Genomic DNA, 72,089 nt, shown 5'->3' with positions numbered 1-72,089 from the left:
GCTCCTGTGCCCAGTGGCGTCCAGCCACGCGGGAAGGGTCGGGCAGCACGGCGGCCTTCTCCCCAGAGGGGGGAAGTGTTGCAGGGGAGTGTAGCTCCTGTGCCCAGTGGCATCCTGCCACGCGGGAAGGGTCGGATAGCTCGGCGGCCTTCTCCCCAGAGGGGGGAAGTGTTGCAGGGGAGTGGAGTTGCTGGGCCCAGTGGCGTCCAGCCACGCGGGAAGGGTCGGCCAGCTCGGCGGCCTTCTCCCCAAAGGGAGAGTCCGGCCTCCAGTCCGGAGACGGTCCTCGCCCAGGAGGTGCGCCTCCTTGATCAAATGTCTGCGGACTCGGATCGTCGCCACACCGAGTTCATGGGGGTTGTGGCACGGTTGCCTGAGGCCATTGAGTCCCTGGCTCATAGTGTGGCCGATTTCGGGGCCTCACAGGCCAGGGGTCTCGAACAATTCGGGGCATCACAGGACGCGAGTCGGGCAGAATTCAGGGCATCACAGGACGCGAGTCGGCCCGAATTCAGGGCAGCACAGGCAGCGAGTGGAGAGTTGATGAGTGGTGCCGTGCAGTCACTGGCTGGTCTGATGCGGGCACAGACCAGGGCAGTACGGGCACTCACTGCTGCCACACTCGCTGTGTCACGCACGCATCGCCAGGGCACCCGCCGCGCTGCTGCAGCACAGCGGTCTGGCCTTCACCAGATTGCTGCGCTTGCTGCAGTGCCAGCCCGGCCGACTGCCAGTGTCTCTGGCGACCAGCGAGCGCCTGGCATCAGCCAGCTTGCCCCCATTGCTGCAGCCGCCACTGCCACTCCCCCAGCAAAGCTGCGACGAGCTGCTGGAGAGACTGATGCTGCCCAGCCACAGCTGCAGCAGTCAGCAGCCGGCCCCTCCAGGGCCAGAGCTCGTCTAGGCCGACCCCCAAGGGCATCTGCCGTCACGCATTGTGCCCCTCAGGAGCCTTCCCCCAGCCTTGCAACACCCACAGGGCCCAGGTTGAGGCGGAGCAGCAGGTCGGCCAGGGGCCGGAAAAGCCTGGACAAGGACTCGCCCTCTCGGCACACAAAGTAGAGTGTGTTGGCAAATGTTTTTTTATATGGGGGTGTTTGTGTTCTGTATGTGGGGGGTTTATTTTGGTAAGGCCGAAGATGAAGGCAACTGTTTTTTTATATGGGGGTGTTTGTGTTCTGTATGGGGGGGTTTGTCTTGGTAAGGCCGAGGATGAAGGCCATTTGGATGGACAAGTTTTGTTATTCCTCCCCAGGTTGTGAGAGTGAGATATGTTTTTGACTGTTTTTTGGAGGTCTTGTCTGTTTTTGGGTTTCATGTGGGAAGGGCCCTGAGTTTGTTCAATAAAGTTTTTTATTTATTCAGCTTGTCCATGTGTGATGTTTCAAGTGGTTGTTGCGTTAACCGGCTGAGGGCTTGCAGAGCGGCTGCATTCATGTGCCTTCATTGCCACAAGCCATCCCCTGACAGGGGGCCTAGAAGTGTCGTTCAATAAGCCGCCGACGGACGGCCCTTGGACCTTGTGGCTCCCTCCTGGGCTGGTACTCCTCCTCCTCCTCCTCCTCCTCCTCATGGTCCTCCTGCTCGTGCTCCTGAGGTGGTGGTCCAACGTGAGGTGGCAGTGCCTGAGTCCTGCGGATAGCCAGGTTGTGCAGCATGCAGCAAACGACGACGAACTGGGAGATTCTATCTGGCGAATACTGTAGAGATCCGCCGAACGATCCAGGCAGCGGAACCGTTGCTTGAGGATGCCAATCATTTGCTCTATGATGTTCCTTGTGGCTTGATGGCTTTCGTTGTATGCCTCCTCAGCAGGGGTCCTGGGCGCGCGGAGCGGGGGCTTGAGCCATGTACACAAAGGATAGCCTTTGTCCCCGATAAGCCATCCTCTTGGGGGAGGCTGTGCCTGGAACATGTCAGCCACAGTAGTCTGGCGCAGGATAAATGCATCGTGGCTGCTGCCTGGGAAGCGGGCATTGACAGCTAGGATGCGCTGCCTGTGGTCACACACCAGCTGTACATTGAGGGAATGGTAGCCCTTCCGGTTGCGGTAATCCTCGGCATTGTCGATAGGTACCTGCATAGCCACATGCGTGCAGTCAATGGCGCCCTGCACCATGGGGAAGTCGGCGATCCTCGCAAATCCGACTGCATGCTGCTCCTGCCTCTCTAGGGTCATGGGGAAGGAGATGAATTGGTGTCTCCTTGCGAAAAGGGCATCGGTGACCTGCCAGATGCAGCGATGCACAGCGAACTGGGAGATGTTCGCTATGTCGCCAGCAGCGGCTTGGAAGGAGCCGCTTGCATAAAAGTTCAGAGCCACCGTGACCTTCACTCCCACCGACAGAGATGTCCTGCACATCAGCTGTGGACACAGATCTCTGTGAAGCAGCTGGCAGATCTCTGCAACCACCTCCCTTCTGAAGCGCAGCCTCTTAACACAATGCGCGGCAGTCATGGTGAGATAGGACACCTGCTGGCGGTATTCCCTGAGTGGGTAAGGCCTACGTTGCCGACGCCTGATGGCCCCTCTGCGTCTAGGCATGGCTGCCCCTCTCACACAGCGTCTGCGAGCCCTTCGCACATAATGCTGGAACTGAGGGTTGGAACCCCATGCAGCCCCCATAATATACTTGCAAACAGTGAAATCACAATGAGTCAAATTTCCAAGCTCTGGCCAGAAGCCAAAAATACCTCTCCTATGTTGGCCCAAATCAGTAAGGTCTCTTCCTTGGTCTCTGTCCAGAAATCCGTAGCACTAAAGTCATTGCAGCAAAATGGCTGGCCTTTATAGTTCAGTCTAAGTGCCCTTTAATTAGCGCTCCCCGAGGCCCGCAGGGCCTCTGCTGCGTTCCACTTCACAGTTCTTAACAGCACCACGCCCACATTGGGCGGGCGCCACTGAAGTTCCAGTTTGGGGCGCACAAACGGCGTTGCACGACAAAATGACGTCATAAGCTGCACGCGCAGGTGAGCGCGCGCAAACACTTTGCGCCGGCGCTAAATGTCAACTGAAGTTGGGCGTAGGCGCAGATCGGTCTGCGCCCGGGCGCTAAGTGCCTAGCGCTCGAAATCTACTCCTCTTATGGCGCTAACGGCTGGCGAACGCAACTGAATTTCTAGGCCATTATACTTAACCAAACTTAAACTTAACTAAACTAGGTACAGCGCCGCCCGTCCCCGGGCGGCCTGCCTAATCCCTGTTCGGACTGCAGCTCACCGCTCCCTGTGGCGGGGCCACACTAACCTGTAGCTTGAGTCCTCCGCAGCCTTTTGCTGCCAATTGGGGACTGCGTCTTTCTAGGGATTTCCCAAGTAGGGGGAATCGGGCCAGAGCTTTATTGGCTGAGGCGTCCGAGACGACCTGCGAGGGGGTACTTCGGGCGAGGCTCCCTTTGCGAGTGGACCGTTGGTTGGGACTTTAGCCCTCACAGCCCGTGGCTTCTCCATGACTGTCGGCTTCGGCTCCCTTCCCTCAGACTCCGCCCCTTTGGGATTTGGGTCTGTGGCAGACGACTCCTCCCTACCTGTCCCTACAGGTGGAGAATCTCCGCCCCCAAGTTTTACCTCCCCTAAGCTTGAGCCGTGGGTGGGACCTCCGTCCTCCGACTCCACCTCCTCCAGAATCGTGTCAGGGGCGAGTGTTAAGTATGTGTATTGTATTGAACAATTAACACAAAGACTTAAACGTATAACTCAAACAGGTCTTTACTGGTTGGAGGTAGGGACTATACATAGGTCTTTACTTCATGCCCACAGGCGGGAACTGAGGGGAGATCAGTACCCACAGTACTATTTATACCCCTATGGCCAGGAGTGGTACTGCGTATCACTACGCCCAACAAGTAGTGCAGTCCTGTCCATAGGTTCAAAGTAGCACACATATTACATACACAACATTCCTCCCTTCCTAGCTTTACAGTCATCTCCCCATTTAACATAACGTAATAACATATATACATATATAACTTCAGGTTTACATAACAGAATAACATAGATACATAGATAATAGGGCAGCACGGTGGCATAGTGGTTAGCACTGTTGCCTCACAGCGCCAGGGACCCGGGTTCGAATCCGGCCTCGGGCGACTGTCTGTGTGGAGTTTGCACATTCTCCCCGTGTTTGCGTGGGTTTACTCCGGGTGCTCCGGTTTCCTCTCACAGTCCAAAGATGTGCGGGTTAGGATGATTGGCTATGATAAATTGACCCTTAGTGTTAGGGGGATTAAATACGTGGGGTTACAGGGATAGGGTGGGATATGTGTTGGTGTAGGGGTTACGGGGATTGGGTGGGATATGTGTCGGTGCAGGCTTGATGGGCCGAAATGGCCTCTATCTGCACTGTGGGGTTTATGTGATTATGTGATGTGAACTTCATGTCAAAACAGATCACAGATTCAGTCTCTGCGGAAAACAGTTCACAGATTCAATCTCTGTGGTGGAGTCGGTTCACGTTGCTGGAGTGACTCATTCAATAGTCCTTCCATGGATTTAACAGTTTGAACTTCTGAAGTGAATTGGCTCCGTTCGGAGGGACCACGTGTGTGATCTGGTAGAGGTAATAATGGTTCAGATGGGTCATCTTCTGTTTCGACTTTTCCTTTTCTGCTTCTTGGAGACTCTCTGGGCTCCACTGTCAGCTGCCAGCTGCATGCGCAGTTCCTCCTTCTCTCCCTCCTTTTTCCGTAGTAGAGCCACCTTCTCCCGATGTTCCGTAGACTTTCGGTGCTCCTCCATGATTTCTGTATGGTGGGAGTCGAAGTTACAAGTTGGGCAGGACAGGACATAGTAATATTCGGTGTCGTCCTGATCTAGGCCAGCGAGAGGGTCTTCTATTTCCTCCATACCCAGCTGGGCGTTAGCCAGCTTTTGTTCCAAGTCCAGACATCTTTCCTGAAGAGACTTCTTCATGCGTACCTCTTCATCCAGCTTTTTCTGGGCTTTCAGCAAGTCGTTTACTAATGACCTCATTTGAGATTTTACTACTTCAACTTCTTTTGGAGATTGATTGATCGGACTATTCAATCCCTCTACCGGAGCAGCTGTTTCAGCGGTCTGTTGTTCTACGTTGACGTGAGTCAGCGTACTTTTGGCATCCAAGGGCTGCTCTGTTGCAGTCATCTCAGTCTGTGTTGCCACCTCAGCTCTTCCAATAACCTTTGAGAGCTCCGAACCCCTTTCGTTTGAATATTGAAGTTCGTGTTCAAGTTTTTCCCATTTCAGAGTCCTGTCCTTCAGCATATGCAGGAGTTGGCTGATCGTTAACTCCTCTGACATCAGACGTTTTGTGTGCTCCTGCTCCATTTTCTCCATCAGCTGCTTCTGTTGTCTTTCCAGATTCTCCAACTCTATATCAAAGAACTCTTTCGTTGCATTCAACTCTTGCTCACAACGGCGAAGCATTTGTTCTAATTGCTGTTGTAGTTTGAAATGGAGTTGAGTTCGAGCCCGGTGTCCCTCAGAAATGGGCACATCAGTAGACTTGCCAGACTCAGAATCCACAGTTAAACTATGTTGTTGTTGCTCAGTGGAATTCTGTGCTGAAACTTTGTCTTTTGCACCTGAGTTGGGCTTACCATCATCCGTTCCAGAGTCTGGGCCGACTATCTTCACCGAGTTCTCACTCGTTATTGTTTGTAGGAAATGCCAGTCCATATTCATTTTCCTAATCCACTCCCGTCCTAGTAGTGGAGAACCTCCTTCAGATATCACATATAAGTCCATTATTTGACTGTCTTCGCCCTTGTGGACCACTGCAACCTCTATTTTCCCGATGGGGTACACTCTTTGCCCCGTGTATGTTTTCAATATAATCCCCGTATCCTGTAGGGGAATATGTTGGAATAACTTTCCGTAATCTTTCTTATTTATGACCGTCAATGCCGATCCAGTGTCCAATTCCAGTTTTACTTGGACTCCTTCTATCTGAAGAGTGACCCAAATTGTCTGGAGGTCTGCACCCTTACCAGCGTTGAGTACTCTTAAGCTAGCCAGTTCATTACAGCTTAAGCTAGCCAGTTCATTACTGCTAGCGTCTGAATCGGACTCCTGTTCGGTCACCTTGTGTACCTTTGCGTATTTTCCTTGCGGTGACTTCTTGTTGCTGGTCTTCTTCCCTGACCTGCATACTCTAGCTATATGTCCAAGCCTACCACAAGTTCTACATTCTTGGTTTTTAAACCAACACTGGTTCTGATCATGCGTTGTCTTTCCACAACGATAACATTTGCCAGAACTCACACCCAATTTGTGTGCACTGAGCTCCGGTGACCGTAGCTGCATTACTGCCGTGCCTCTCGCTGCGGCTTCGTGTGCTGCTGCCATAGTGACCGCCTTCTCAAGCGTCAGCTCATTCTCCTCGAGCAGTCGCTTTTGTGTATCCTGTTTAAATAAACCACACACAAATTTGTCTCGAAGTACCTCTGTCAGTCCCGTTCCAAACTGGCAATATTTCGCTAATTTACGCAATTCCAGCAAATAATCAGCATTGCTTTCATGCTGTAGCTGCCTTCTGTCGTAAAATTTAAATCGTTCCGCTAGCATCAGCGGCGTGGGGTTTAGATGATCTTTCAGGACAGTAACAATCTCATCGAACGTCTTATCCGCCGGTTCATCTGGTGATAACAGGTGTTTCAATTGCCCGTATGTCTTCGCACCCATTAAATTTAATAATGTTAAAGCTTTATCTTGGTCATGAATTTTATTGGCCTTACAATAATTTTTTACTCTTTCAACATATATGGCCCAATCTTCGAGGTCACTATCAAAGGTGCTAATATTCCCGTGTTTAGGCATTGTAGATTTGCAATTTCTCAGATTTTATTTTGTTTACTTGTTATCAAAGATGGCGGCTTCCCGCTCTTGCCGTCGTCCTCCGCCCACAAAATGGCGGTTTTCCCGCGCTTGGCGGTCTTCACCCGTCCCCCGACGCCGTCTCCCTTCAGCCCCCGAGTGCGGCCCTTATCTTTGGTTCCGATCGCTGGCCCGCGCTGCGCCTCGCACTTGAAGCGGCTCCCGGCCTCTGGCTCACCCGCTCGCGCGGCTCTTGCTTGCTCGCTCCCTCCCGGGCTCTGGCTTACCCGCTCGCGCGTTTCACCGCGGCTCTTATCAGGGATTGCGATCGCCCTTATCTTCTCCAACTTCCCCAGCCCTGTCTTTGCAGCCAACACTGCACGGCTTACCCCACCACCTAGGTTGAACAAGGAAACTGCAGAAAGACTTCTGTCAGTCGCTGGAAGCCGTCAGGATGTTTGCTGCACTCCAGTGCTCAGTCGCTGATGGAGGCTTCAGAGTCCTAAAGCCTGTCGCTTCTAGTGGGGTGGTGATGTTTGAAATCTCTCTTCAACTGCCGCAGGGTAAGAACCTGACTCGTCGCCAGTGTTAAGTATGTGTATTGTATTGAACAATTAACACAAAGACTTAAACGTATAACTCAAACAGGTCTTTACTGGTTGGAGGTAGGGACTATACATAGGTCTTTACTTCATGCCCACAGGCGGGAACTGAGGGGAGATCAGTACCCACAGTACTATTTATACCCCTATGGCCAGGAGTGGTACTGCGTATCACTACGCCCAACAAGTAGTGCAGTCCTGTCCATAGGTTCAAAGTAGCACACATATTACATACACAACAGCGGGGCCCAGCTGTTCGGGCTCCCCCCTAACTGTGCTCGGGTCAGGGGGAGGGCCTTGGTCTTCGGGCTCTTCCCCGTCCGAGTCCCAGGCCAATGGGGAAACCTCCCAGGTGGGCGGGATAGCTCCTCCCCTCAAGCAGGCTGCGGCGCCAGCCTGTGTGGTCTGTGACTTTTTGCATGCCTCAGGCTGAGGATTTTTACCCTCAGACCTGGCCTCGGTTGTTGGCTCTTTTGCACCCGGCTTAAATAGTTTGCACTGGTTTACGTGAAACCATTTAATGCGCCAGGGCAACTTCACTGCGTATGTGGTGGGGACTGGTGGGTCTTGCACCGATTCCCGTCTAGCCTTGTCTATGGCTATCTCTCCAGCGCGGATGGTCAGACCCAGGAAATTTACTTCCTGCTGGCCGATCCGTGCCTTATTTGGGTTCACTTTGGAACCCTTTCTGCCTCTCTTACCCGTACTCGCTCCCCAGAGACAGTGCTTTCTAAGATCCACGAGGATCCCGTGTTCCACTAAGAAATCGGACCCAAGGATCCCTTTTCCACCCTCCACCTCCCACTTCATCAGTACACACTTCCACGTGGTGCGGAGTGGTCCTAAATGAATGGAGAGGGGGATGGAGAATGCGCCAGCCTGTTCTTTGCCCGTGAAGCCCGACAGAATATATGGAACCCCGGTGGACAGAGGTGAGGTGGTAGGGTTAGCTGCGTGGATCACGGTGCATGATGCCCCTGTATCCAACAGATAGGTCCCTTTTACCTTCTCTACCTCCATCTCCACGAGGGGTCGCCTCCATAAATCATATCACAACGAGCACAGGTAAACAGGCTGCGCTGGCTCTAGTCATTGGGGTGGAGCGGTCGGGGCCGTGGGAACAACAGGACCGGTGGTGACTACTATCTTCCCCTGTGAGATCATAAGAGACCACATTGTCTCTAAAATTGATTCTATCGCAGCGGGATCTATAGCTCCACCGGCTCCTTTTTCTGGGACAGGGGCTGCGGCTTGGACCTGGACTCGTGCTGGGGCGGCGGTCTGGGCTTGGGCTTGGGCTGCGGGAGATTTTCCCTTATTATCCTTCCACGGATTTTTACAGTCCCTGCGCCAATGTCCATCCTTCCCACACCCATAGCAATTGAGCTTGGCCTGGGGAGAGCGATTCCCCTCCTGATGCCACTCCTTTTTACTTGGGGCTGCGGGTTTTGCCTCGTACACTTTTCCCTTAGAATTAGTTGCCTCCTGACTCCTGCAATTCTTATACGCAATGGTGAGCTGTCGGAGAACTGTCTCCTCTGTGGTACCGGGACCTTGGGGGTCAAACCAAGATTTGGCTTGGGCCTGTATCTGCGGTAAGCTGTTGGCAACCAGGCAGCGGAGCCAATGAACCTGCTGGACATCGTTCATTGCGACCCATTCAGGCATGCCCGGACAGCTGCGCCGATACACTGGCCACAGCCTTTCTGCGAAAACCCGTGGGGGCTCTCCAGTTAGCTGCATAGTCCCTTCCACACGGAGGAACGGGTTGCCGTCGTCCACTCCCATAACCTCCAGAATCTCGTCCCGGAGTTCCTCATACCCTTTCTGCCCTCTCTTACTCCTGTCTGAGAGGCACTGAAGGATTGTACTATCTAGGGAGAATAGCAACATCTTAGACTGCTCTGGACCATCGCAGTCATTGACGGCGGCTGTCTGCTCTATCTCCCTGAAATGGACTGAGGGATCTCCCTTCTTGGAGAGTTTTGGGAGGTGGCTCACCATTGCTCTGATTTGTTGGGCACTGTGGGGCAGTATGATATGGTTCTGGAGGGGTCCGTCATCGCCATTTGCGGTGGTGGGACCGTACCTCTGATGCCGAGTAGGACACATTGGTGCCGGCTCCGGCTTCACTACCGGGGGTTGTTCTTCCTCCGGTTCAACCTCGGTTTTCTCCTCTTCTACCACCCCTTCTTCGGGCCAAACCTCATTACAGCTCGGCAGTGCTGAGGGTTCAGTGGCTGGTGCCACAACTACTTCACGTGGAATCGGTTTTTTGGATTCCTTCAGGAAGTCTATGTGACTTGCCTTTAGGCTTACGAGGCATACCATGCCTTTTGCCTTAGCCAGGGCCATTCTTAGGTCTTCTACTGCCTTCTGGCAGGGGCCGTGGTCTGTGCTTTCAAACCCCTGCTCAATGGCCACCTTGTAAGCTGCCTTAACCGCCATTACTTTCTCCTCCTGCGCTCTTAGCTGTTGTGCAAGGCGGGCGCTTTTCTCCCGTACTCTCGCTTCATGAATCTTTGCCTCAGTGACCTGGCATTCCAGGTACTCTACTTTAGCCTGATGTTGGCTGGCTACAGTTTGGCGTTCCTGATTCAGCGCGTGAAGCGTTGCGATCAGCTTTTCCCCACCCATGGTCTTTTCCTCTATTTCTGATGCCTGGGTTTTGATCTTGGCTGCCTGCATTGCAACGACTCTGTCCAAAATCTGGACTTGTCTTTTGTAGCACATCAGCCACACTGCCTTCTCTACTGATTTTTTATGTTCTTTACTTTCTGTCCACCTGACGGCTGCGTCTACCGGACGCCCATCCAGTAAGAGATCGGAAATCCACTGCTTAGCGAGATTTACCTTACCAAAAACATAATCCGCTATCCTCTCATCCATAACATTTCGTCCATTTAAACCTGGGTCTAATACATTGCAATCCTGCTGCCAGTGTCCTGCCGCGGTCGCCATTTTCTGTAAGGGGTTTTCTTGCTAGGTCTCTCTCTGGTGAGACCTCTCTCTTTTGCACAGTAATTTACCGAGTGGTTCGACCCACTCACCCCTTAGGTTCTGTACACTGGATTTTGAGGCAGGAACTACAATGCAGAGAATACTCTGTAGACCAAGTTTAATGAAACGAAGTGAAATTTTATTGCATAAAGGAAAAATTGAATGTAAGCCAATAAGGTACATGGGAGGGAAAAACAAATCATAATACAGTACTAACTAATATATCCACAGGCATATTATACTTTTACAAGGTTCACCATGAAATAGGGAAACACACGGAACATCAAGGGACAACAACTCATTGTTAATTATCCCCTAAAATGCCCACCCCCTAAACCTAGCTAGATTAGATTATGAGGGGCCAGAAACATGCTCACCAGTCCCAGTTAGAAAAGTCTTCAAAACGTCTCCGATCCCAATCGTCTACCAAATCGTCTTCTTCTTCCGAGTCTGAACGGCCTCTCTACTGAACCCGAACTCCTAACCGAACTGCACCTTCTTCGGACCCCCGAATGATCTCTCGAAAATGATCTCTACAATGCTCTTCTTGCTCTTCTGCACTGCTCTCTCTCCGAACTCCTAATGGCTACCCCAGGTCTCCAGTTATACTTCTCATGGAGGCCCGTCTCTCCCGCCATATCAAGGTTAGTCTTTGTTTAACTTTTGGTGGGCTTGTAGCACAGAGGGGTAGTCATTGTGTTTAAAGTACTTTCGGGATGGCCGGTAACTGCCATCTCTGGTCTGGAATGACCTTGTATTGTCTTTAATGGGTCTTGATGTTCCCCTTTGAATTTGAAGCTGTTTCCCCTTTGTCTGGGTAAACATTTTGATGGCCTTTATCTACAGGCTGATCTGATTGGATCTGCATCCAATCCATATGTATGGGGTTCTGCCTGGTTTCGCATTCTCCGAAATTGCATTCCAGAACTTACTGTGGGCTGAATCCACAAAAGCTGTCTGTGGACTGCAGGAACCATTTTAAAATGTCCCAAAGAGCTGGTCACGGGGTCTGGCGGCCATTTTATGTGCCCCTTTTTCTGGGCTTCTTTTAAAACAGTCTTTAAAATTAAGGCCTTTTCTGCCAATAGACCCTTATAGGACAATGTTCAATTTTGCGAATCCTACAGCATTCAGGTGCAGCAAGCGGTTAAGAAGGCAAATGGTATGTTGGCCTTCATAGCGAGAGGATTCGAGTACAGGAGCAAGGATGTCTTGCTGCAGTTGTACAGGGCCTTGGTGAGATCACACCTTGAGTATTGTGTGCAGTTTTGGTCGCCTTATCTGAGGAAGGATGTTCTTGCCATGGAGGGAGTGCAGCGAATACTCACCAGACTGATAACTGGGATGGCATGAATGACGTAAGTAGAGAGATTGGGTCGATTAGGCTTATATACGCTAGAGTTTAGAAGAATGAGAGGGGATCTCATTGAAACTTATAAAATTCTAACAGGACTAGACAGACTAGATGCAGGAAGGATGTTCCCGATGGCGGGGGAGTCCAGAACCAGTGGCCACAGTCTAAGGATAAGGGGTAAGCCATTTAGGACTGAGATGAGGAGGAATTTCTTCACCCAGAGAGTGGTGAACCTGTGGAATTCTCTACCACACAAGGTAGTTGAGGCCAATTCATTAAATATATTCAATAAGTAGCTAGATATATTTTTTAAGGCTAAAGGGATCAAGGGATATGAGGAGAAAGCAGACAGTGTACTGAATTTGGATGATCAGCCATGATCTCATTAAATGGTGTAGCAGGCTCGAGGGGCCGAATGGCCTACTCCTGCTCCTATCCTCTATGTTTCTATGCATGGACAGCGTCTAATGCTGCATAAAGTCTTTCTGCAGACTCATAGTACTGTGTTATACCAAGGCATAAATTGCCCGACTAGCGTTAATCGTATAAGAATGTTACAGAATATTGTGGCAGAGCCACTGAGGGACTTTGAGCAACTGTACATAATTCCCTTTAATGAGGTTTTACTCCAACCTAAGCCTGTACCAGTCTGTTAGTGATTTCTGTGTTTGTACATACTGTTTGCATGCACGGGGCGCGGTCCCTTTAAGACTGCGGCAAAGCGCGGGTAAACGCGATGACGTCATGCCGCTAATCACGTGACCACCCAAGCGCGGGAGAAACGTGATGACGTCATGACGCCATCCACGGGACCACCCTGGCAGTCCTTGTGGAGCCTCCGACCAGCAAAGACCTGTTTTCATGGTTCTCCTGTATCGATCTCGACAAACTGTTTAAACTCATTAGTTCTGCATTAAAACTTGTTTGTTTGATCGCCTGAGTCGACGTCAGTTCTTAGATAGGAATTTGGCAATTCCTACATTGGTGACCCCGTCTTTTGCGAACGTTTTTCGCGAAAAGAACACTACATGGAGGACAACGCCGTTTCATTGAAGCTACCGCAGCTCTGGGAGCAGCAGGCGACCTCGTGGTTCATCCAGGTCGAAGCCCAGTTTGCTCTGAGAGGCATCATTGCAGATCAAACTAAATACCTCTACGTGGTCTCGGCACTCGAAAGCTCCACCGCCTCGCGGATCATCAGCCTCCTCGGGAACCCTCCAACGGAGGGCAAGTATGATACCATCAAGGCACGGTTGCTGCAAGTATTCGGGCTCACTAAATCAGAGTGCGCACGTCGATTGCTCGCCATGCCCGGGCTGGGGGACTCCAAGCCTTCGGAATTGATGAGCCAAATGCTCACACTCCTGGGCTCCAAACCGGAATGCTTCCTTTGCTGGGAACTCTTCCTCAGCCAGCTGCCTGAGCAGGTGCAAGCTGCTCTGCCCGATCCGAGGTAGAAGACTGAGCGGCACTCGCGGCAGAGGCGGACAAAATATTCGTGGTCACGCAGCAGTACTGCACCTACACGAGGCGCCCATCCCCCGCGGATGCCGCCACGAGGCGCCCCTCCCCCACAGATGCCGCCACAGCTCGTCAGTCAACAGGGCTGTGTTTCTACCACGTGCAGTTCGGCGCGAAGGCAAGACGGTGCCGTCCTCCCTGCAGCTTTCCCCAAAAAACAAAACAACAACTGCGAATAATGAGGAACGGGTCTAACGGGTGCCCCGCGGCCACCACAGCGATCGGCAACGCGGGCAAGCTGCTTTTCATTACCAAAACGCTCTCCGGCCGTCGTTTTCTGTGCGACACCGGAGCGCAGTGCAGCATGTTGCCGGCTTCCCTCCCTCGATGTTCAGGCAGGGAAGCACAGCCTCACCCTACAAGCGGCCAATGGCGGAGCAATTCGGACGTTCGGCAGATGGCGTGTGGAGGTTTGCTTCGGGGGGCAACGTTTTCACTGGGAGTTTGTTACGGCCAAGGTTTCTCAACCCATTCTCGGCGCAGATTTCCTGTGCGCCAACAGCCTCCTGGTCGACGTGAAAAACCGGCGGTTGATCAACACGGCAACCTTCAATTCCATCCCCTGTTACCACAGTTACACTACGTCACGCACGGTCGCCTGTGCTTTCCCGACTCCCAACGAGTTCGCCCATCTGCTCGCAGAATTTCCCGACCTGACGAGACCCACGTTCTCCTCCACGGCCACGGAACATGGTGTGGAACACCACATCACCACCAACGGTCCCCCGGTCTACGCGCGAGCTCGGCGCCTGGATCCTGGCAAGTTGGCGGTTGCAAAGGTGGAGTTCGCCATCATGGAACGTTTAAGGATTATTCGCCGGTCGAATAGTCCCTGGTCTTCACCCCTTCATATTGTTCCGAAGCCTGGTGGCGGATGGCGACCTTGCGGCGACTATCGACGCCTGAACGACCCCACCACTCCAGATCGGTACCCGATCCCCCACATCCAAGATTTCTCTGCCCATTTGGCAGGAAGCAACTTCTTCTCCAAAGTCGACCTCGTCCGGGGCTACCACCAGGTCCCAGTGCACCCACAGGACGTCTGGAAGACCGTGGTCATCACCCCATTCGGCCTCTTCGAATTTCTGTGCATGCCGTTTGGCTTAAAGAACGCTGCCCAGGCTTTCCAGCGCCTGATGGATTCCGTGCTGCGGGACCTCAACTTCATCTTCTTCTATCTGGATGACATTCTGATCGCCAGCTCCACCAAAGAGGAACATCTCTGTCACCTATGCTCCCTGTTTCGATGCCTCAGCCAACACGGCCTGATTATCAACCCGGCTATGTGCCAGTTTGGCCTGCAACAAATCTATTTCCTGGGGCATCGCATCACCGCAGAGGGGGCGGTTCCTTTGCAAGCGAAGGTAGAGGCGGTGACATCCTTTTCACGCCTGCAGAACATAAAGGCCCTGCAGGAATTCCTAGGCATGGTAAACTTTTATCACCGTTTTGTGCCTAAGGCAGCACTGCTCATGCAGCCCCTGTACGAGGCCCTCAAGGGCAGGACTGGCAAGGACCCGGTAGACTGGTCGGTTGACATGGACCGAGCGTTCGCCGACACCAAAAGTGCCCTAGCCAGCGTGACCATGCTGGCACACCCATTACCAGGAGCCACCATCGCCCTCACCACCGACGCGTCAGACTACGCAATCGGCGCCGTACAGGAGCAATGGGTGAACAGGACGTGGCAGCCATTGGCATTCTTCAGCTGACAACTTAGATGGAACGAAAGATCCTATAGCACTTTCGACCGGGAGTTGCTAGCCCTTTTTCTGGCCATCCACCATTTTTGGTTCTTGCTGGAAGGACGTCCTTTCACCGCTTTTGTGGACCACAAGCCACTCACCTTTGCCATGGCCAAGACCGCCGAACCGTGGTCATCCCGACAGCAGCGCCAGCTGACTTGCATATCCGAATTTACTATGGATATCCAGCACGTGGCCGGTAAGGACAACCTGGTGGCAGACTGCCTCTCCCGCGCGACTGTCAATGCAGTCCATCTGGGCATCGACTACACCCTCATGGCGGCGGACCAAGTCTCGGACCCAGAAGTTCAGGTTTACCGGGCCAACATTACTAGTCTCCAGTTAGCCGACGTTGAGTTCCATTCGGCAGGTACCATGCTGCTGTGCGACGTCTCCGTACGGGACCCTCGCCCTGTCGTGCCGGTCGCCTGGCGCCGCAAGGTTTTCGACGCCATACATGGGTTGTTGCACCCAGGGATGAAGGCCTCACAGAAGCTCACGTCGGCTAAATTTGTTTGGCACGGCATGCATAAGGATGTCCGTGACTGGGTCAACACCTGCGTCGTCTGCCAAAAGGCCAAGGTACAGCGCCATTGGCCACCTTCATGGTTCCGGAGCGGCGTTTTGACCACGTCAATGTGGACCTGGTAGGACCACTTCCACCTTCCCATGGTTTTTCTCACATTCTGACCATGGTAGACCGCACCACCAAATGGCCAGAAGCGGTGCCCCTGTCATCCACTACTTCGGCGGACATGGCCAGGGCGTTCATTTCTTCCTGGGTCGCCCGTTTTGGAGTGCCCGCTGACATTTCTTCGGATCGAGGACCGCAGTTTTCCTCCGAACTCTGGAATGCAGTGTCTCAGGGACTTAGCGTCAAATTGCACCGCACTACAGCCTACCACCCTCAGGCGAATGGCCTCTGTGAACGTTTTCACAGATCGCTGAAAGCCGCACTGAGGGCCAGCCTCCAGGACACTGGATGGGCGGACAAGCTACCGTGGGTTCTGTTGGGCCTTCGCACGGCTCCCAAAGAAGACCTTCACTCTTCCTCTGCAGAGTTGGTTTATGGTCAGCCGCTGCGAGTCCCAGGGGATTTCCTGCCAACGTCGATGGAGCCATGGTCCGCGTTGGGCCAGCTTAACAGTCACCAGGAGGCGGCCAGATGTTTCGCGCCGGTCCCCACATCGCGCCACGGGCTTCAGCGATCGCACATGCCCACAGAGCTTAAAAAGGCTGAATACATTTTCATCCGCCACGATGCGCATCGGGATCCGCTCAAGGCCCCGTATACTGGTCCTTTCCGGGTGTTAGAGGCAGGAGACAAAACCTTCAAGGTCGATGTCGGTGGTAAACCGGAACACATTTCAGTTGACCATTTAAAGCCGGCACACTTGGACCTCGACCGCCCCGTCGAGACAGCACAGCCGCCAAGACGAGGTCGGCCACCCATCGCCGTCACACCGGGTCAAGTGCAATCGCCTGCTCGACCGCCAGCCGTCCAGCAGCCTCCACTTCGGGAGTACAGGAGTCGTTCTGACAGGCTTGTCAGACCCCCTCACCATTTGACTTTTTCCGTTAAAGAGAATTCTGGGGGGGCGCATGTGGCAGAGCCACTGAGGGACTTCGAGCAACTGTACATAATTCCCTTTAACGAGGTTTTGCTCCAACCTAAGCCTGTACCAGTCTGTTAGTGATTTCTGTGTTTGTACATACTGCTTGCATGCACGGGGCGCGGTCCCTTTAAGACTGCGGCAAAGCGCGGGTAAACGCGATGACGTCATGCCGCTAATCACGTGACCGCCCAAGCGTGGGAGAAACGTGATGACGTCATGACGCCATCCACGGGACTGCCCTAGCAGTCCTCGTGGAGCCTCCGACCAGCAAAGACCTGTTTTCATGGTTCTCCTGTATCGATCTCGACAAACTGTTTAAACTTGTTAGTTCTGCATTAAAACTTGTTTGCTTGATCGCCTGAGTCGACCTCAGTCCTTAGATAGGAATTTGGCAATTCCTACAATATTCTATTATATTATGTGCATGTTATATATAGGCATATCTATATAATAATATTCCTGTGAAGGGCCAATTAGCCTTGGAGCCTAATCATCTGAGTAATTTTAAAGTATAATTTTAATTTAAGGAGTTGAACATTTAATGTAACCTCTCCAATTACATTAAAATTAAAAATTGATTTAAAAGAAGACTGAAGTAATTTAATAATTGGTATTTTAATAGTTTGGGGAGAATCCTTGGTAACACTGCTGTTCAACCTGTAGGTCTTATGTTGTGCATCTCTGGCTGGAGTGGATATGGGTGCCTGGCTGGGTCACAGGACAACTTAATAGATCACAGTGGAGTATTTTATTGGTACAGCTGGAAATTAGGAAGGAAATAAAGTAAGAAATTAAACCACCCTGCAAATCTATCTGATTCCATTTCTGTAGCAGCATGTGTTTTCACAGCTCACCTTATACTACAAACTGCACCCTATGGGAGAGCTCCGCGTGATTGAATACTCCCTTTTAGTTTTCCTTTTCATCCTTCAAAGATGCTAAATCATGGTCTTTTTAATTGGAAATGCCAACCCCCCTCCTTGCACTTTGCTTACATTAAGATTTTTGGGGGGATTTTTATGGTGCCTCTTTCAACTAGCTTTGTCTGTTCAATTTGTAAACGTACCATGTACGGCCTAGCATCAGGATTCTGTAATTATGTAACAATAAATATGTGAACTGATTTCTTCAAGAGCTCAGTATGCTTGTTCCGAAGAAAATATATAAAATAAAATATTAATTGATTTAATGTGCTGTTGCAAGTACTGATATGATTGATATTGTGAGATCTCAATTGATCACGCTAATATTACATTTTCAGCCTGTGCATTAAATAGTCCTGAGGAAACACAATATCAAGTCATTATTTCAGCTCTTCAACATCAATGCGAACTGTAGTGTGTCATCATATCAATATAGCAGTTCACAGCGAATGAGTTAAAATCATGTTAGTGCAGCACTGATGGAAGGAAATATTACCTGAAAGAATGGCTGCAGAGAGGGATGAGATAGATGAACATCTTTTCTCATCAAGATGAGTGATGTTCACATTGGGTAATGAAATACTTTCCCACTGCAGGCAAACAGTGTCAACATCAAACATTCAAGTCAGATATGGCACAGATATGGTTCAGACTAAAGCTCCCTGTAATAATGTACCTCAGCGCCCAACTTAGAAAGACATCCCATTACTGCAGCAGTGCGACATTTTTTATTTCCCACATTAGCCATTGTTGGGCATGTATATTGACAGGGAATGAGAATTTCCTCTTTCGATGACGTGCAGGTGCACTCTGGCCTCGGAGCGTGTTGGGGCTGCGCGTGCACACTCGACATTGGGCCATGCAGACGCATTCATTAGCCATTAGCCGAAGAAGCCAGAGCGTGTGGAGTCTGGGGCCTGAAGTTGCTTGCTGCTGTTGTGCTGATATCTGAAGCTGCTTGCTGCTTGGATCTCTGGAGCATATCTCTGTGGTACCTTTGGCTGAGCTTTGCTTTGTAGTTGTTGATTGCTGCTTTAATCACAGTAGTGATCTGTGGGTTCCCAGCCGTTTAATGTTAACCTCAATAGTACTTTGTAGTAGTATCACCAATGATTGCATTAATCATAGTAGTCAGACTAGTACAAAAGCAAAATACTGCGGATGCTAGAAATCTGAAATAAAAACAGAAAATGCTGGAAATACTCAGCAGGTCAGGCAGCATTTGTGGAGAGAGAAGTAGGGTATTTCCAGTATTTCCTGTTTGTAGTCAGACCAGTGTTTGGTCTATGTGGCCTCACATTTTCCTTCGCTGTACTAGCCCTCATGAGTATAGTATATTATGCCAATTCATCTTGAGGAATCCTTCAGGTCTTCACTCTGTGAAAGTTGGTGGGTACAGTTTTCTTCACTGTGTGAAGGTCTGTGAGTATAGTTCACCACATATTGTGTTCAGTGCATTTGGTATGCTCCATGCAAAGCTGCCTGTGCATTTTGTTTGGTGCATTTTGTTCCACATGTTCCTCCCCATGTCTTTTGTCTGGTGCACGTAAAGGTGCAGCACATTTGATAAGGCCCATGAGCTTCCCTTTGTCTTTCATAAAAATGGCATCCCTTCGCCATTTGTCTGCTGTTGCAGGACATTAGTTGTCCTACATGTGATTTTCCTGGTATATCCATTTAATTTCTAGTGCAACTGTGAAATCTGTGTTTTCTTACTGATGAGATAGAGTTCTCTGCAGCCGAGAGCGAGAGTCCCGAAGGCTGTGTAGCCTACCCGGTGCCAGGGTTAAGGACATCTCCTCTGGGCTGGAAAGAAACTTGCAGTGGGAGGGGGTGGATCCAGTTGTCGTGGTCCATGTTGGTACAAACGACGTAGATAGGACTAGGAAGCCGGTTCTGTTAAAGGAGTATGAGCAGCTAGGGGTCAAATTAAAAAACAGAACCTCAAGGGTAATAATCTCTGGATTATTACCTGAGCCACGAGCGAATTTGGCTAGGACAAATAAAATTAGAGAGTTAAATGCGTGGCTCAAAGACTGGTGTGGAAGAAATGGGTTTTGCTTCCTGGGACACTGGCACCAGTACTGGGGCAGGAGGGAGCTGTTCCATTGGGACGGGCTTCACTTGGCCAGTGCTGGGACTAGAGTCCTGGCGGACCATATAACTAGGGCTGTAGAGAGGGCTTTAAACTAACTAGTGGGGGGGAGGTTCCTAGAGAGCAAATAATAAAAATGACAACAGAGAAAGTCATAGACTTAGGTAGCAGTGGGGAAATTAAAAACCAGAGCGTGTCAGGAAGGGGCAGAAGGTATGGAGTAAAAGGTAAAGTAATAAAAAGGGCAAAAGCAGGAACTAAGTGTCACAAAACATATTTGAAAGTTCTCTATCTGAATGCACGTAGCATTCGTAACAAAATAGACGAGTTAATGGCACAAATAATTACATATGGGTATGATCTTGTGGCCATTACAGAAACATGGCTGCAGGGTGACAATGCCTGGGAATTAAACATACCAGGTTATTTAACGATCAGGAAGGACAGGCAGGAAGGAAGGGGAGGTGGGGTGGCAATGTTAATAAAGGAAGGAATCACTGTAATACAGAGAAATGATATTGGGTCAAAAGATCAGGATAATGAAACAGTTTGGGTGGAGGTAAGGAATAATAAGGGGAAAAAAACACTAGTGGGCGTAGTCTATAGGCCTCCGAACAGTTGCAACTCTGTTGGACGGAGTATCAATCAGGAAATAGTTGAGGCTTGTAATAAGGGAACATCTATAATTATGGGGGATTTTAACTATCATATTAATTGGACAAATCAAATTGGGCAGGGCTGTCTTGAGGATGAGTTCATTGAGTGTATTAGGGATGGGTTTCTTGAGCAGTATGTAACTGAACCGACCAGGGGGCAAGCAACCTTAGATCTGGTCCTGTGTAACGAGACAGGAGTAATTAAAAATGTCCTAGTAAAGGATCCCCTTGGAATGAGTGACCATAACATGGTTGAATTCCATATTCAATTAGAGGGTGAGAAGGTTGGATCTCAAACAAGCGTGCTAAGCTTGAATAAAGGAGACTATGAAGGTATGAGAGCGGAATTGAGTAGAGTGGATTGGGAAAATAGATTGAAGGGTAAGACGATACATGGTCAGTGGTGTACATTTAAGGAGTTATTTTACAACTTCCAAAAAATATATATTCCACTGAGAAGAAAAGGGTGTAAAAGAAAAGAAACTAAGGATAGTATTCGACTAAAACAAGGGCATATAAGGTAGCCAAATCTAGTGGGAATTGAGAGGAATGGGAAAACTTTAAAAGACAGCAAAAAATAACAAAAAGATTGATTAAGAAAGGGAAGATATATTATGAAAGTAAATTAGCAAAAATATAAAAACAGATAGTAAAAGTTTTTATAGTTATATAAAAAGAAAAAGGGTGGCTAAAGTAAATGTTGGTCCCTTAGAGGATGAGACCGGGAAATTAATGGTGGGAAATATGGAGATGGCAAAAACACTGAATGAATATTTTGTATCAGTCTTTACAGTAGAGTGCACTAAGAATATCCCAACACTGGACAAACAGGGGGCTATAGGGGGGGAGGAGCTAAACACGATCAAAATCACTAAGGAAGTGGTACTCGGTAAAATAATGGGACTCAAGGCGAATAAATCACCTGGACCTGATGGCGTACATCCGAGGGTCTTGAGGGAAGTGGCGGTAGGGATTGTGGATGCATTGGTAATAATTTTCCAAAACTCCCTGGACTCAGCAAAGGTCCCGGCAGACTGGAAAACTGCTAATGTAACACCCTTATTTAAAAAGGGCAGTAGACAGAAGGCTGGAAACTATAGACCAGTTAGCCTAACATCTGTGGTAGGTAAAGTTTTGGAGTCCATTATTAAGGAGACAGTAACAGGACATTTGGATAATCATAATTTAATAGGACAAAGTCAGCATGGTTTCATGAAGGGGAAGTCATGCTTGACAAATTTGCTGGAGTTCTTTGAGGGAGTAACATATAGGGTGGATAAAGGGGAACCAGTGGACGTAGTGTATTTAGACTTCCAAAAGGCATTTGACAAGGTGCCACACAAAAGATTATTGCTTAAGATAAAAAATCACAGGATTGGGGGTAATATTCTGGCATGGATAGAGGATTGGCTATCTAACAGAGGGCAGAGAGTTGGGATAAATGGTTCATTCTCAGACTGGCAATCAGTAACTAGTGGTGTTCTGCAGGGGTCAGTGCTGGGTCCCCAACTCTTTACAATCTATATTAACGATTTGGAGGAGGGGACCGAGTGTGACATATCAAAGTTTGCAGATGATACTAAGATGGGAGGGAAAGTAGTGAGTGAGGAGGACATAAAAAACCTGCAAGGGGACATAGACAGGCTAAGTAAGTGGGCAGAGATTTGGCAGATGGAATACAATACTGGAAAGTGTGAGGTTATGCACTTTGGCAGGAAAATTCGTAGAGCAAGTTATTATCTTAATGGCAAGAAACTGGAAAGTACTGAAGTACAAGGGGATCTGGGGGTCCTGGTGCACGAAACTCAAAAGGTTAGTATGCAGGTGCAGCAAGTGATTAAGAAGGCCAATGGAATGTTGGCTTTCATTGCTAGGGGGATCGAATATAAAAATAGGGAGGTATTGCTTCAGTTGTACAAGGTATTGGTGAGACCACACCTGGAATACTGCATACAGTTTTGGTGTCCATACTTAAGGAAAGACATACTTGCTCTCGAGTCAGTACAAAGAAGGTTCACTCGGTTAATCCCGGGGATGAGGGGATGGACATGTGAGGAGAGGTTAAGTAGATTGGGACTCTACTCATTGGAGTTCAGAAGAATGAGAGGCGATCTTATTGAAACATATAAGATTGTGAAGGGGTTGGATCGGGTGGATGCGGGGAGGATGTTCCCGATGATGGGTGAAACTAGAACTAGGGGGCATAGTTTTAGAATAAGGGGCTGCTCTTTCAAAACTGAGATGAGGAGGAACTACTTCACTCAGAGGGTGGTAGGTCCATGGAATATGCTGCCCCAAAAAGCTGTAGAAGCTACATCATTACATAAATTTAAAACAGAAATACACAGTTTCCTAGAAGTAAAGGGAATTAAGGGTTACGGGGAGCGGGCAGGAATTTGGACATGAGTCTAGGTTCGGATCGGACATGGCCCTGTGGGTAGCGGAGCGGGCCCAGGGGCCGTGTAGCCTGATCCTGCTCCTATTTCGTGTGTCTAATTCTGTTAGATTCAGGAGATGGTTCTGTGATAGTAGATTGGCGGTTAGGATCAGATCAGCCATGATCTTATTGAATGGCGGAGCAGGCTCGAGGGGCCGATTGGCCTACTCCTGCTCCTATTTCTTATGTTCTTATTGTGGTGTATGTAACCTGTTCCACCTTAAGAGAACTTAAGCCTGTTCCACCTTAAGAGATGTACTACTTTCTCTGGCTGCTGTATACGTAATACCGGTGGTGACCACCGGTATATAAATACAGTGTAGTGATATTGCTGTTAGTATAGCCCTGACTTCCAACTAGTAAAGACCTGTTGAATCGTTATTCTTGTAGTCTGTGTCAGTAATTAATCTTAAATACAACTAGAACACACAGACTTAACACTTATGTTCCAGGTGCAGGGATCTCAGGCAATTTTCATCCTTTGTGCATTTATTTGGTGCGCCCGGACCAAGATTTACCATTTGGCAAGCGATAGCTCTTGGAGTCTGCTGCCTAGGAGGTGCAAGTTTTCTGACCGTTTGTAATTCTTCTGTGATCTGTCCAAAAAAACAGTATCTGCACTTAGTATTTGTGTCTTTTCCTCATTTTCTTCTAGGAACAGAGGCTTGCCAATCTCAGTCTGAGCATTTATTTTGGCACGCTGCAAGAAACATCCTGCTCCTGAGAGAAAAGCATTGGAATTCTGCTGTCTGGGCACTGCAGGTATTCTGAACATTTAAGCGGTGTTCGGTGATCAGTATCTCCACTTAGGTTTCTTCGTGTTTTTTTCCCTCTTCACTCATTCTAGGTCGGGAGCACAGCCTTTGTAGTTGCTGAGAAAAGAGGCCAACGGGAAACAACCAAAGTGAGAATTTTGTGAACTTTCCCTTTTGTGCTCAGTAGGTTATGTTCCCTAGATGCTTTAAAATTGAGTTGCATTTTGTTCCATTGCTTCAACAGGCTCTGACATGAGCCATGGGAAGGGGGTCTAGGAAGAGTGACCCAGAGAAGCCTGCACCAATTCCAGCTCTCCAGCTTGATCATGGAATCCTGGGGGACTTAACACAGCAGGGCAGTGAAATCCGCTGAGCTCCAGTGGGGCCAAAATAATCAAAGCGTGGTAAAGTGGGACCGTTTCCATACTCAGAAGCCTCATGGCACCAATTCTCTCTATCTCAAAGGCCATCCAACCCCCTCTCAGTGACATTGCTTTCCTTTGCTCTTATCTCACCTCAGCTCATCTGCCACTGTAAAAACACATTGATGTCTTTGTTAGCGCCCAACTCGATGAGGGTTAAATTGGGCCGTGTAGTGCCCATTTATCAGGTGCTACGCAACTTACTGAGCCCCCAAAATACAGGGCAAGAAGCGTCTGCACACTTCAACCCAGAATCACCACCCCGGTCGCCACCGCTCCATGGCCCCACACCTTCAATCTCCCTCACTACCAATTGCAATCCCCTGGCTCCGACCCGACCAACAACCCCCCGCCCCCACCCCAGCCACGTCCCTCCCCACCGAGCAAAACACCCCCGTTCACAATGGCCAGGCACTCCGCTGACGGTGGAATATTGTAACAAAGCCTCTCAAGCCTTGCCTTGTGCTCTTGTCTTGTCTACGAGATGAAACATGTGGAGGAGTTGGCCTAATTCCAACCTAAAACAAGCAGATAAAAGAATACATCCAGCAGAAATTCAACAGTCGCAACCTTGCATGACATCAGGAACATCAAGGCATGGCTGAAAGCTGTGATTGATAGCATGGCTGCTCTTAATAGCTGCATTGGAGTGTGTCTTAGAGGTCGGGCAGGCGCATGTTGACGTGGACAGGTATAATATTGAGTTAATTGCCTTTGCAACAAATGCACTGCAGTCTTGGTTTGAGGCCTTTCCTGAGATTTTGTTCATTGACAGCACCTACAAGATAAACAAGCACGACTATCCCTTCTACCAAATCATAGTGTAGGACAATCTTGGCAGGGGTAGGACTGTCTTCTATGCCTTTGTAATGAATGAAACATCCACGATGCTGAACACTATTGTTGAAGCGTTTGTAAAAGTGATGGGATCCAACATCGATCGTGTGCAAACTGTCATTGTGGAAAAGGACATGAAGGAGATTAGTGCAGTCAGGAAGAATTTGCCAAGGGTTACTGTTCTGCTAGCTAGTTACATAAGCACATAAGAACATAAGAAATAAGAGCAGGAGTAGGCCATACGGCCCCTCGGGCCTGCTCCGCCATTCAATAGGATCATGGCTGATCTGAATCTAGACTCATGTCCACTTCCCTGCCCTCTCCCCGTAACCCCTAATTCCCTTATCTGCTAGGAAAATGTCTATCTCCATTTTTAATTTATTTAATGTTGCAGCTTCCACAGCTCTCTGGGGTAGCAAATTCCATAGATTTACTACCCTCTGAGTGAAGAAGTTTCTCCTCATCTCAGTTTTGAAAGGGCAGCCCCTTATTCTAAGATTATGCCCCCTAGTTCTAGTCTCACCCATCAGTGGAAACATCCTCACCGCATCCACCTGATCAAGCCCCCTCACAATCTTATATGTTTCGATAAGATCGCTTCTCATTCTTCTGAACTCCAATGAGTGGAGTCCCAACCTACTCAACCTTTCCTCATACGTCAACCCCCTCATCTCTGGAATCAACTGAGTGAACCTTCTCTGAACTGCCTCGAGAGCAAGTATATCTTTTCTTAAATATGGAAACCAAAACTGCACGCAGTATTCCAGGTGTGGCCTCACCAATACCCTGTATAACTGCAGCAAGACTTCCCTGTTTTTATACTCCATCCCCCTTGCAATAAAAGCCAAGATTCCATTGGCCTTCCTGATCATCTGCTGCACCTGCATACTTACTTTTTGTGTTTCATGCACCAGGACCCCCAGATCCCTTTGTACTGTAGCACTTTGCAGTTTCTCTCCATTTAGATAATAACTTGCTCTTTGATTTTTTCTGCCAAAGTGCATAACCTCACACTTTCCAACATTATATTGCATCTGCCAAATCTCTGCCCACTCACTTAGCCTGTCTATGTCCTTTTGCAGGTTTTTTATGTCCTCCTCACTCACTGCTTTCCCTCCCATCTTTGTATCGTCGGCAAACTTGGATATGTTGCACTCGGTCCCTTCCTCCAAATCGTTAATATAGATTGTAAAGAGTTGGGTCCCAGCACTGACCCCTGCAGAACACCACTAGTTACTGATTGCCAGCCCGAGAACGAACCATTTATCCCAACTCTTTGTTTTCTGTTAGATAACCAATCTTCCACCCATGCCAGTATATTACCCCCAATCCCGTGATTTTTTATCTTGATCAGTAATCTTTTGTGTGGAACCTTGTCAAATGCCTTTTGGAAGTCCAAATACACCACATCCACTGGTTCCCCTTTATCCACCCTGTATGTTACATCCGCAAAGAATTCGAGCAAATTTGTCAAACATGACTTCCCCTTCATAAAACCATGCTGACTCTGTCCTATTAAATTATGTTTATCCAAATGCTCTGTTACTGTTTCCTTAATAATGGACTCCAACATTTTGCCAACCACAGATGTTAGGCTAACTGGTCTATAGTTTCCAGCTTTTTGTCTACTTCCCTTCTTAAATAAGGGTGTTACATTAGCAGTTTTCCAATCTGCCGGGACCTTTCCTGAGTCCAGGGAGTTCTGGAAAATGATCACCAATGCATCCACAATCCCTACCGCCACTTCTCTCAAGACCCTAGGATGTAGGCCATCAGGTCCGGGGGATTTATCCGCCTTAAGTCCCATTATGTTACTGAGTACCATCTCCTTAGTGATTTTAATCGTGTTTAGCTCCTCCCCCTTCCCCCATTGCCCCCTGTTTGTCCAGTGTTGGGATATTTTTAGTGTCCTCTACTGCAAAGACTGATACAAAATATTTGTTCAGCGTCTTTGCCATCTCCATGTTCCCCACCACTAGTTTCCCGGTCCCACCCTTTTTCTTTTTATATAGCTGTAGAAACTCTTGCTATCTGTTTTTATATTTTTTGCCAGTTTACTTTCATAATCTATCTTCCCTTTCTTAATTAATCTTTTAGTTATTGTTTGCTGGCTTTTAAATGCTTCCCAATCTTCTATCCTCCCACTAGATTTGGCTACTTTATATGCCCTTGTTTTCAGTCGAATACTATCCTTTATTACTTTACTAAGCCACGGATGGCTGTCTTTTCTTTTACTCCCCTTTTTCCTCAGTGGAATATATTTATCTTGAAAGATGTGAAATATTTCCTTGTACCGTCTTACACTTTAATCTGTTTTCCCAGTCCACTTTAGTCAATTCTACTCTCATACCTTCATAGTCTCCTTTATTTAAGCTTAGTACGCTGGTTTGAGATCCAACTCTCTCACCCTCAAACTGAATTTGGAATTCAACCATATTATGGTCACTCATTCCAAGGGGATCCTTTACTAGGACATTTTTTATTAATCCTGTCTCATTACACAGGACCAGATCTAAGATTGCCTGCCCCCTGGTTGGTTCAGTTACATACTGCTCAAGGAACCCATCCCTAATACACTCTATGAACTCTTCCTCAATGCTGCCATGCCCAATTTGATTAGTCCAGTCAATATGAAAGTTAAAATCCCCCATGATTATAGCTGTTCCCTTATTACAAGCCCCAACTATTTCCTGATTTATACTCCGACCAACAGAGTTGCAACTGTTAGGAGGCCTATAGACTACGCCCACTAGTGACTTTTTCCCCTTATTATTCCTTATCTCCACCCAAACTGGACCCAATATCATTTCTGACTATTGCAGTGATTCCATCCTTGATTAACATAGCAACCCCACCTCCCTTTCCTTCCTGTCTGTCCTTCCTAATTGTCAAATACCCTTGTATGTTTAGTTCCCAGTCATGATTATCTTGCAGCCATGTTTCCGTAATGGCCACCAGATCATACCCATGTGTAGTTATTTGTACCGTCAACTCGTCAATTTTGTTACGAATGCTGCGTGCATTCAGATAAAGAACGTTCAAATATGTCTTCTGACAATTTATTCCTGCTTTTACCCCTTTTCCTACTTTACCTTTATCATTATACATTCTGTCTCTTCCTGACATGCTCTGGTTTTTAATTCCCCCACTGCTACCTTGCTCTATTGCCTTCTCCGCTGTCATTTTTATTTTTTGCTCTTTTAAAACCTCCCCCCCACTAATTAGTTTAAAGCCCTCTCTACAGCCCTAGTTATTCGATTCGCCAGGATTCTAGTCCCAGCACTGGCCAAGTGAAGTCCGTCCCAACGGAACAGCTCTCTCCTGTCCCAGTACTGATGCCAGTGTCCCAGGAAGCAAAACCCATTTCTCCCACACCAGTCTTTGAGCCACGCATTTAACTCTCTAATTTTATTTACCCTAGCCAAATTTGCACGTGGCTCAGGTAGTAATCCAGAGATTATTACCCTTGTGGTTCTGCTTTTTAATTTGGCCCCTAGCTGCTCAAACTCCCTCAGCAGAACCTCCTTCCTTGTCCTATCTATGTCGTTGGTACCAACATGGACCACGACAACTGGATCCTCCCCCTCCCACTCCAAGTTTCTCTCCAGCCCAGAGGAGATGTCCTTAACCCTGGCACCGGGCAGGCAACACAGCCTTCGGGACTCTTGCTCTCAGCTGCAAAGAACTCTATCTATCCCCCTAACGATACTATCCCCTACCACTACAACATTTCTTTTAATTCCCCCCACTTGAATGGCCCCCCGCTCCACGGTGCGGTGGCCAGGTTGCTCATCCTCCCTGCAGTCCCTGTTCCCATCCACACAGGGAGTAAGAGCCTCAAACCTGTTGGACAAGAGCAAGGGCTGCGGCTCCTCCAACACTACCTCCTGGATCCCCGTACCTGCCTCACTTCTAGTCACACCATCCTGACCCTGGCCACGGACTACATCTGAATTAATTAATACACAGGTACGCCTCCCTGATGTGTCTCAATGTTTGAAGCTCAGACTCCAGCTCTTCAACACGGAGCCGGAATTCCTCGAGCAGCCAACACTTACTGCAAATGTGATCACCGTGAGCATCAATGGTGTCCACCAGCTCCCACATATTGCAGCAGCAACACATCACCTGATCTCCCATTCTATATAATTAATTAAATTTATTAATATTATTTTTAAATACCCTCTGCTCCGATTCTAGATGATGAATATCGCACCTTAGAAACTATAAACCAGAGTTTAAGCTTAAAAAAGAGAGAAATACTTACCAACCAATCACTTACCCGCTTTCTGGTGACGTCACACTTGGATTACTTTTTACCTCTCTCCTTCCCTCCGAGTTCCAAGTTCGGAGACTGGTACGCCTTACCTGGTCTCTGGGGCCTTTTATAGCCCCGCTCTGCCGCTCGAGATTCCCGCCGACGCTGTGAGGCCTTACCTGGTCTCTGGGGCCTTTTATAGCCCTGCTCTGCCGCTCGAGATTCCCGCTGACGCTGTGAGGCCTTACCTGGTCTCTGGGGCCATGTTATGACGAACCTAAAGAAGAAGGTCAGCAGCTATTTGCTTCACAACTCTTTGAAGGAGGAGATGTTGCAAATCTGCAAGGAAATGGTTTGTACAATTTGCAAGGAGAGACTGCAGAGTTGTGTGGAGAGGATTGGGCAGCTCCACAGACCGCTGAAGGTCTGTGCTAATTACAAAGGTGGAGAGCTGCATATAAGGGTGAGTCTGCTGATTCCTGTACAGCAATGCTCTAACTTCTTTCTTTCTATTTCAGTAATATCTGTTAGCCAACAGGGCCCCACAGAAGGAGATGTGAACCATATAGCTATGCAGTGGTGTGCTGACATTTGAGAACAATACGAATAATCACATTGGCAGGAATCTTTATCTTGGAGTCGGGTTGCGTGCGTGCGGGCTGTGTAGCGGGTTGGGAACCCGATGTTGAGAACAACACGTTCTTCAGTGCAACTTTTACTTAACGGCCCCGGTTAAACCAGTCATGCGCGTTTCCTGGCCCAATTAAATGGAGCGGGTCTGATGATGTCATCGATGACTCATTTCCAGCGCCGATATTTAAAGCAGCCTTGTACACATCTCATTTGAAGGTTGATGAAGGAGTGTTCAAGTTGATTCCAAGAGGTCTGACTACTGTTATAAACCTGTTACAATTGTGAGTTGGGGATACATAAAGGCAGAGGGCTGCACCAAGATTTAGCGATGCCTCCCTTGATGTCCTGGTGCAGGCAGCAAGAGCACGCAGGGAGGGTCTTTTCCCTTGTGATAGGCGCAAAAGACCACCCAAAGAGACCAAAAGGGCATGGTTGGAGATTGCAGAGGAGGTCAGCAGCAGAGATGTTGTCAGGAGGACATGGATCCAGTGCAGGAAAAGATTCAATGATCTCATGAGGTCAGGAAAGGTGAGTGCAATGCCACACTCACCTACATCCTGATGTGCCTGTCACCACATCCCCATCACTCTGCTTTTCCAAGCCTACTCGTGCACATCATTGCTCACACCAACCTACCTTGCAGGTCCACCCATCCCTCTCTGTCTATGTCCATATTCACATCTCCATCTGACTAACCACCACTGACACTCATCCTCATTCTAATGCACTCATAGCAAGTAAGTCCACAGAAGGAGGCCATTTGGCAATGTCATGCAACTCCCTCATAGTCACCCTCTACACATGTAGCTCATCCATTCATTATACTCATTCCATCACACTCATTCAAAGTTCTCTCATTTCCCTCCTTGCATGAGAAGAGAGCCCAGAACAACAGGGAGAGGCAGCGAACCGGAGGTGGTCCTCTAATATTCACTCAATTGACTCCAGCAGAGGAGGAGGCCCTGGAGATCTCTGGAGTTGCACAGCTGCTGGCGGTGGGAGATGGAGAGAGGGGGACCTCCCAGCAACCGAGTGACAGAATTACATCTCATACAGCCATATAGCATACAGCAGTCACTCATATAGGGACTGATCTCAGCACCCAGTGAAATTTCATCATGTGTATAATGGTAACGTTACCCATTCTTGATATGACATTTCTAAATCATCTCTTTACTCTCCCACAGGTCCATCAAGTGCACCCCCCCTCCTCCGCCCCCCCACCCCACTGTCCAGCCAGAGGAGAAAGACGACTCCTCAGAGGAAGCTCCAGTCTCTGAGGGTACACCATCAGCAGACTCAAGCACAGCCAGCACCAGTGCCGAAAAGCACACCTCGGTGGGTACTGTGCGAGATAGACTAGTGTTGTCACCTAGTGTTTCTCACATCACAAGTGAGCAAGAGCAGATGGTGTTGATAGAGGCTGCAGTAGAGACTCCTTGCCAAAGGGAGCTGGACACTCCAAGCTCTGCTGAGCTGTATGGAGATGCTGAGCCCAGGGGTCATCGAGAAAAAGGGTGATGTTGGAGAGGCAGCAAAAATCGCATGAGGCTCTGGCAGCTTTTGCAGCCATGATGTCTGCAAATGTGCAGAAAATGGAGGAGTCCATCTCCAACATGAGCACCACCATGGGAAACAAGGATAAAAGCAAAAGATAGGAAGGAGAAAAACAAAAGTGGCAGTCAGAGAAATCAACGGTTTAAATCAAACATGGCCACAGTAAATAATAATTCTAATAGGTCTAAGAGCGTTAAAAAAACAAGCCTGAAGGCTTTGGCCTAGAAATTCGGTTGTATGCGCCAGCGGTTAGCGCCTAAAGAGACCGAGAATTGGGGCGTTACCTAATGTTGGGGCGGGCGCAATGAAGATAGCGACAACTCCCATATTGACTATACATTTAACGCCTGCGCTAAGTGTTTGCGCGCGCCCACGAGCGCAAGCAGATCATGACGTCATTTCATTGTGCAACACCTTTTAGGGGCGCCTGAGCGGATATTGGGTGGCGCCCGGAGCCTTTACGCCTAGCGCTATTAGTGACAGTTCGAAGGAGCGTTAGCAGGCCCTTCTCGGAGTCGGGGGGCGCTATTTAAAGGGGACAGCTCTAGTATAGAAGCTTCAGCCACTTGGCCTGTTCATTGCGATCGTTGGTGGAGAGAGTTGGTGAGCTACTGTGGAGCAGAGTTTTTTGAATTTAGCATTAGAGTACTTGGGACCCTCAAACCTGCCCGGAGCAGTTGGAGCACTAGACCTAACAGCCTTTTGACCAACTGGCATCGGAATGGGAGATGCTTTGGAGGGCGACGGCCTCATGGCCGAACACTATGAAGGGGCAGAGAGACGGCGGGAGAGAGGGCCGGGATTGGCCAGGAGGAGGAGGGGCAATGGAGGTCGGCCAATCCGAGGTTATGCTGCGAGGGTCTTTAGGCAGCAGGTGTCATACCTTGACATGTCGGAGGAGCAGTGTGTGCGAAGGCTCCGAATCGGGAGGGACGTTGTTACTGAGCTGTGCCACCTGCTTGCTGAGGATCTGCAGCCGCGTCTACGGTGCAGGACCTCTCTGTCGGTGGCCGTTAAACTGACTGTTGCCCTCAATGTTTATGGCAATGGATCCTTTCAGTCAGCCATTGGGGACATTGCGAATATCTCTCAGGTTGCAGTGCACTGTTGCATCCGGCAAGTTGCAGCTGCCCTTTATAGGCGAAGGCGTCAATTCATCACCTTCCCTCTGACCCTGGAGAAGCAGGCAGAGGAGGAGGAGGAGGAGGAGCTTGCGGACGAGGAGGAGGAGGAGGAGGAGGAAGATGGAAGGGCTCCTGAAAGTGGAAGGGCCATCCGTCAGAGGCTCATCAGGACTCGTATCGAGGCCCCTCTGGCGGAATGATGAGTGTCTTTACTCCTGCGCACTTTGGATGTTTGAAAGCCTCTGAAGGCCAGCATCACTGTAATTAGTTACGTGCACCATAGCACATTAAAACATCTCTTTATTGTCAAAAAAGTCTTTCATTACAGCAAAACAACGTCATGTCAACAGAAACCATAACTAACAAAATAACAGTTAACTCTTCGGCAAAGCCGCAAAACTAAACAAATCATTTCCAACAATTACAACAGGTGAGGGTGTCCTTGAATTTGGCAAAAGAAACCTCTCAGCACCTCCCTCTACTGCTGGCCCCTTGATGGAGAACGACTTCTCTTTCGCGGTCGGCCCCTTCCCTCCCTGCTGCTCCTACGTAAGTGAACCCCAGTGGCGGGGTGAAGGCTGGGGGATGCCTGCTGACTGTGTGGAAGCGCAGAAGCCCCTGAGGGACGGCCTGGCCAACCTCTGGGCTTGGAGGGTGCGGACGCAGGATGCTTGATCTGAGCATGGCTTGAAGCAGTGTTCCCTGCAGGTGGTGGCAGCTGCACTGCAGACGTACCAGCGCTGGCATGTGCAATGGTCACCTGCCGAGAGAGGACACCTGCACCATGGTCGGACGACACACTGGCTCTCTGAGGGGACCGGCTCGGCTCATCCGCCACAATCGCATGCTCCACTGATTCCTGGCCTTGTATGGGACTGGAAGGGCCCGGGGTGATCCTAGCTGATGCAGATAGGGTGGCTGCAGTGAGAGTTCGCGTTGCCTCAATCTGGGTGTGGACGAGGCCGGCAAGTGACTGCGTGGCAGCAGTGAGGACGTGTGAGCCAGGTGCCAGTGCTTCGGAGAAGCCCTGGACAGTTCTCTCCATTGCTTCGGACAAGGCCGGTGCCGACCGCTCCACTGCCTCGGACAAGCCCTGGACAGACCTTTCCAGGGATTGTCCGAAGCCCTGAACAGTCGTTTCCATAGCAGCCTCGAAGCCCTGCACAGTCCTCTCCATTGTTGGCCCGAAGCCCTGGACAGTCCTCTCCATTGTTGCCCCGAAGCCCTCGAGAGTCCTCTCATTTGATGGCCTGAAGCCCTGGATAATCCTCTCCATTGTTGCCCCGAAGCCCTCGAGAGTCCTGTCCATTGTTGCCCCGAAGCCCTGGAGAGTCCTGTCCATTGTTGCCCCAAAGCCCTGGAGAGTCCTCTCCATTGTTGCCCCGAAGTCCAACACACTCTTTGCCAGTGTATCTATTGACTGAGGCATCCTCCCCACTGCAGCCATCAGCTCAGTGTGCCTGAGCCGGGCCTGGGTGCTCATTTCAGCCAGGCGACGCACCTCCTCTGCACTCTGCAGCAGTCATCACTACCTGCCTTGCCCTCCGGGGAGACGGTGGCCAAACTTGCCTATCCCCCTTGCGTTGCTGCATGCCGCTTGCTCCGGCAACTGGCTGATCCTCAGAACCGCCCCCCCCTCCCCTCCAGGGAACTACTATCCCCAGTCTGTAGATGTGTATGCTCCCCTGAGATTGGAACGGATGGTCCGGCTTCCTCCTGATCCTCGCCTCCAGAGGCACTGGCACTGGCAGCTTCAGGGCGTTGAGCCCGAGTTGGTGATGCATCATCTGAAAGCAGGGAGGTGGAAGAGTGGCTTTAGCAAAAGGACAGGTTGGCAGAAAGGCATGACAGGTTGCGGCTAGGCTCTGACATGGCTGCACACTGAGGAAGCATGCTGGCGGGGGGACCAAGTGGAAGGAAACAGCTGAAAAAGGAGAGCGCCTTACCCTCACTGTCGGAAATGGGGTCGGCAGCTGCAGTGGTAACAGGTCCAGACAGACATCCTCCAAGAATCTGGTGCACTCTCTCCTCGAGATCCGTCAGAGTGACGACTTGTGGAGGTCTGCCACCGGTTCGAGTCTGGTCCTTTCACCTCGCCGCCAGCTTGGACTGCAGGGGAAAGAAGGGGAAGTTCTGTAACATGATGCCTTGAGAGATCATCTCATGCCCCCCATGGTGCAAGAGCCCTTACATGAGGCCTTGAGAGATCATCGCATGCCCCCCATGGTGCAAGAGCCCTTACATGAGGCCTTGAGAGATCATCGCATGCCCCCCATGGTGCAAGAGCCCTTACATGAGGCCTTGAGAGATCATCGCATGCCCCCCATGGTGCAAGAGCCCTTACATGAGGCCTTGAGAGATCATCGCATGCCCCCCATGCTGCAAGAACCCTTACATGAGGCCTTGAGAGATCATCGCATGCCCCCCATGGTGCAAGAGCCCTTACATGAGGCCTTGAGAGATCATTGCATGCCCCCCATGGTGCAAGAGCCCCTACATGAGGCCTTGAGAGATCATCGCATGCCCCCCATGTTGCAAGAGCCCTTACATGAGGCCTTGAGAGATCATCGCATGCCCCCCATGGTGCAAGAGCCCTTACATGAGGCCTTGAGAGATCATCGCATGCCCCCCATGGTGCAAGAGCCCTTACATGAGGCCTTGAGAGATCATCGCATGCCCCCCATGGTGCAAGAGCCCTTACATGAGGCCTTGAGAGATCATCGCATGCCCCCCATGGTGGAAGAGCCCTTACATGAGGCCTTGAGAGATCATCGCATGCCCCCCATAGTGCAAGAGCCCTTACATGAGGCCTTGAGAGATCATCGCATGCCCCCCATGGTGCAAGAGCCCTTACATGTGGCCTTGAGTGAAATGTCCATGTGTGTGCCCAGAAAGGGCCATGGGTGCTTGCTGACAGATGGTCATTGGGGCATCATGGCAACAGGGTGCTCGAAGTCAGGTGCAGATGGAGGGAATCAGAAGTTTGCATAACCAGCACTCACCCTAACGACCCGAGTGAGGTCGTTGAATTTCTTCCTGCACTGAACAGGGGTCCTGGTCGACATGCTGTTGGAGTTGACCCTTTGAGAAACCTCCCTCCAAGATCGCCGGTAAGCCTTTTGATTCGGCCTCTTGCCATTGTCAGGATACAGAACATCTCGACGGCGCTCAACTGCAGACACCAACTGGTCCAGAGCCTCAGTGCTGAAGCGCTCTGCTCTCTGTCTCACCTTCTCCATCCTGACCAAGTTTCTTGCGCCAGAGAAGGGCGAGCGCCGATTCTGAGGCCTACAGGGCGTTGAGTGTGGCAGCTCAGGCTGACTGACCCACCCCTTTAAGAGCCGGCCGGCGCCTGGAAGTCTCGTGGTTTCCGGTAATTGAGATCACCTGCGCTGTGCCCGTCCACGCCGATATTGGGTAGCGCCTGAACTTTTGCGCCTTGGGAGCCCCGTGCAACGTCTGAGTTCGCGCCTCAATCCCCTTTGGGGGCAATGCAACCCAATATCTCGCCAGGCAGCGATAAGTTTCGTCTGGCTATAAACTTTGCGCAGCGCCAGTTCTAACACCTCAAGCGGGGCTATACCCAATTTCTAGGCCTCTGTGTCTTAATGCGAGGAGCATTCGTAATAAGGTGGATGAATTAGCTGCGCAAATAGAGGTAAACAAATATGATTTGATTGGGGTTACGGAAACATGGCTCCAGGGTGGCCAAGGCTGGGAACTCAACATCCAGGGGTATTCAATATTCAGTAAAGATAGGCAAAAAGGAAAGGGAGGTGGGGTAGCATTGCTGGTTAAAGAAGGGATTAACACAATTGTAAGGAAGGATATTAGCTCTGATGAATCTGTATGGGTAGAACTGAGAAATACCAATGGGCAGAAAACGTTAGTGGGAGTGGTATATAGACCTCCAAACAGTAATGCAGAGGTTGGGGATGGCATTAAAAGGGAAATTAGAGAAGCGTGCAATAAGGGCACAGCAGTCATCATGGGTGACTTTAATCTACATATAGATTGGGCTAACCAAATTAGTAACAATACTGTGGAGGAGGAATCCCTGGAGTGTTTAAGGGATGGTTTCCTGGACCAATATGTCGAGGAACCAACCAGAGATCAGGCCATCTTAGACTGGGTATTATGTAACGAGAAAGGATTAATTAGCAATCTTGTTGTACGAGGCCCCTTGGGTCGGAGCGATCATGATATGATCGAATTCTTCATTAAGATGGAGAATGAAGTAGTCGACTCAGAGACTAGAGTCCTAAACTTAAATAAAGCATACTATGATGGGCTGAGGTACGAGTTGGGTAGGATTGATTGGGGAATGTCACTCAAAGGATTGACGGTGGATAGGCAATGGCAAACATTCAAAGACCGCATCGATGAACTACAGAATTTGTTCATCCCAGTTTGGCATAAAAATAAAACAAAAAAGGTGACTCAACCGTGGCTAACAAGGGAAATTAGGGATAGCATAACATCCAAGGAGAGGACATATAAATTGGCCAGAAAAAACAGTAAACCTGAGGATTGGGAGCAGTTTAGGATTCAACAAAGGGATTAATTAAGAAAGGGAAAATAGAATATGAGAGTAAGCTTTCAGGGAACATAAAAATTGACTGTAAAAGCTTTTATAGATATGTGAAGAGAAAAAGATTGGTGAAATCAAGCGTAGGTCCCTTGCAGTCAGAATCAGGGGAATTTATAATGGGGAACACAGAAATGGCAGACCAATTAAATACATATTTTGGTTCTGTCTTCTTAAAGGAGGACACAAATAACCTCCCAGAGATGTCGGGGAACATAGGCTCTGATGAAAGGGAGGAACTGAAAGAAATCAGTATTTGTAGGGAAATGGTGTTAGGGAAATTGATGGGATTGAAGGCCGATAAATCCCCAGGGCCTGATAATCTACATCCTAGGGTACTTAAGGAAGTGGCCCTAGAAATAGTTGTTGCTTTGCTGATCATCTTACTGCATTCGATGGAATCTGGAACAGTACCCATGGATTGGAGGGTAGCTCATGTTACCCCACTATTCAAAAAAGGTGGTAGAGAGAAAACGGGGAATTACAGACTGGTAAGCCTGACATCGGTAGTGGGGAAAATGCTAGAATCCATTATAAAAGATGTAATAGCAGAGCACTTGGAAAACAGTGACAGGATCAGACAAAGTCAACATGGATTTACAAAAGGTAAATCGTGCTTGACTAATCTACTGGAATTTTTTGAGGATGTAACTGGCAAAATAGATAAGGGAGAACCAGTAGATGTGGTGTATTTGGACTTTCAGAAGGCTTTCGATAAGGTCCCACATAAAAGATTAGCGTGTAAAGTTAAGGCACATGGGATTGAGGGCAAGGTAGTGACTTGGCTAGAGAACTGGTTGGCAGACAGAAAGCAAAGAGTTGGAATAAACGGGTCTTTTTCCGAGTGGCAGGCAGTGACTAGTGGGGTACCGCAGGGATCGGTCCTTGGATCCCAACTATTCACAATATATATTAATGATCTAGACAAGGGAACTAGATGTAATATCTCCAAATTTGCAGACAACACAAAGCTGGGTGGGCATGTGTGCTTTGAGGAGGATGCCGAGAAACTCCAGTATGATTTGGACAGGTTGGGTGATTGGGCAAAAGCATGGCAGATGCAATATAACGTGGATAAATGCAAGGTTATCCATTTTGGTGGCAAAAACAGGAAGGCAGATTATTTTCTGAATGGCAATAGATTGGGAGAAGGGGAAGTGCAAAGAGACCTGGGTGTCCTTGTGCACCAGTCGCTGAAGGTAAGCATGCAGGTGCAGCAGGCGGTTAAGAAGGCAAATGGCACGTTGGCCTTCATAGCGAGAGGGTTTGAGTACAGGAACAAGGATGTGTCGAAATCTCAACTCCGAGTAAGACTGAAACAAGTAAGTACCGTCAGATAAGCAGAGCTTTATTTTTACTTGTATACAAGGGGAGAGCATTCAGACAAGCGGCTGAAATAACTACCCCGACCAAATACAGTTTTCAGCTCATATTTATACAGTGAAGAAAACAAGTTCCATATGATCATGTATAAAAGTTAGTTAGTCAACTCTGTACAAAGTTAGTTCAGTATTCATGCAGATAAAAGGAAACAAGATTAACCTTTAACAGAATTTTTCATTCTTTGACCAGATGTCATTATCACCTCTCAGTTTGCAAGCGTACAAAACACGGTGCGGTTACCCAATAGTTCTGCAATGTATTGTTCTGGCAGTTTGTGATTAACTTATGCAATAGGTCAGAAGATTACGTTAATTGCTGCTGACTCGACTTTAGTCCAGCGGCCATGGTACAAAAATACATTAGATGTCAAGTATCCCATCATGCACCAGTAAGGGCAAAATCATATTTCCACAGATGTCTTGCTGCAGTTATACAGGGCCTTGGTGAGACCACATCTTGAGTATTGTGTGCAGTTTTGGTCACCTTATCTGAGGAAAGATGTTCTTGCCATGGAAGGAGTTCAGCGAAGATTCACCAGGCTGATACCTGGGATGGCAGGAATTACTTATGAGAGATTGGGACGATTGGGCTTGTACTCGCTGGAGTTTAGAAGAATGAGAGGGGATCTCATTGAAACTTATAAAATTCTGACAGGACTGGACAGACTAGATGCAGGAAGGATGTTCCTGATGGTCGGGGAGTCCAGAACCAGGGGTCACAGTCTAAGGATAAGGGGTAGGCCATTTAGGACAGAAATTAGGAGGAATTTCTACACCCAGAGAGTGGTGAACCTGTGGAATTCTCTAATACAGAAGGCAGTAGAGGCCAATACATAAAATATATTCAAGAAGGAGTTGGATATATTTCTTAAGGTTAAATGGATCAAGGGGTATGGGGAGAAAGCAGGGACCGGGTACTGAATTTGTATGATCAGCCATGATCGCATTGAATGGTGGAGCAGGCTCGAGGGGCCGAATGGCCTACTCCTGCTCCTATCTTCTATGTTTCTATGTTACCATGTCGCAGGCAATGGCGATGATGGGCTGAAACTTGGTACGCCTCTGACCCGAAAAAAAATATGAACCTATTTGCTGGCTCCAGGGCTTCGGCGTCTTCAGGTTCTAGGCCTGCATAAAGGCCCAAGGATCCCAGGAATGCAGGCAGTTCGGAAGTGTCCCTGTAATCATGTGGGCCTCATTTCCCTTATCTGGAAGGAGGAGAGCATGCCAAGGCATCTCAGAGACGTCGTAATTGTGACCATCTTCAAGAAAGTTGAAAATTCCGATTGCAGTAATTGCAGAGGAGTTTCCCTGCTGTCTGCCACAGGGAAAGTCATCGCAAGAATCCTCTTCAATCGTCTTCTTCCAGGGGCCGAAGAGCTCCTCCCAGAGTCGCAATGCGGATTCCGCCCACTAAGGGGCACAATGGACATGATCTTCACCGCCCGTCAATTACAAGAGAAATGCAGGGAACAGCACCAACCGCTGTACATGGCCTTCTTTGATCTCACAAAGGCCTTCGACACTGTCAACCATGAGGGATTATGGAGTGTCCTCCTCAAATTCGGCTGCCCTCAAAAGTTTGTCACCACCCTCCACCTGCTTCACGACGACATGCAAGCTGTGATCCTGACCAACGGTTCCACCACAGACCCAATTCACGTATGAACCGGGGTCAAGCAAGGCTGTGTCATCACACCAACGCTCTTTTCGATCTTCCTTGCTGCAATGCTGTATCTCACCGTCAGTAAGCTCCCCGCTGGAGTGGAGCTAATTTACAGAACAAACTTGGTCGAACTCCAAACCATCATCAACACCTTCACCGAAGCGTACGAGAGCATGGGCCTTACACTAAACATCCGCAAGACAAAGGTCCTCTTCCAACCTGCCCCCGTCACACAGTACTGCCCCCCGATTATCAAAATCCACGACAAGGCCTTGCACAACGTGGACCACTTTCCATACCTTGGGAGCCTACTGTCAACAAGGGCAGATGTCGACGACGAAGTCCAACACCACCTTCAGTGTGCCAGTGCAGCCTTCGGTCGCCTGAGGAAGAAAATGTTTGAAGACCAGGACCTCAAACCCGGCACTAAGCTCATGGTCTACAGAGCAGCAGTGATACCCGCCCTGCTGTATGCCTCAGAGACATGGACCATGTACAGCAGGCACCTCAAAGCACTGGAGAGGTACCACCAACGCTGCCTCCGCAAGATCCTGCAAATCCATTGGCAGGATAGGCGCACCAATGTCAGTGTTCTTGCTCAGGCCAACATCCCCAGCATCGAAGCTTTGACCACGTTCGATCAGCTCCGATGGACGGGTCACATTGTCCGCATACCCGATACGAGACTCCCAAAACAAGCGCTCTACTCAGAGCTCCGGCACGGCAAGAGAGCCCCAGGTGCGCAGAGGAAACGCTTCAAGGACACCCTCAAAGCCTCCTTGAAAAAGTGTAACATCCCCACCGACACCTGGGAATCCCTGGCCCAAGACCGCACAAAGTGGAGGAGAAGCATCCGAGAAGGCACCGAACACCTCGAGTCTCTTCACCGGGAGCAAGCAGAAGCCAAGCGCAGGCAGTGCAAGGAGCGCACATCAATCCAAGCACCCCACCCACCCGCCCCTTCAACCACCGTCTGCCCCACCTGTGACAGAGACTGTAGGTCCCGCATTGGACTCATCAGTCACCTGAGAACTCATTTTTAATGTGGAAGCAAGTCATCCTCGGTTCCGAGGGACTGCCTAAGAAGAGGGGGAACCCCAATAAATAAATAATTTACACAACTGAAATAAAAATAAATGTTCCCATTTTCAAAATTAATTAAAAGTCCCTTTAATGAAGCATTTAAAATAAAAATTTAATTTTTTGAAACATTTTAATTGGGCCAAAATTTACATAAACTAATTTCAAGTGTTTGTGTAATTAAAAAAAAAATATTTTAATTTAACATTTACATTAACCCTTACGCTGGTAAAAGCAGGCCCTATGCCCTCTTTTACCAGGTGTAAGGGTTTTGTGGGCATTTGCTAGGCCGTAGTTGGGCAAATAGCCCAACCCTGCACCAGTGAAAGTGTTTTTGGGTTGCAGGCGGAAATCCGGAACTTACGGGGCCTTTTACAAGGCTTCTGATGGCGTACACTATGCGTACTGCTTCACGGAGACCGCGATCTCAGAGCCAAAGTGCTGCTCCATGGAAAGGATGGCCAACTGCATGGAGCAGCAAATGCGCCAGTCACACAAGCACATGCTTGCTGTGGACAACAGATGGCAGACGCTCATAGACCTCGGCCTAGAAATTCAGTTGGGCGCGCCAGCCGTTAGCGCCTTAGGAGGAGTAGATCTCGAGTGCTAGGCGCTTAGCGCCCGGGCGCAGCGCGATCTGCGCCTCACCCCAACTTCAGTACACATTTAGCGCCGGCGCAAAGTCTTAGCACGTGCCCTGCTGCGCGCGCAGATCATGACGTCATTTCGTCGTGCAACGCCCTTTGTGCGCCCCGAACCGGAATTTCACTCGCGCCGGCCCATTGTGCGCCGGGCGGCCCTAACGACTGTGAAGTGGAACGGTACACAGCTGATGCGGGCCGTGGGGAGCGCAAATTAAAGGGCTCTCCTGTACTAGAAATGTACGGCTGGCTGGGATGATGATGATGATGATGATGATGATGATGATGAGGAGGAGGAGGAGGAGGAGGAGGAGGAGGAGGAGGAGGAGACTGGGACTGGTGTGCCGGGAACACATAACAAACTGATGGAGGGAAACCCTCCCCAAAAGCACAAATACACCAGTGTCGGCCTTTCAAAAAAACAAATCCACCCTCCCCCTTTAAGGGCTCACCGGAGCCAGAGTGTCTGCCGTCAATCAGCAGCTCGCCGCACCTGCCCTGCGCCCAACTTCCGGTTTAGCGCCCCGGCCTGCCGGCTTAGCACCTAAAGAGAGGCGTGCAGCGCCAGTTTTAGCGCTCGAGCAAACTCTTAGGGCGAAGCTAATGAATATCGGAGAACTGGCCTCGATTTGGCGGTGGGCGCAAACTTTAGCGGCCGCCCGACTTTACCGCCCCAAAAGTGGCTACAATGAATTTCTAGGCCCTCATCTCTAGGAGGGATACAAATGTAGACCTGGGCATTCATCGTCCCACTGCTGTGCACCAAGGTGCTCTCCAGCTCCTTGCTAGCAGGGGAGTGCGGGTGGCTCACGAGAGGGACGGTGGTGATAGGGGACATGGAAGTGGGGGCTCTTCTCAAAGCACTTCCCACTTCTCCCCCGTTGCCTCCCCCTCAGTCAGAGCCCCACATGCTTCCTTGGATCCTGAATTGAGCAGCCTGCCTCTACCTCTTCTGAAGCCACAATGGTTGCGCCTCGTAGAAGCACTTGGAAAAGAAAAAAGACACAATCCTAGATGCACAAGGGTATGCACATGTTAGCACTAACAAATGTTAGTGATAAGTTTCAGTTACTTTTATGAAACAGATAAATGTATTCCTTTGCACCACATTCCGGTCTTGTCCATTTGTGCCTGCTACCTTCGAAGTGGCTTTGTCACTTGCAGTGAATTGTGAGGCATTACTTAGCCTCGAGCAATGGTGGTTTGGGTGACAGGAATGGCATAGTCATTGTAGGGAAGCTTTATGGTGATGATTGGGGGGGCGGAGGAGGGAACTTAGCACAGCATGTGGCAGCCATATAAGTGCATTGGAGCAAGTTAAGTAAACCTGGCCATGATGAGGCCATCCCTGGCAGCAATGTGCACCGCTGCAGGTGCCATCTCCACCTCAGGTTCCTGCTCCTCCACCTGCTCATGTAGCACCTGTTCCTCCTCCTCCTCCTGTTCCACCTATTCCTCCGCCTCCTCCTCCGAAGAGGCTGTGCGCTCTGCTCCTTGCTCCTCCTGCAGCTCCAATCCTCACTGCTGCACTATGTTGATTCTGGAGACACTGGCTGGTGTGTACTGAAGGGCTCCTCCAGATCTGTCAAGGCATCTGAAGTGAATCTTCAGTATGCCGATTGCTTGCTCTATGATACATACGGTGGACATGTAGCTGTCATTATAACGCTCCTTGGCCTCATTACTTGTCCTCTTCAAGGGTGCCATCAGCCACGTCTTCAGTGGACAGCCCTTGTCTCCAAGCAGACAGCCGGTAAGTCTGTTTGGAGGTGCAAAGAGCTGAGGGAGGGTGGACTGGCACAGCATGAAAGAGTCGTGACAGCTGCCAGGGAATCTGGCGCACACATGTATCATAATCTTTTTATGGTTGCAGACGAGCTGCATATTGAGGGAGTGGAAGCCCTTGTGGTTCACAAACACTCCTGGGTGATCTGGGGGTGCCTTGATGGCCACATGTGTGCAGTCGATGATGGCCTACACCTGTGGGAAGCCAGCCAGAGCCGCAAAGCTGCGCACCCACTCAGTAACTCTGGCTTCATCAGTGGCAAAGTTGACATAATTGGCTGACTTTTCAAACATGGCATCGGTCACCTGGGTGATGCATCTGTGGGCGGCCAACTGCGAGAACCTGCAAATGTCTGCTGCAGATCCCTGGAAGAAGCCTGAGGCGAAGAAGTTGAGGGCGGTGGTGACTTTGACAGCCACTGGTAAGGCATGTCCACCAGGTCATCTGGGCAGCAGGTCTTGTTCCAGCAAGCTACAAATGTCTACAACGACCTGGCACGATAGCCTGAACCTCCTGAAGCACTGCTGCTCAGCCATGTCCAGGAAGCTCATCCTCTGCCTGTAAACCCTGTGTTGGGGGTATCACCTCCGGCGCGGTGCACCCCTGCGCTGACCCCCTCTCTCCTGTAGAGCGTCAGGTCAGTGAGAAGAAGGCTGCTGTTGTGGTTGCTGCTGCTGTTGGTGTGCTGGCTGCTGCTGCTCCTGAAGTTAAAACCAAAATGTGCTGTTAAAATCCCTCTTAAAGGTCTCTCAGTAAGCATTTAAGTACTTGAATGAGGTCACCTGCCTCTCCCGAGCAGGTCCCGTGGCATGCCTCCAAATGCACACGAGTTAAATATGGAAATCGGCGGGATGACGGTGGGTTCCAGATGCACTGTCAATTTCCGTTAATTTAACTGCCGACCTGCCCCCAAACCCGCCTGCTCGGCAACGGAAAAATTCCAGGCTCTGCGTCAGAGAACAGGAAGATCAAACACCTACTCCATTCTTCCTCATAAATGCCGGAGTGTGTCAATGGCCTGGTTTACACAATGACATCCTGGATAAGGAGTGTACCTATGCTACATCCCTGCAGCATGCCTCCTTCAAGTGGTTTACAGAATTCTTGGATCTACACTCTTTGTATGCAAATGTCCAGAATCACTGGCATGTGGATCATGTGAGTATCAAGCAGCAGGAGGCTGATAGTCACGGTGACTTTTGGTGACAAGGAGTATAATCTGCAGATATGTGATGATTGAGCTATCTGCCACTGCACTTTCTGGCTTCAGTATTCACACCTTTGCAAACATGCAGTTGTAGTCCAGAGGCATTTGTGGTTGCCTCTGGAGAGATTTGCCCCCGCGAGCCGTTGGCGAACATCACAAACTTTCGTGCAAGCAGTCACAAGTGCTGGTGTTGTCATAACTGAAACCCATCCACGCCCCCTCACCAGCGCCAAGAAGTACTGACTTGCATCCAACGCATGGCACCACCTGTAGTTCGTCCTGACCAGCACAGGAATGGAGCGCTTCACATGGACGATGGAATGGTTTTGGAGCCATATTTGCAGGTTGCAACGAGGAGAGGAACCTTGAATGGAAAGTTCTGAGGGCACTGCTGAGCCATGCAGCATGTCATTGAGCTTCACTGAAGTGCCTGTTGAGAAAGCCAACCCTGTTGTTCCAACTGCCATTGTTGACTCTATCCCCGCCATTGTACATCATGAGGACGACGTCACCACCACCCCACCATCCGTGGGTGACACAGCTCCTATCCTCTCACCTCCTGACTGCGCTGAGTTTGCAACTGGTACTGTGGACTCCAGCAATGTGTGCAAGCACACCACTCCGCTTCACACACCCGAACAGCCCTGGCAGCAGTCTGTTACATGGGGACTGACTGGTGCCTCATCTGGCCCATCACAAGAGATGGCTGCAGCTATTGTATGACCCCCCAGACTTCCCAATACATGTAACCTCTGGGGGCTTGGGTCAATTTCGCCTACAGGCACTTGAAGGTTGCCGATTGTTGCCTGTTAAGCAATGAGGCCATCCAAGGGGTTCAAAAGGCTTGGGACATTTCAATAAGGAAAAACCATGAGAATAAAATGCTGCACCAGCTCATTGCGCTTTTTGTCACACGAGAGAGCCTCCCAGCCACCTAAGCACTGAAGCCGAGGTTTTATGGGTGCAATGTGGGCACAGGTGCTCTCGGCTGTTTCACCGTTGTTGCTTTCCTCCCGGTGTGACTCCATACACATATATATGTGGGCAGTGCTCGTGTTAAGCATGCATGCAGTTGCATCTTTTCTATTACAAAAGCAAAATATTGTGGATGCTGGAAATCTGGAATACAAATGAGTGAAAGTTGTGTTACAGCTGTACAGAGCTCTGGGTAGATCCCATCTGGAGTATTGCATCCTGCTCTGGGCACTGCACCTCAGGAAGGATATATTGGCCTTGGAGTGGGTGCAACTCAGATTCACCAGAATGACACCGGGCTAAAAGGATTAAATTATGAGGGCAGGTTGCATAGACTAGGCTCGTACTCTCTTGACTATAGAAGATTAAGGGGTGATCTAATTGAGGTATTTAAGATGATTAAAGTATTTGGTAGGGTAGATAGAGAAAAACTATTCCTCTGGTGGGAGAGTCCAGAACAAGGGGGCATAACCTTAAAATTAGAGCTCGGCCGTTCAGGGGTGATGTCAGGAAGCACTTCCTCACACAAAGGGTAGTGGAAATCTGGAACTCTCTCCTCAAAAAAATTGTTGAGACTAGGTCAATTGAAAATTTCAAAACTGAGAGTGATAGATTTTTGTTACCTGTAGCTTTAGGCACTACAGGTAAAGGGAAAATTGAAAGATGTAAAGTGGTTAAACCAGGAGAGGGAAATAAGAAACATGTGAGTAAAACATTAGAGCTGAAGGACAGGCTAGGGTGTGTGGCCCAAATAAGCGTTCTTTATACAACCGCACGGAGTATAAGGAATAAATAGAATGAACTGCAGCCCCAAATTCAAATTGGAAGGTATGACATGGTAGACATTACTGAGACATGGCTACAAGACGGTCAGGACTGGGAACTAAATATGCCAAGTTATAAGGTCTACAGGAAAGATCGGGAAAATGGTAGAGGGGGAGGAGTAGTCTTAGTGTTTAAGGATGAAATCACTTCAATGATAAGAGAGAATATAACGAGAGGTAAGCAGGCAGTGAAGAATTTATGGGTAGAATTAAGAAATAGGAAAGGAAGTAAGACGATAGTGAGAGTTGTCTATAGGCCCCCTGGTAGCAGCTGTGAAGTGCTAGATTGTATAAATACAGAGATTAGACAAGTGTGTAGTATAGGCAGCGTTTTTTTAATGGGGGATTTTAACTTTCATATAGATTGGGATAAGCACACTAGCACCTGTCAGAAAGGTAGTGAAAATCTTGTGTGTGTCCGGGTTAGTTTTCTACAACAATATGTCCTAGAACCAATAAGGGGGCAAGCCATATTAGATTTAGTAATGAGTAATGAGCCAGATTTAGTTAACAGCCTAACAGTGCATGAACATTTATCCAATAGCGATCATAACATGATCGACTTCAACGTAACGTTTGAAACGGAGAAACTTGAAACAGCTACTAACATTCCAGAATTAGGTAAGGCCAACTTTAATGGTATGAGACAGAGACTGTCCACAGTAAACTGGACAAATCTGTTAATGGGTAAAATGACAGAAGATCAGTGGGAGATTTTCAAAAAATAATTGAATGTGATACAGAACCAGTTTATACACCTGAGGAGCAAGAGCTCCACTTGCCAAAAAGGAAACAGCCATGGACAACTAAAGAGGTAAGGGACAGCATAAAGCTAAAAGAAAAAACATACAAAAATGCAAAAAATAGCACAGATCCTGGCGAATAGGAAAGATACAAAGAACAGCAAAGGGCCACAAAACAGATAGTAAGAGCTACAAAAAGAAAGAGAGTATGAAAAGAAACTTGCAAGGGATAGCAAAATCAACCGTTCCTTTATATTGGAAAATTGCGCGTGTCACTCTGCTATTTAAGAATAGCGAGAGAGGGAAACCAGAGAATTATAGACCAGTTAGCCTAACATCTGTTGTCGGGAAATTATTAGAGTCTATAATTAAAGATAGGGTGACTGAACACCTCAAAAATTTCAGTTGATCAGAGAGAGCCAGCATGGATTTGTGAAAGGTAGGTCAAGCCTGACAAACCTGATTGAATTTTTTATGGATGTGACTAAAGTTGTGGACAGGGGAATGTCTATGGATGTTATTTATATGGGCTTCCTGAAGGCATTTGATAAAGTACCACATAAGAACCTGTTAACTAAGGTAAAAGCCCATGGAATTGAAGGCAAATTATTGGCCTGGTTAGGAAATTGGCTGAGTGGCAGGAGACAAAGAGTAGAGATAATGGGTAGGTACTCTAATTGGTAGGAAGTGACTAGGGGTGGCCCACAGGGATCTGTGTCGGGGCCTCAACTATTCACAGTATTTATTAATGACTTAGATGATGGGATAGAAAGCCATATATCCAAATTTGCTGGTGACACAAAGATAGGTGGCATTGTGGGCAATGTAGATGAAAGCATACAATTACAAGGGGATATCGATAGATTAAGTGAATGGGCAAAACTGTGACAAATGGATTTCAATGTAAGCAAATGTGAGGTCATCCACTTTGGACCTAAAAAAGAATAGAGCAAGGTACTTTCTAAATGGTGAAAAGCTAAAAACAGTAGAGGTCTAAAGAGACTTGGGTGTCCAGGTACATAGATCTACACACAAAGGGTGACAGAAGTTTGGAACTCTCTTCTGCAAATGACAATTGATGCTAGATCAATTGCTAATTTTAAATCTGAGATTGATAGATTTTTGTTAACCAAAGGCATTAGGAATATGGGCCAAAGGTGGGTATATGGAGTTAGGTCACAGATCAGCCATGACCTCATTGAATGATGGAACAGGCTCGAGAGGCTCAGTGGCCTATTCTTGTTCCTATGTTTCTATGCAAGGGTAATTGAAGGATATGGAACCAAAGCAGGTAAATGGAGCTAAGATGCAGATCAACCATGATTTAATTGAATGGTGAAACAGGCCTGAGGGGCTGAATGGCCTACTCCTGTTCCTATGCTCCTCTGGCCATCCAGGAGATCAATGTAGCCACCAGTGAAACATTAGGAGGAAGGTATAAGAGCTGTTGTCACTTCTGTAGTGGCAACAGTTACTGCCCCTGTGCCCCTGCCACAAATTGCATTCCTTCGATGCTGATACCATTCCCCTCCCTGGGCACTGTCTCAGACAGTTCGCAATTTTGGCATCCTATTTGACCCTGAGCTGAGCTTCTGGCTCCATACCTTTGTTACCTCCAGACTCGACTATTCCAATACTCTCCTGGCCATTCAGCCCCTCAGGCCTGTTTCACCATTCAATTAGATCATGGTTGATCTGTATCTTAGCTCCATTTACCTGCCTTGGTTCCATATCCTTTAATTACCCTTGCATAGAAACATAGGAACAGGAATAGGCCACTGAGAGTATTATTCCAATACTCTCCTGGCTGGCCTCCCATCTTCCAGCCTCAATAAACTTGAGCTTATCTAAATTTCTGCTGCATGTATCCTAATGTGCAGCAAATCTTGTTCACCCAACACCCTTGTGCTCACTGACCTACATTGGCTCCCAGTCCAGCAGTACCTTGATTTTCATCCCCATATTGAAATCCCTCCATGGCCTCACCCCTTCTTATCTGAACTCGATAGTGTTAGCGCTGTGTGTTCTCTGAACTCGGTAGTGTTAGCGCTGTGTGTTCTCTGAACTCGGTAGTGTTAGCGCTGTGTGTTCTCTGAACTCGGTAGTGTTAGCGCTGTGTGTTCTCTGAACTCGGTAGTGTTAGCGCTGTGTGTTCTCTGAACTCGGTAGTGTTAGCGCTGTGTGTTCTCTGAACTCGGTAGTGTTAGCGCTGTGTGTTCTCTGAACTCGGTAGTGTTAGCGCTGTGAGTTCTCTGATCTCAATAGTTTCAGCATTGTGTGTTCTCTGAACTCCGGAGATTTAGAGCTGTGCGTTTTCTGAATTCAGCAGTGTTGCACTGTGTTTTTTTTTATGTGGGCATCGCTGGCAAGGCCAGCATTTATTGCCCATCCCTAGTTGCCCTTGAAAGGTAGTGGTGAGCTACCTTCTTGAACCGCTGCAGTCCGTGTGGTGAAGGTACTCCCACAGTGCTGTTAGGGAGGGAGTTCCAGGATTTTGACCCAGCGACGATGAAGGATCGGCGATATACTTCCATGTCAGAATGGTGTGTGACTTGGAGGGGAACTTGGAGGTGGTGGTGTTCCCATGCACCTGCTGCCCTTGTCCCTCTGCATGGAAGAGGCTGCGGGTTTGGGAGTTGCTGCCAAAGAAGCCTTGGTGAGTTGCTGCAGTGCATCTTGTAGATGCTACACACTGCAGCCAAGGTATGTCGGTTCTGGAGGGAGTGAATGTTTAAGGTCTCAGGAGCAGATGGAATCCCCGCCGAGGCACTAAAACATGGCGGAGAAGCACTATTGGCGCGAATACATGAACTCATTTCTCTTATTTGGAAGGAGGAGAGCATGCCAGGGGATCTCAGAGACGCCGTAATCGTGACCATCTTCAAGAAAGGTGACAAGTCCGATTGCAGTAATTACAGAGGAGTCTCCCTGCTGTCTGCCACAGGGAAAATCATCGCAAGAATCCTCCTCAATCGCCTTCTCCCAGTGGCTGAAGAGCTCCTCCCAGAGTTGCAATGCGGATTCCGCCCACTAAGGGGCACAATGGACATCATCTTCACTGCACGTCAATTACAAGAGAAATGCAGGGAGCAGCACCAACCACTGTACACAGTCTTCTTTGAGCTCACAAAGGCCTTCGACACTGTCAACCGTGAGGGATTATGGAGTGTCCTCCTCAAATTCGGCTGCCCTCAAAAGTTTGTCACCATCCTCCGCCTGCTTCACGATGACATGCAAGCCGTGATCCTGACCAACAGATCCACCACAGTTCCAATTCACGAATGGACCGCGGTCAAGCAAGGCTGTGTCATCGCACCAACACTCTTTTCGATATTCCTTGCTGCAATGCTCCATTTCACCGTCAGTAAGCTCCCCGCTGGAGTGGAGCTAATCTACAGAACAAACGGGAAACAGTTCAACCTCCATCGCCTCGAGTCCAGGTCCAAGGTTGTCCCATCCTATGTCATCGAATTACAGTATGCAGACGACACTTGTGTCTGCGCACACTCTGAGGCCGAACTCCAAACCATTGTCAACACCTTCATCGAAGCGTATGAGAGCATGGGCCTTACATTAAACATCCATAAGACAAAGATCCTCTACCAACCTGCCCCCACCACACAGTACAGCTCCCCAATTATCAAAATTCATGACAAGGCCTTGGACAACGTGGACCACTTTCCATACCTCGGGAGCCTACTGTCAACAAGGGCAGACGTCGATGACGAAGTCCAACACTGCCTTCAGTGTGCCAGTGCAGCCTTTGGTCACCTGAGGAAGAGAATGTTTGAAGGCCAGGACCTCCAACCCAACACCAAGTTCATGGTCTACAGAGCAGTAGTGATACCTGCCCTCCTATATGCTTCAGAGACATGGATCATGTACAGCAGGCACCTCAAAGCACTGGAGAGGTACCACCAACGCTGCCTGCACAAGATCCTGCAAATCCATTGGCAGGATAGGCGCACCAACGTCAGTGTTCTTGCTCAGGCCAACATCCCCAGCATCGAAGCTTTGACCATGCTCAATCAGCTCCGATGGACAGGTCACATTGTCCGCATGCCCGATACGAGACTCCCAAAACAAACGCTCTACTCGGAGCTCCGACACGGCAAGAGAGCCCCAGGTGGGCAGCGGAAATGCTTCAAGGACACCCTCAAAGCCTCCTTGAAAAAGTGCAACATCCCCACTGACACCTGGGAATCCCTGGCCCAAGACCGCACAAAGTGGAGGAGAAGCATCCAGGAAGGCACCGAACACCTCGAGTCTCTTCACCGGGAGCAAGCAGAAGCCAAGTGCAAACAACGGAAGGAGCGCACTTCAATCCAAGCACCCCACCCACCCGTCCCTTCAACCACCGTCTGCCCCACCTGTGACAGAAACTGTCATCAGTCACCTGAGAACTCATTTTTAATGTGGAAGCAAGTCATCCTCGGTTCCGATTCTATCCTGGTCCAGCTAAGATTCTGGTCAATGGTGACCCCCAGGATGTTGATGTTGGGAGATTCGACAATGTTAATGTCAAGGGGAGGTGGTTAGACTCTCGCTTGTTGGAGATAGTCATTGCCTGGCATTTCTGTGGTGTGAATGATACCTGCCACTTATCAGCCCAAGCCTGAACGTCGTCAAGGTCTTGTTGCATGCGGGCATGGACTGCTTCATTATCTGAGGAGTTGTGAATGGCACTGAACACTGTGCAGTCATCAGCGAACATCCCCATTTCTGACCTTATGTTGGAGGGAAGGTCATTGAATGTAGCAGCTGAAGATGGTTGGGCTTAGGACACTGCCCTGAGGAACTCCAGCAGCGATGTCCTGGGACTGTGATGATTGACCTTCAACCACCACAACCATCTTCCTTTGTGCTAGGTAGGACTCCAGCCAGTGGAGCATTTTCCCCCCGATTCCCATTGACTTCAGTTTTACTAGGGCTCCTTGATGCCACACTCGGTCAAATGCTGACTTGATGTCAAGGGCAGTCACTCTCTCCTCACCTCTGGAATTCAGCTCCTTTGTCCATGTTTGGAGCAAGGCTGTAATGAGGTCGGGAGCCAAGTGGTTTTGGCAGAACCCAAACTGGGCATCAGTGAGCAGGTTATTGGTGAGTAAGTGCCGCTTGATAGCACTGTCAACGACACCTTCCATCACTTTGCTGATAATTGAGAGTAGACTGATGGGGCAGTAATTGGCCGGATTGGATTTGTCCTGCTTTTTGTGGACAGGACATACCTGGGCAGTTTCACACATTGTCGGATAGATGCTAATGTTGTAGTTGTACTGGAACAGCTTGGCTAGAGCTAGAGCTAGTTCTGGAGCACAAGTCTTCAGCACAATAGCCGTATCCAGTGCACTCAGCCATTTCTTAACATCACGTGGAGTGAATCGAATTGGCTGAAGATTGGCTTCTGTGATGGTGGGGACCCCAGGAGTAGGCCGATATGGATCATCCACTCGGCACTTCTGGCTGAAGATGGTTGCAAACGCTTCAGCCTTGTCTTTTGCATTCATGTGCTGGGCTCCACCACCATTGAGGATGGGGATATTCAAGGAGCCCCCTCCTCCCGTTAGTTGTTTAATGGTCCAAGACCATTCACGACTGGATGTGGCAGGACTGCAGAGCTGTGATCTGATCGTTGATTGTGGGATTGCTTAGCCTTGCCTATAGCATGCTGTGTGTTCTCTGATCTCAATAGTTTTAGCACTGTGTTCTCTCTGAACTCCAGAGTGTTATAGCTGTTCTTTCTCCGAACTTGGTAATGTCAGTGCTGTGCATTCTCTGAACTCGGCAGTGTTAACGTTGTGTGTTCTCTGAAATCCAGAGTGTTAGAGCTGTGCGTTCTCTGAACCCAATAATGTTAGCACTGTATATTCTCTGAACTCGGTAGTGTTAGCGCTGTCTGTTCTTTGAAATCAGTAGTGTTAGAGCTGTACATTCTCCGAACTCTGTAGCCTGCCTGACAATGACTGGATCAAATTACAATTTCCAGATAAAGTGTTGGATAAGCATTGTCCTCCCACTTCCTATGGTGGCAATAAGAAGGCTGCTCCTTCCACCACATGGTGGGAATGGATGCTGCCACCATTGTTGTGTCATTTCTGAGCGCAATTATTGTTAAATTAAGGTCAGTTTTGCATTATGGGTCCATACCTATTTGGAACTGGATTGAAACTACATAATTCACATAAAACTATCACAACCAGCAAACAGAGAGGACTATCATGTTATCAACTTGGGCTTTTGAACTTTGGTCCTAAAGGTGATAGGGCAGTGTGCTAACTCACTGCAACACCTCAAATTGGCAAAATTATTGATGAAAATAATGACCTAAGAAATTTCTTTAGGAAACAGTTGACTTATCTTGTGATAGTGGCAAATGAGGTGCAGCTGTGTTGGAGTGGAAAGTAATGAAGGGTTTCCTGAAGTGTTCTTTGCCATGTGTGTATTATAATGTCAGATTTTCTTTCAACAGGATATGGGCAAAATTTTGTTTATTCTGCATCCTCTAAAATAGCTTGAATTGTCTAAGAAAGAAATATTTTAGTAGCTAACTTTATCTATGAAATTTATGGCACATTTAGATCAATCCAGTTGGACCAAAAAAAGCAAGATTTTATCTTGGAGCATATGACTTAACGTTGTGTTTCGGGTGCTTATGAGGATTCCTCACCATTCACAAAATCTCAGAAGCCATCCTATGACCACAGACAGGATGGGATTCTTGGAGATAGGATGGAAGAAATCCTGTGAGTATCAGTCCAAAACAAACTATTACAACACCAACTTAGGGATGGAGGGCACTCAAAACTGCAGAGGGGACCATCAGAATCCAGAGATGTCCTATCAGAAAGTGTTATGAGTCTATTTATTGATCATATAAGGTACAGGGAAATGTAGATACTGTTACGTCTGTGTGTTATAGTGAGAATTACTACACAGACCACAAGAGTAAATTTTAACAGGTCTTTACAAGTCGAAGGTCAGGGCTGAACTGCCCAATAAATCATTACACAGCACTTATATACCGGTGTGGTCACCACCGGTATTACAGTATACAGCAGCCAAGATAAAGTAGTGCAACTCTTAAAATAGTTCTCTTAAAGGTGGAACGGTTACATACACCACAATCCTCCCTTTTTAGCTTAACAGTATATATTCCCCATTAAACATAACATAATAACATATATATACAACTTCATGTAAAAACAGTTCACAGATTCAGTCTCTGAGGAGGCCTCCTGACTCGGTCCGGATAACGCCTCGGTGGTGTTGTAGTTTTCGGTGGTGTAGTAGGTTCTTTTGGCAAGGTCGATTCGGCTTGAATGCCAGTGTCGGGTTCATCTGGTTCCAGTATCACCGGATCGGAGGTAGATACTATGGGCATCTCTGCTTCATCATTAGGCGTATAGAGTTGTGGTGTAGGTTGTCCCTTTTTGGATGACTCTATGATCTGGTCAGCATGGCGCCTTATTATGCTTTCACCAATGTCCACGGTATACATCAGCGGTCCTAGTCGTGTGCAAATAGTTCCAGGCTGCCATTTCTCGGTACGGTAGTCTCGGGCCAAAACTTGTTGACCTATCTGGAAGGTTCTAGTTGGCCTTTCATTCATGCCTTGAAATTGCCGGTTCTCTACGTCCCTTCTGATGTTTGGCTTGATCAAATCCAGCCGGCATCTTAGTCTTCTATTGAAAAACATCATGGCGGGAGTTTGGTTTGTAACCACATGTGTTGCATTCCTGTACGCAAACAAGAAGTTATCTACCTTATGTTGTAGATTTATGTCTTCATTACCCATGGCCTTTATGGCCTTCTTGAAGGTCTGGACAAACCTTTCAGCTAATCCATTGGTGGCGGGATGGTATGGGGCGGACGTGTAGTGCTTAACCCCATTGTTTTTTTAAGAACTTCCTGAATTCTTCGGACACAAATTGCGGTCCATTATCAGAACAGATCTGTTCCGGCAGCCCATTCCTGGCAAATATGGTCCTTAATACTGTGATGGTTTTTTCCGTGGTGGTGGAGGACATCTTTATTACCTCCGGCCACTTGGAGTGTGCATCCACCGCGATTAAGAACATTGAGTCCATAAATGGACCAGCAAAGTCGATATGTACCCTTTGCCATGGAGATGAGGGCCACTCCCATGGATGTAGAGGGGCTTGTGGTGGGGCGTTTTAGACCTTCTGGCATCCTAGACAGTTCTTGGTCATTTCTTCGATGTCTCCATCGATACCTGGCCACCACACAAACGCTCTGGCTAGGTTCTTCATTTTCACTCCACCCAGATGCCCCTCGTGAAGCTCCTTTAGCACTTTATACTGGAGTTTGGGTGGAATCACCACTCTGGATCCACACATCAAGGTTCCTCGGCACACTGACAGCTGTTCTCTTCTTTGCGAGAATGCTGGCAACAGTGGTTCGCCATGTGCTGGCCATCCCTTCACCGTTAAATCGTAGACTCGTGAGAGAGTCGGGTCATTTCTCGTTTCCTTTTCAATGGTAGAATTTGTTACTGGTAGACATTCCACTATGGTTGAGTGGAACATCTCCACTGGGTCCACTGTAGGCGCCTCTTCTACCGTTGGCAACGGTAGGCGCGATAAACCGTCAGCATTCCCATGCTGTTTTGATCCTTTGTATTCTATGTCATATTGGTGTGCCCCTAGGAAAAGGAACCACCTCTGTAGCCTTTGCGCTGTCATAATGGGAACGCCCTTTTTAGGGTTGAATATGGATACCAACGGCTGGTGGTCTGTCAGCAGTGTAAACTTCTGGCCCTGCAGGTAATGATTAAACTTCTTTACTCCCCACACCAGGCTGAGAGCCTCCCTATCTATCTGAGCATAGTTGCGCTCAGCGGAGGTCAATGATCTGGATGCAAGTGCGACTGGCCTTTCCAAGCCATTTGGCAACTTGTGTGAGAGTACTGCTCCAATACCATAAGGAGAAGCATCACAAGCTAAACGAATAGGTAGCGTTGGGTTGAAGTGAGCCAACACTTCCTCTGAGGTGATCAATGCCTTGCTTTTGCGAAAGGCCTTCTTACAGTCCTCGCTCCACTTCCATGGTACTTCTTTCTGCAAAAGAGCATTCAGCGGGTGCAGCACCGTGGATAGATTTGGCAGAAACTTATGGTAATAGTTAATCAACCCTAGGAACGACCTCAACTGGGATACATTTTCCGGAGCGGGAGCCTTCACAACAGCTTCGATCTTGTCAGGTGACTTGTGCAGCCCCTCCTGGTCAATGACATGACCACAGTACGAGATCCATTTCTGAAAGAACTCACATTTCTGACGATTAACTCGAAGTCCATATTCCTTCAATCTGGTGAGCACCAGTTTCAAATTTGCAAGGTGTTCCTCACCGTCATCTCCTGTAATCAGGATATCGTCCAAGTAACATTGAGTGCTTGGAATTCCCTGTAATACCTGCTCCATGGCCCTCTGCCAAATTGCTGGAGCCGAAGCCACTCCAAAAACCAGTCTATTATATCGATACAAGCCTCTGTGCGTGTTGATTGTGAGATACTGGCGCGACTCTTCCTCAACTTCCATCTGTAAGTACGCTTGCGCCAGGTCTATCTTGGTGAAGTGTTTCCCGCCAGACAATGAAGCAAAGATATCCTCAATCTGCGGAAGCGGATATTGCACCGTGTGAAGCACCGGATTAACTGTGATCTTGAAGTCTTCACAGATGCGGACCTTCCCCGGTTCCCCTGGCTTGTTACTCGATGAACGCTTCATGACGGGAACAATGGGCGTGGCCCACTCACTCCAGTCCACCTTAGACAGTACTCCTGAACGTTCTAGCCCTTCCAGCTCAGCTTCCACAGCAGGTCGTATCGCATAAGGTACCGGTCTGGCTTTGAAAAATTTTGGGTTTGCATGTTCTGCAATCTTGATTTTTGCCTTAATTCCTCTCAGTGTTCCCAGTCCCTATTGGAACACCTCTTTAGCCTCATCCAATATTCTGGACAATCATTCAGGTTTGACGTCTTTTTTTCCGGAATCTACCGTTATTGCTTTTAGGGAGTGCCAGTCCATATTTATTTTCCTGATCCACTCCCGTCCCAGAAGTGGTGGACCTCCCTCAGGTAGTACATATAAGTCCATTCCTTGGTGTTCTTTGCCCTTGTGTATCACCTTGACTTTTATCTTTCCGATGGGGTATACTCTTTGCCCCGTGTATGTCTGCAATACTATCTCCGTATCCCGTAGGGGAATATGTGTGAATAACCTTTTGTAATCTTGCTTATTCATGACCATCAACGCTGATCCGGTGTCCAATTCCATCTTCACTTGGACTCCTGCTATCTGCAGTGTGACCCAGATAGTTTGTAGGTCAGCTTCCTTACTCACATTGTAAATTCTCAGACTACCCAGTTCCTTGCTGTTGGAGTCTGAATCCGAATTCTGTTCATCCGAACTCTTCTCAGCCACCTTATGTACCTTTCTGCACTTTTCCTGCGGTGACTTTTTGTTGCTGGTCTTCTTTCCTGACCGGCATACTTTAGCTATGTGACCAAGCTTGCCACATTTTCTACATTCCTGGTTTTTAAACCAGCATTGGTTCTGATCGTGTGTTGTCTTTCCACAATGATAACATTTCGCTGTACCCAAAGCCACTTGATCTACGCTGAGTACCGCTGCCTTCAGCTGCATTTCCGCAGTGCCTCTCGCTGCGGCTTCGTGCGATGCTGCAATAGTGACAGCCTTATCAAGTGTAAGATCATTCTCTTCAAGCAGCCGCTTTTGTGTTCCTTCTTTCGACAATCCACACACGAATTTGTCTCTCAGTGCCTCTGTCAGTCTTTCCCCAAACTGACAGTATTTCGCTAGCTTATGCAGTTCAATTAAATACTCCGCGTTGCTTTCCTCTTTCAGTTGCGTTCTCGCATAAAATTTAAATTGTTCCACTAACATCAGCGGTGTGGGGTTCAAATGATTTCTCAGGACAGCAACAATATTAGCGAAAGTCTGATCCGCCGGTTTAGCTGGTGATAGAAGATGCTTCAATAGCCCGTATGTCTTCGCACCCATTGAGTTTAGTAAGGTTAGTGCTTTATCTTCATCTGATATTTTATTTGCCTTACAATAAATCTCTATGCGTTCTACATATATGACCCAATCTTCAACATCGGGATCGAAATCGTTGATGTTACCACGCTTAGGCATCCTCGCAATCTTCTTGAGAAACAAAAAAAAATTCTTTTATTTTAAAATGGCGGTTTCCCGCGCTTGTCTTCTTCCCCCGCCTACTAAAATGGCGGCTTCCCGCGTTTGCCTTTCTCCCCGCTGGCTGTAATGGCGATTGCCGTATTGCTGCCGTTCGCGCCTCCCCAGCGGTTCTCAATTCGTGCCTCCCAGCCCCTCTTGCAGTCCGGTGCTTTCCACCGGCTGCGGCTGAGTTCTCCGCAGTTTTTTTTAAATTTTCTCCCGCGCCTTACGCTGTCCCGGTCGCTGCGCCTCGCGGCCTCGGTAGCTGCCCGGCCTTTTTCACCGGTCGCGGTCGAGCTCTCTCTCGACGCTGTTGCGTCTCCCAGCCCGCTTGCAGCCCGGTCTTTTACACCGGCTGCGTTTGCATTCACCGCGGCTCCCGTGTCTTACGCTGCCCCAGTCTCAGCGCCTCTGGCCCCGACTTCTGTCCGGCTCTTTTCCCCCGGCCGTGGTCGAGTTCTCCGCCCTTATATCCTCCGTTTTCCCTCCCCTACTCCACAGCCAACGTGGCCGACTTGCTGCTCGTCGCTGATCGGCTTACCCAGCACTGTGGTAGAAGGGATGATCACTGCCTGTCGCTGATGGAAGGCTTCGTGTCAGGATTCTTCCTTTGCTCTTCAAACCCGCGTCTTTCCTCAGCAGGATGATGAGGGCGGATGCCTCCTCTCAACGCCCGTTAAACTGCCTTGGATGTATCTCTGCCGCAGGGTAAGATCGTACTCGTCGCCACTGTTAAGTCTGTGTGTTATAGTGAGAATTACTACACAGACCACAAGAGTAAATTTTAACAGGTCTTTACTAGTCGAAGGTCAGGGCTGAACTGCCCAATAAATCATTACACAGCACTTATATACCGGTGTGGTCACCACCGGTATTACAGTATACAGCAGCCAAGATAAAGTAGTGCAACTCTTAAAATAGTTCTCTTAAAGGTGGAACGGTTACATACACCACAGATACAGCTAAAGAGAAAGTCAACAATCATGAGACGTGTTTTTAATAAAACATCATTAAAACATGCTATGATAAGATTTCATTTGGCAATAATACTTGGTCCTTGGTCATTTTTGAATCTTTGGAGAGTGCATAATGCCCAAGGCCAGATTGCACACCACTGCCTGTGGATAATGGAGGAGTTGTATTATAATTGTGAACTAAATTATACAGCAAGACTGTGTCTCAATGTTATATTTATAAGTTTTAAAGTAGTGGGCTCCAGGTAGAGTCTCTCTTCAGTTGTCAAGAGATTTCAGATCCTGTCTCAAGTTGACTTCGGTGTAACGATTGTTTTTCTAAAAATTCTTCCATCTTGCTGAGTATGCAAAGATTGAAATCACCTCCAAAACTAACTGATGGGTTACCGCAACTGAGAAAAATAACATGCAGAGGCTTTGTGTCGTTCTCATATCAAAGATGTTTAATGCATAAATTTACATTATAAACCAAAAACAAAACTAATGGCATTAAATCAAATTGTATTCATTCCTTACCTTATATAGCAAACTTCCTGGAGGACACGTCTTTCCCTGAGGCATAAAAAAGTGATATTTTGCCCTCTGGTGGATCAACAGAGAAACTACTATTTTGAGCAGTGTTGCATCAATTCTCCCATCTCACTATTAGTGGGCTGAAAACTACATCATGTCAAAGTAAAATCGCATGAATTGCCTGACAATAACTTACTTATTCCCAATGGGGTTATTGCTTTAAAATTGTGCTTACTGCCATCTTTTTTCACATCTGAAACCTTTTGTGTAAGTCTGTTGCTCTGGCTGTTTTATACGTGAACATTGTCCCAATCAATAATAAAACATTTCTACTACATGAACAGCAATTCATTCTAAAGCAAATTACAAACATTATTCCATTTTTATCCATCATTTTCGTATTCATATCATTGAACTGGGAAAAGTCAAAGAGTTGTTTATTTCTGGATGAAGGTGTAGTGTATGTACTTTGCAGAAGGAACTATATTCTGCAGCCCCGGTATACTGCAGTACCAGTAGTGACCACCCCTGTATATAAGCCTGTGTAGTAACTTTTGCATAGTAGTTCCAGTTTGTCTCCACTCAGTAAAGACCTGTTATAACCAACTCCTGCAGTCCGTGTCTCAATTACACATGGACATAATACTGGCGACGAGCAGATCCAAACTTACCTACAGTCTGCACCACCTCATGGGGATCCATCCCTGAAGCGAAGTTGTCAGAGGTCGAGGCCAGAAGGAAGAAAGAAAAATAAATAAATAAATAAATAAAACAAACAGAAGAAACGGGCGTCGACCGTGGGCAACCGCCTCTGATTCATCGGAGTTGAAGGTTTGCAGGAGAGGCTGTCGAGAGCGGGGCTTGGTTATCCTGTCGATGGTGTTCCAGCTAATCGGGCTGGTGGCAGGTAGTACACTGATCCTTCCTGGGCTGCGGCGGGCTAGAGCTCGAACGGGTGACTTTTCAACGGGGCCGAGCAGCGTTGTCGGGAAGAAGAGAGAGAGAGAAAGGGTGGAGCACACAGGGCGCGGCCGGTGCTACGAAGCCAGGCAACGTACAGACCCGAGAAGAGGGAGGAAAGTGTCCTGCAGGGTTGCTCCGACGACGGGGAAATAAAAGAAATTAGAAGCATAGAAAGCCGCGAGGAGCTGCAGTTTGCCACGGGAACCGCAGAGAGCGGCATTAGCAGCAGCGCAGGGGGAAGTGCGCGAAGACCATAGGGCGTCGCCATCAAGGCATAAAACGCCAGCAACAGCGCTAACAGCAGTGGGGAAGACGGAAAGCGCGGGAGGCGCCATTTTGATAAATCGGGGAAGAAGGCAAAGCACGGGAGGCGCCATCTTAGATTTCCAAGATGCCGAAGATTGGCAATATCACTGCCTTCGATAATGCAATAGAAGACTGGACCACGTATGTGGAAAGAGTCAGTGGCCTAGAAATTGAGTTGACGCCGCGCCAGGGCTTTAGCGCCGGAAATTTAGCGCCGGCGCTAATTCCCTTGCGCGCGCCAAAAATTCAGTAGCGCCGCGCCCAGACGGCTGCCGGCGCTACTGGCGGGCGTGAGCGCCTCCCAATGGGCGCTGAGTGCCGAATTGCGGCGCAATCCGGCGCTGCGGCACCCGATGCGGTGCGGCAGGCTGGGGAAGTGCAGGCCTCCTCCTTCAGTTAAGGAGGAGCTGCCTGCACCCGCCCGCTGTCCGTTCAAATATTGAAAAAATGAGCCCGGCACCTCGGACAAGTGCCGGGCTTGCAGGCCAGACGCATCTGTTCCGCGGGGGGGGGTGGAGGAGTCCGGGGAGGGAGGTGCGGGCAGGCAGCCGACGGGAAAGCGGTCGGCCGCCGCGCGACCTTAATGCGCCGGCGCTAACTCGGGGAAGACTCGGTTGCCAGAGTCTTAGTTGCGGCTGCCACGGGCGAGGCGGCCGCAACTGAATTTCGGCGCTGGGGCCCGTCGGCATGGCAACCGGGACGCTGCGCACACCGATGACGTCATCGGTGCCGGCGCAGCGCTACCGGCTTAACGCCGACGGAAGGGCCCCACTCAATTTCCCAACTGGCCATAACTCCGGCGCTGGGCCCTCTAGCGCCTCAAATGCGGCGCTAAGGCTACTCAATTTCTAGGCCAAAGTATATTGCAAGGCAAACGAAGTAGCCGATTAGAAAAAGACATCGGTACTACTAAACTTAATGGGCGCAAGAACATACGGCCTATTGCGGAACCTGATTACTCCAGCCAAACCGATGGCGAAGAGTTTTAACGAAATTATTGATATCCTACAGGAACACCTAAATCCTACACCGCTGCTGATAGCAGAAAGATTTAAATTCCACAGGAGAAATCAGCATAAAGATGAGAGCAATGCTGATTACCTTCCGGAACCACGCAAGCTATCAAAGCACTGCCAGTTCGGAGCAGGACTGGCAGATACCCTACGGGACAAATTTGTCTGTGGACTCCTGAGTGAAGGAACCCAGAAGAGGTTACTCTCAGAGAAAGAGCTGACACTAGATAGGGCTTTCAGCGTGGCAGTATCGTACGAAGCAGCAGCAAGGGGAGCTGCGGAAATACAGCAAAAGCCACAGGAATACGGCACCCACGAAATGACACGGGGATTTGAAAAATGTTATCGCTGTGGCAGAACAACCCATGACCAGAAGGACTGCTGGTCCAAGGACAAAATATGCAGGCAATGCGGAAAGATGGGACACATTGCATGAGTTTGCAGGTCTGGGAAGAAGACTAACGACAACAAAAAGGCTACGAAGGAACAGTACAGGAAAGTACAAAAGATGACGGACAGTAGTTCCGAAGACCAGATGAGCGATAGTGAATCCGGGAACAAGAGAAAAAGCTGTCTCAAACTTCACAACGTAATCGCAAAAGAGGATCACCGAACCATTTGGGTCACCCTCACGATAGCAGGGTCCCAAGTCAAAATGGAATTGGATACAGGATCAGCCCTGACCGTCATGAATCGACGAGACTACGAGCGGCTATTCTCACACATACCCTTGAAAGAGACAGCCATTGTCTTGAAGACGTATACGGGGCAAAAAGTATACCCCAGAGGGAAAATAAGGGTGCCTGTCGAATTCAACGGCAAGGAAATACAGAAATTGTATCTGTACATACTGCAAGATGGTGCACCACCGTTATTGGGACGTGAATGGATCAGAAAGATAATTTTAGACTGGCACTCCATTCAGGCACTGACAGTGGCTGGTAAAAAGGATGCTGACGTCACACCTGGACGATTGTCAAAAATCTTAGCTAACGCCAAAGAGGTATTTCAACAAGAACTGGGAACTCTTAAAGGTGTAACCGCCTCGATAAAAATAGAAGAGAATGCAATTCCCAAGTTTTTCAAAGCAAGACCGGTAGCATATGCAATTCGCCCAGCCGTTGAGGCAGAGCTGGAGAATCTGGAGAATGCAGGCGTGTTATCTAAGGTAGACTGGAGCGAGTGGGCGACACCCATTGTTCCTGTCATGAAGAAAACGTTAAACAATAAGTCTGAGGAGCCAAGGAAGGTTCGCATCTGTGGGGACTTCAAGGTGACGATGAACCCAGTCCTTCACACAGTACAATATCCTCTCCCGAGGATAGAAGATATTTTTGCCTCACTATCTGGAGGGAAGCGTTTTACAAAAATTGACCTAACACAAGCATATTTGCAGATGGAGGTTGAAGAATCCTCTAGGAAGTATCTCACGATAAACACTCACAAAGGTCTTTACCAGTATAATCGACTGGTATTCGGAGTAGCATCAGCTCCGGCGATATGGCAAAGAGCGATGGAACAAGTCCTGCAAGGGATTCCGGGGACTCAGTGTTACTTGGACGACATCCTAGTGACAGGTGAAGATGACAGTGAACACCTTGCCAACCTAGAGCAGGTGCTCACTAGACTAAGAGAACATGGGCTACGAGCCAATCGTCCCAAGTGCGAGTTTTTTAAGAAACAGATATCGTATTGTGGCCACGTGATTGATGAAGAGGGGTTACATAAGTCCCCTGACAAAATTAAAGCGGTAGTTAAGGCTCCAACGCCTGAAAATGTGTCGCAACTGAGGTCATTCCTCGGATTGGTGAATTACTACCATAAGTTTTTGCCGAATTTGTCCACAATTCTGCACCCACTGAACGCCCTACTACAAACTGGAGTAGCATGGAAATGGAGCGATGAATGTAAGCGGGCCTTTCAGAAGAGTAAAGACCTAATCACTTCAAGAGAAGTATTGGCTCACTACAACCCATCACTACCGATAAGACTGGCGTGTGATGCGTCTCCCTACGGCATTGGAGCGGTACTGTCACATAAATTCCTTGATGGTTCAGAGAAGCCGATAGCTTTTGCGTCACGCTCGTTAACTTCAGCCGAGCGTAACTACGCCCAGATTGACAGAGAGGCCCTCAGCCTGGTGTGGGGGGTGAAGAAGTTCAACCACTACCTGCATGGTCAGAAATTTACTCTACTAACTGATCATCAACCTCTTGTCTCCATTTTCAACCCTCAGAAGGGCGTACCGATAATGACAGCACAACGGCTACAGAGGTGGTCCCTTTTCCTAGGGGCACACCGATATGACATCGAGTACAAAGGAACTAAACAGCATGGGAATGCTAATGGATTGTCGCGCCTACCGTTGCCGATGGTGGAAGAAGCACCTGCAGTGGATCCAGTGGGGGTATTCCACTCGACCATAGTTGAATGTCTCCCTGTGACGAATGCAAACATAGAAAAGGAAACACAAAATGACCCGGCACTCTCCTGGGTCTATGATTTAACGGTGAAGGGATGGCCAGCACATGGCGAACCACTATTGCCAGCATTCTCGCCGAGAAGAGAACAGCTGTCAGTGTGCAGAGGAACCTTGATGTGTGGATCCAGAGTAGTAATTCCACCCAAATTGAAGGATAGAGTGCTCAATGAGCTTCATGAGGGTCATCTGGGAGGGGTAAAAATGAAGAACTTAGCCAGAGCGTTTGTGTGGTGGCCGGGAATCGATAGAGAAATCGAAGAGATGACCAAGAGCTGTACAGGATGCCAGAAGGTCCAAAACGCCCCACCACAAGCCCCTCTACATCCATGGGAGTGGCCCTCATCTCCATGGCAAAGGGTGCACATTGATTTTGCTGGTCCATTTATGGACTCTATGTTTTTAATTGCGGTGGATGCACATTCAAAGTGGCCAGAGGTAATAAAAATGTCCTCAACCACCACAGAAAAACTATCACAGTCTTACGAACCATATTCGCCAGAAATAGGCTGCCTGAACAGATTTGCTCCGACAATGGACCACAGTTTGTGTCTGAAGAGTTCCGGAGGTTCTTAAAGAACAATGGTGTTAAGCATTACACATCCGCCCCATATCATCCAGCCACCAATGGATTGGCTGAGAGGTTCGTTCAAACATTCAAGAAGGCTATCAAGGCAATGTGTAATGAAGACATACCCCTACAACACAAGGTGGATAACTTCTTGTTTGCCTACCGGAATGCGACACATGCGGTTACCAACCAAACTCCAGCCATGATGTTCTTCAATCGAAGACTACGATGCTGCTTGGATTTGGTTAAGCCAAACATCAGAAGAGATGTGGAGAACAGGCAGTTTCAGAATATGAATGAAAGGCCGACCAGGAGTTTTAAGATAGGTCAACCAGTTTTGGCCCGGGACTACCGCACAGAGATATGGCAGCCAGGAACGATCTGTACACGGCAAGGACCTCTAATGTATACCGTGGACGTTGGAGAGAGCATTGTAAGACGCCATGCTGACCAGATTCTAGAGTCACTGGAAAACGTCAATTCCACACCACAATCCGATACACCTGGTGATGAAACCGAAGTACCAATTGCATCTACCTCAGAATCGGTGATATTGGAAGCAGACAAACCAAACAACGACGTTGATCCCGAACCAACTTTGCCAGAAGAACCTGATACCCCAAAGAGGCGTTATCCAGACAGAATCAGGAAGCCTCCTCAAAGACTGAACTTATAATTGCTTAACTTCAGCTAATGTATCTAGCAACTGTAATTGTAAATATGTTATTTAATTATTAATCGAATGTTATGTACTGTTTAGCTAAAAGGGGAGGAATTGTAGTGTATGTACTTTGCAGAAGGAACTATATTCTGCAGCCCCTGTATATTGCAGTACCAGTAGTGACCACCCCTGTATATAAGCCTGTGTAGTAACTTTTGCATAGTAGTTCCAGTTTGTCTCCACTCAGTAAAGACCTGTTATAACCAACTCCTGCAGTCCGTGTCTCAATTACACATGGACATAATACAAGGTTGTCAGTCAGAATCTGCATAGCGGCTTCTTTCTGTGTTGTAAACACCTTGGGGGTGATTTTGACTTTTAGGTGACTGACTGGTGGAGTGGGCTGGTAGGCCGCCATGCTGGCAGCAAAGAGGTCCCTGTGAGTTTAAGGCTCACGCTTCATCGTTGTAATATGGCGGGCGAGCTGCGGGGCTCCAAACAGGCGTCCCAATGCCAGAAGCCGGATTGAGGCCTCAAGACCGGGCTGGTGCAACCACCAGCAAGGTAAGTTGTTGTTGGGGGTTCAGGTCTTCACGATTGCGGAGGGTGGGGGTCCCAATTATTTTGCGCAAATAGTAAAATCTGAAGTACAGTTTAAAAGCTATTCACCAGTACACAAGCTATGCATATTAGAAATATGAAATATTGAGTACAGTATAAATTGCTGCACTATTTTGTAATAAATTGAGTGTAAAAAGTCCGCTTCATCAAACAACCAATGAGATCTTACAGAATAGGAGAAATGCCAGTTTTGCTTCTGTGATTTGTATCCTGTAATCTGTGCAGCGAGAGCAACTACATATTTCTACAGGACAAATGCAGGTGAAACCATTTCTGTTTTTACAAGTCAACTTTTGTAAAATTGTTATGGTGTACAAACTTCTTGATTTAACTTTTACGATTCTATTTTCTCATAGCTATGCACATTAGAATACAGAGTACTGCTGTACTCATCATAGGAACATAGCATTCTGTGAAGGATAAAAATGTTATTTTCCTTTAAAATAAAAACCATTATGAATAAAGATTTTTAGCCTAGAAGTTAATGTTTGTGATATTGGATTATTAACACTTAACATTTTCAGATGACATTCCTCCATCCCCTATTTTAACTGTTAAGTTTGTACGCTAATATTGCAACTAATAGCTTCCAGGCTTATATTCCCTTTCTTACGAACCTGCTTAATTTCCGACCAAGTTAAACTATTCAGAGATTAGCCACTCAGGCATCTCTTTTGCATTTCTTCTGGAATTCTGACTACATGAAGAACCTTGCGGGTAAATTAGAGTTCTCCCAATTTTCATTGAGTCATTATATACAATTGCATACTCCATAGCTGGATTACCAAGCTTTTCATCATTCATACCAGTTAAATGGCTACTTAGCTGCCTGAGAGGTGTTAAAGGATTATTATTTCAGGTGCAGTCTGATTGGCTTGTTTCTTGGTTAACATCACCAGAAGGCAATAATTCCTAGCCCAGTGTATTAATAAAAACAGCCATTGAAAAATCATTTCCACCTGCCATTTTTGTTAGCAGGTCATAACATTCTATGAAAAAAAACACAGGAAAATATAGGCTGGACACAAATTAAAATGTGGAATTGCTCAGTTGAGGAATAGAAGAGTTAAAGACATTTATATAGAGTGCAAACAGGAGAAAGTAACCAGAGGCAGAACAGCTATAAATGACTTGTCTTGGCATCACAAGGTCTGGGAACAGCTGTTGAAGATTCCATTTACTTTGAATAGTCAAATCCAATAACTGTAATAAAAAAGGGACTCTTTGTATTCTGGAGAAATGTTTTAAGAACATAAGAACATAAAGGCCTCGATTTTCATTGAGCCGTAGAGGCGGGCTTGGAGGCGTTAAGGCCTTAACAACCACTAAATGGCCTCTATAATCCTATTTTGAAAGGCCCTTGCGAATTTAACCCTTTTCCCACATGAAACACGCCTGGTGGGAAACACGATGGTGAAACCTGGCGGGAGCACTACTGGATTGCTGACTATCAACTGCAGGTCAACCATTAAAGAGGAGATTTGATCAGCTATGATTTGCAGGTGGCAGGACTTAGTGGTCTCAGGTCTGGGGCAACTTTTAGAAGGCTTAACCACACCTGTGGAAGGTTGGAGCCTCACACCCATCTCCAGTGTGAACTCCTGGGAAATCCCTCTCGCCACCTTCACTCAGCGCTTCCTCAATGGAGGCATATACCAGAAGCACGGGAGCCATTTATTTCCTTCCCATCTGGGCATTAGAGGAGCTCGAGCACCAGCCGCGGCAGCAGCAGAACCAGGAACAACAGCAGCACCAGCAACAGCAGCAGCAGCAGGAGCGCCAGGCTGCTGCTCACCTACCTGAAGCTGCACAGGCCAGAAGGGGCCTGCGCCTGAAAGCCCGTCGGCACAGGAGACACCCCCCAAACAGGGTCTACAGACGCAGGGTCAGCTACCTCAACATGTCTGAGCAGCAGTGCCAAAGACAGCTTTGACTTTCGCGAGAGGTAGTGACTGACATCTGCGCAATGCTACAGCAAGACCTGCTGCCCAGAGGACCAGGTGGACAAGCATTACCAGTCGCCATCAAAGTCAACACCGCAATCAACTTTTTTGCCTCAGGCTCATTCCAGGGATCAGCAGCAGACATCAGCGGCATCTCCCAGGCGGCCGCACACACTTGCATCATGCAGGTAACCAATGCCGTCTTTGCCATCGCGCACAATCACATCCATTTCACCAAGTGTTGAGCAAGTGTCATGGCGCGAGTGGTTGGATTAGCTAATCTGGCAGGCTTTCCAAGGGTGCAGGGCGTCGTTGACTGCACACATGTGGCCCTTAGGGCACCCCATCGCAATCCAGGTATTTTTGTCAACCGCAAGGGCTTCCACTCCCTCAATGTTCAGCTGGTGTGTGACCACAAGAAGGAAATTTTGCATGTCTGTGCCATGTACCCTGGCAGTTGCCATGAATCCTTCATACTGCGGCAGTCTAGTGTGCCTCTGCTATTCAGTCCGCCAGACCAACTTAACGGATGGCTACTTGGAGACAAGGGCTATCCCCTGAGGACGTGGCTAATGCTGCCGTTGAGGAGGCCAGCCAACGAAGCTGAGGAGCACTACAACTCCAGCCACATTTCCACCAGGTTCATTATCAAGCAAACCATCGGTTTGCTGAAGATGCGCTTCAGATGCCTGGATAGATCAGGTAGAGCCCTATAGTACTCAGCAGCCAGGGTCTCCAGAATTGTCGTGGTTTGCTGTGTACTTCACAACATGGCACAGCGGCGTGGCTTGCAGATTCTTGAGGACCAAGTGGCTCCTTACATATCCTCCTCAGATGAGGAGGAGGAGTGCGAAAACAAACATCCTGCAGAGGCCCATCAACCAGCGGCAGCATTACGCAAGAACATTGCTGCCCGGGATGCAAGGAACGCACTCATCCTGGCCAGATTTACTTAGCTGAGTCAATCAAACACTTTTGCCTCGCTGCTTCTTACCAGAGCTTTGAAAATGGCCAAGAACAAGAGGATTCTTAGCACTCTGACCACCATACTGACAGTTGCAAGTATTCCTAAGGCCTCAATGTGGAAGTCCCAATAGCGAAATGACAGACGCCACAACTGCAACATTTGCCATCAGAATTTTTATGTTCAATAACGACGTGATGGCATTTTTACAATAAACACAAAATTGCACCCAAGTGACTACCCTTGTGACTATTTGTGCTGGATTTTCCTCTTACGCGTGTTCCTACGTGGTGCCTCCCCTGTGGTTTCAGCAGATGTGGAGGCCCCTTGCTCACTTTCCTGCTGCTCCTGTCTTGACTCCTTTGGCGGACGTCTTCTGGGGTTGTGAGCCTGTGAGGGCTCGTCAACAGTCTGCTGCTCCTGTGGCTGTTGAGACGTCTATCTCACTTGGGTGTGGACTCTGGTGGGGCTCTGACCGAGGGCTCTGCAGTGGCATGGAAGTGTGAGCGTTTGGAGAGGAGCCCCCACTTCCTTGAGGTCTGCCACCAACCTCCCTCTCATGGGTCAGGTCCCCCTCAGCGCCTGCAAGTGGCTGGAGAGCACCTTGCTGCACATCAGGGGGGCCATGAGGACCTGTATCTGCAATGGCAGTCCTACTCAGAAGGACTTTCATGAAGGTCTGGTTTCTCTGTTCAATAGATGCCCAACGCTCCTCAAGAGATGTCATTCTATTCTGAACAATGACCATGTTTTCCATACCCTGGTGACTAAGTTCCTCCATGGCCGTAGCCATCCTCTCCTCTATCATAGCCATCCTCTCCTCTACGGTAGCCAGCCTTACCACGGAGGTAGCAATCCTTTCCACGGAGATAGCCATCCTTTCCGTGGTGATGCATTCATGCGCCAATGACTCCACAAAGGCTCTGCTCATGTTCGCTATGGACTCCTCCATTTGCTCCACACTCGCAGCGACCCTAGAGACAAAACCTGCCAGAGACTCCTGCATCTGTGCCTGGAGTTCCATCACCTCTGATCTCATGGATGGACCCAGAGGCAGAGGGTCAACATGCTGCTGAGCCGAGCTGGCAGAGTCCTGCGCCCTCCGACTAGGACTCTCCACTGCTGTCCCTGTCTCCACAATCTGCTAATGCTCACTTGTGAGCTGTGATACACCAGGTGACAATGCTACTCTATGTCCCGAAAGTCCCACTGAGGTGTGAGTGTCTGCACTAGTGCTGGGTGCGCTGAATTCTGCTGACATTGCGCCCTCAGAGGTTGCAGCTTCCTCTGAGGAGTCTGGCTGCTCAGCCTCTTCTTCCTGGCTAGGGGGGACGGATGCTTGTGATGGTCCTGTGGGGGAGTAAAGGAAAGAGTCAGAGATGTGATGCAAAGGCTACATACACATAGCTTTTTGCAGATGCTCATAAGTCCATCTGTTACAGCTTCACAATCATTATCAGCGACTCGTGCAATGTCAAAGAGAGAGATGGGAAACTTTTCTGCCACCAACTTACTGTGTTGCACCCGTCTGTCTGTCCCCCATGCGCGAATCATCCTCTATTCCCATAATTTCCAGTATGGCCTCATCCCAAGGGGTCAGGTGGACTATTGAGGCTGTCCCTCCTCCTGTCCTGGCTCGCTCTCTTTTGTTGTAAGCTATCTTTTCCTGCAATGAGGGAGACAAGTGGAGGTTGAGTGAGAATGAAGGAGTGTAGAGATTGCATAGCATAGATACTTAGAAGGAGACAAAGATGGAGTGAGGTTGCAAGACCAAGGGCCCTCCCTGTGTGTTGTCAGTTGTGTTCAAAGCATCAGAGTGATAGGGAGCGTGAGGGCTGCATGGTCGAATAGTTATGTGAATGTGAGCATAGAGAGAAAGGGAATGGGTAAGGGTGCATGGATGTCAGTGTCAAGTGGGATGTGGAGGAAGAGATTGCTAAAGCTGAGTGCTGGTGAGGAAAGGCAATGGGGATCAGATTGAGGGTGATGGGAAATTCATACATCACTTTTCCAGTGCGCTGAAGGTCATGAAATCTTTTCCTGCACTGTATCCAGGTTCTGCGGGTGACTCCCAAGGAGTTGACCTCCTCAGCCACCTGCATCCACACAGCCTTGGTCTGAGTGGGAGGCCTCTTCCTCCCTGATGAAGGGAAGAGCAACTCCCTGTTGGCCCTAGCCCCATCCACTAATGCCTGCAGTGCCACCTCGTCAAAACGAAGAGCTGATCTGGCCCTCCCGCTTGTCATGCAGCTCCCTCACACTGCACAGTCAAGAATCTTGGCAGCCTGCAGAAGAAGCAAGGCTTGCTGTGGACCTTAAATGCAGCAGCAATGATGACATCATCGGAGGGGACTTTCAGTCATGAAAAACCCATTTGCAAAGGCTTCCCACACGTTGGAAATCAATTGGCCAATTCAGTTAAAATTGCATCAATCTCCCACATCCATTTAGATTCGAATAGGAAACACGAAATTCGGATAACACGACACCATCCCGCACCTGAGTTAAAATCCCCCCCAAAGAATACGAGCAGGAGTAGGCCATTTGACCCCTCGAGCCTGCTCCGCCATTTAATGAGATCATGGCTGATCTAATCTTGGGCTCAGCTCCATTTCCCTGCCCGCTCCCAATAACCCATCACTC

At 48.6% G+C, this 72,089-nt stretch overlaps 1 pseudogene; it reads left to right on the top strand.

The window, feature by feature from the left end:
- Positions 1–15,290: 15,290 nt before the first annotated feature.
- Positions 15,291–45,358, top strand: LOC147123142 (uncharacterized; annotated as a pseudogene).
- Positions 45,359–72,089: the final 26,731 nt, after the last annotated feature.

This window comes from Somniosus microcephalus, chromosome 2, assembly GCF_052327205.1.
Source record: "Somniosus microcephalus isolate GS21.2 chromosome 2, FLI_Smic_1.0, whole genome shotgun sequence".
NCBI lineage: Eukaryota > Metazoa > Chordata > Chondrichthyes > Squaliformes > Somniosidae > Somniosus > Somniosus microcephalus.
The sequence above is the reverse complement of the archived record's forward strand: the minus strand, read 5'-3'. Positions and strand labels throughout refer to the sequence as shown.